This window comes from Balaenoptera musculus, chromosome X, assembly GCF_009873245.2.
Source record: "Balaenoptera musculus isolate JJ_BM4_2016_0621 chromosome X, mBalMus1.pri.v3, whole genome shotgun sequence".
NCBI lineage: Eukaryota > Metazoa > Chordata > Mammalia > Artiodactyla > Balaenopteridae > Balaenoptera > Balaenoptera musculus.
This window is the reverse complement of record NC_045806.1, coordinates 65180727-65252815: the sequence shown is the minus strand read 5'-3', so window position 1 is coordinate 65252815 and position 72089 is coordinate 65180727. Positions and strand designations below refer to the sequence as shown.

Sequence of the window (72089 nt, the reverse complement as noted above, 5' to 3'; positions counted from 1 at the left end):
CCTGCACCCCAATGTTGATTGCAGTGCTGTTTACAATAGCCAAGACAGGGAAGCAACCTAAATGTCCATCAACAGATAAATGGAGAAAGAAGATGTGGTATATATATATACAATGGAATATGTCATCCATAAAAAAGAATGAAATAATGCCATTTGCAGCAACATGGGTGGACCTAGAAATTATCATACTAAGTGATGTGAGTCAAACAAAGACAAATATCATATGATATCACTTATATGTGGAATCTTAAAAAATAATGTCACAAATGAACTTATTTACAAAACAGAAACAGACTCACAGACTTAGAGAACAAACTTATGGTTACCAGGGGGGAAGGGTGTGGGGAGGGATAGATTGAGAATTTGGAATTGACGCATACACACTGCCATATATAAAATAGGAAACCAACAAGGACCTACTCTACCACAAAGGGAACGCTGCTCAGTACACTCTAATAACCTAAATGGGAAAAGAATTTGAAAAATAATACAAGTATATGTATAACTGAATCACTTTGCTGTACAACTGAAACTAACACAACATTGTTAATCAACTATACCCCAATATAAAATATTTTTTTAAAAATTTATGCACTATGATTATGGAATTATATCTAATAATTTTTTAAATATAATTTGCCTAATCAAAGTTATAAATATTTTCCTCCCATGTTTCATTCCAGAAGTTTCTCAGTTAGGGGTTCTGCATTTATATGCTCTACTTTGAAATAATCTTGTATTTGGTGTGAGTTTCAGATAGAAGTTTAAATTTTTTGCACATGGATAGACAATTGTTCTAGCACTCTTTGCTGAAAAGATTATCCTTTTTACACTGAATTGCCTTTGCTTCTTTGTCAAATAATCAATTGGCCATATATGTGTGGGCATCTTTCTGGGCTTTATTCTGTTTTATTGATCTCTTTGTGTATTTTGGTGACTATACTGCACTGCCTGGATTACTGTAGCTATTAAGTGTTGAAATCAGGTGTATGTCCTCAAACATTGTTTTTCTTTTGCAAAGATGTTTTGGCTATTATAGATCCTTAGCTTTTCCATATAAATTATAAGATCAGCTTGTCATTAAAAAAGAGCTTACTATCCTACTACTGGGCATATACCCTGAGAAAACCATAATTCAAAAAGAGCCATGTACCACAATGTTCATCGCAGCACTATTTACAATATCATGGACATGGAAGTTATATGTCTGTACTGTACTGTTTTGATCACAGTAGCTTTGTAGTATAGTTTGAAGTCCAGGAGCCCGATTCCTCTGGCTCTGTTTTTCTTTCTCAAGATTGCTTTGGGTATTCAGGTTCTTTTATGTTTCCATACAAATTGTAAAATTTTTTGTTTGAATTTTGTGAAAAATGCCCTTGGTAATTTGATAGGGATTGCATTGAATGTGTTGATTGCTTTGGGTAGTATATTTGTTTTGCCAATATTGATTCTTCCAGTCCAATAACATGGTATATCTCTTCATCTGTTTGTGCCATCTTTTATTTCTTTCATCAGTATCTTATAGTTTTCTGAGTACAGATCTTTAACCTCCTTAAGTAGGTTTATCCCTAAGTATTTTATTCTTTTTGATGTGATGGTAAATCAGATTGTTCCCTTAATTTTTCTTTCTGATACTTCATTGTTAGTGTATAGAAATATAACACATTTCTGTATGTTAATTTTTTATCTTGCAACTTTACTGAATTCATTCATGAGTTCTAGTAGTTTTTTCATGGCTTCTTTAGGATTTTCTTGTAGACTGTCATGTCATCTGAAAACAGTGACAGTTTTATTTCTTCCTTTCCAATTTTGATTCCTTTTATTTCTTTTTCTTGACTTATTGCTGTGGCTAGAACTTCCAAAACTATGTTGAATAATAGTGGCAAGAGTGAGCATCCTTGTCTTGTTACTGGTATTAGAGGAAATGCTTTCAGCTTTTCACTGTTGAGTATGATGCTAGCTGTAATCATCTCATATGTGGCTTTTTATGTTGAGGTATGTTCCCTCTAAGCCCACTTTCTGGAGAGTTTCTTATCATAAATGTATGTTGAATAATCTCAAAAGCTTTTTGTATTGAGATGATCATATGATTTTTATTCAATTTGTTAATGTGGGATATCACACTGATTGATTTGTGGATATTGAAAAATACTTACATCACTGGGGTAAATCCCACTTGATCATGGTATATGATTTTTTTGATGTATTGTTGGATTCAGTTTGCTAATATTTTGTTGAGGATTTTTACATCTATATTCATCAGTGATATTGTCCTGTAATTTTCTTTTCTTGTGTGATATCTTTATCAGGTTTTGGTAACAGGGTGATGGTGGCCTCATAGAATGATCCAAAAGTGTTCCTTTCTCTGCAAATTTTGGAATAATTTCAGAAGGATAGGTATTAACTCTTCTCGAAATGTTTGTTAGAATTCACCTGTGAAGCCATTTGGTCCTGGACTTTTGTTTGTTGGGTTTGTTTTATTACTGATTCAATTTCATTACCAGTAATTGGTCTGTTCATATTTTCTATTTCTTCCTGGTTCAGTCTTGGAAGGTTGTACATTTCTAGAAATTTGCCCATTTCTTCTAGGTTGTTCATTTTATTCACATCTTGTTGCTTGTAGTAGTCTCTGGTGATCCTTTGTATTTCTGTGTTGTCAGTTGTAATGTCTCCTTTTTATCTCTGATTTTATTAATTTGGTTGTTCTCTTTTTTTTATTGATGAGTCTGGCTAAATGTTTATCAATTTTGTTTATCTTTTCAAAAGACCATCTCTTAGTTTTAGAACTCACTACAAGGATAAAAGTGCAAAAAACAGCAGCATCTGGAGGCTAAATGATATGCTACTAAACAACCAATGTATAACTGAAGAAATCAAAGAGGAAATCAAAAAATACTTGGAGACAAAGGAAAACAAAAACACAATGATCCAAAATTTATGGGATGCAGCAAAAGCAGCTCTAAGGTGGAAATTTATAGTGAGACAAGCTTACCTCAGGAAACAAGAAAAATCTCAGCCAACCGAACCTTATACCTAAAGGAGCTAGAAAAAGAAGAACAAACAAAACCCAAGTTAGTAGAAGAAATCATAAAGATCAGAACAGTAATAAATAAAAAAGACACTAAAAAATAGAAAAGATCAGTGAAATGCTATTGTTTTTCTGCAGTGGTTCACAACATTCTGAAGTGTAGTTCAGATTCAGGAGAGAACTAATCTTCCAATATTTATTATGAAAGCCTCTTAGAAGAAAGAATAGAATGGGAATCTAAAACAAGATTTTTCCCCTTTTCTTCCAGTCATATTGATGACTGGGAGGGATTTTATTGCTCACTGGTGATCCCTGTCACTAATTTCATGTTTCAGTAACTTACGACAGAAGTATAGTGTCTTGCCTTTAGCAGAGTTAAATAGGTGTATGTTGAAATAATTTAGTTTTGAAGCCAAAAGTATAGCCAACCTTGCCATCTCTAAGAAGAGATCTCTTATCTCTGAAATTACAGTATTTGATGTACGAGAACAACATCTCCAGTTTCCACACAATACCACACAATGCTCCAGCAGGTGCTCCCCCCCAATAATTATTATTTACTAATGCCTTCCCATTTTTTCCTCTATATTATCCTTGGAAAATTTTTAAAATAACAGATAAGAATCATATTCGGAACAGAAAATCAAAGTGCGTTTGTGAAATTTTGAGGAGAAAAAAGGCAAATTCTGCAAGTGAGCAAGTCAACTTTTGAAAGTTGATTATGGGAGGTGGGCGAATTGGTTTTCCTATGCCTTTTTAGTGCAATTCAGATGATATTCCATGTTTCCAAAATTACATAACATTTCTAAGATGTCATAATACACTGGAAGAACTGCTGTAATTGCTAATACTTGCTTTTACCTTTAATAAAGCACCTAGAATTCAATAAAATCTAAGAAAAAGTTGTTATTTTAAATCTTGATTATTATACTTTTGCAATAATGAAGTTATTAGAAATTTAGAAAGTTTGCTTCAGACTTATCACCATTAATAACTGAACAGGAACAAAAAGTATTTCTCCTTACCTTTATTCCTTTAATTTCTCCCATTTCATACTTCAAAAATTAAGTCATTTTTAAACTGAGCAGAAATCACCTATACTTCCCCTTACTTCAGCCCCACTTACTGAAAGAAAACACCTTTAGAACAGCTTTCTTTAATCTCAATTTAAAACATTCAAAGAAATTTTATAAAAATCATATATGTAAATTAATCATCATGGCTTGTCCTTTTAAATAGCTGTTGTTATAATTTTTCTTTCTATGAAACTAGTAAAAAATTTACAGAAAAATAAGTATTAAATGTCAAGTTTTGGTGAAATTATTTATTTAAAACTATCTACTCCTAAATTCCATGTTGTTGTAAGTTCCAGAAATAAAAATCTGTGACAGCATACAGTCATCTCAAATTTCAAATTAATAAATTTTTTTAAAGATTCAAGAACAATGGTATGACCTAAATGTCCTTCATTATGACCTCTGACAGCCAAATAATTCTCATGAAATATTTTAAATGCTTAATATTAGACTGACATACCACTAACTTTCCCAATTTTAACTAAAAAAAGTAAAAACAATAAAGAACAGCAAGAATGTGGCACTTGTGACATAGGTGTTCTTACTTCTGTACAACAATTAGAAACTCAACACATTTTACAGGTAATGATATTCAGCTCTTAGTCCACTTATTGCTACTTTAACTGGGATCATTTTGCATATGACATGGTAGTTGTAGAGCCTAGTCTAAGTGACAGATTTTCTATGAGTTTACTCTTCTGTTTTAAAATTTAATTAGTTTTTAGAAATAAATTCTAATGTGTTAATAACTCTTAATTAGAAGAATTTAATAAATATGCCACTGCTTGAAAGTTTATGTGGAAAAAGTTTTCAGGGTCTCAGTAGACTGTAGATTTAGCAAAAAGGCTAATGCCATTATAGGCTACATTAAAATAAATTTAGAGGTTAGAATAAAGGATGTGATAGTCTGGTTGCAGTTTGTGATGATTAGACCTAGTAAATTGTGTTCATTTCAGGACACCACACATAAAGGACTTAAGCAAATTAGAAAATACCCAAGGCAGATAATGGTTGTGATGATTTTAGAAGCAATAGTATCTGAGGAATGAATGAGCAGTAGTTGATTTTCATAGTTTGTTTCCATATTGACACTAACTACGGAGGAAATGTTTTAAACCAAGAAATCTATGTACTTTTCATATCAATCCTCCCCTTCCATCATCTTATTGCCCCTTCTCATTTACTGGTCCCTTATAATTGAAAGTCAACATAGTATAGAAAAGGACTGAATTATCATCAAGACAAGAGAAAGAGATAAAAACATAAATATTCAAAAGGAAGAAACAAAGCTAGTTATTTGCAGATAATATAATTGAGTACATAGAAAATCTGAAAAAAATCTATATTTCTATGATTTAAATTAATATGAGAGTTTACTAAGGCTTCTAGATACAACATAAATATACTGAAATGAACTGTATCCCTTTATTCCAGAAAAATCAGAGAATAAACATAGAAAATAAACCATTAATAGTAATATCCAAAATTAAAGTACCTAGAAATAAATTTAACAAAAATATGTCAAACCTTTGTTTAGTTTAAATATTATAAAGATGTCAATTCTCTCTCACTTTAGAGAGAGATAAAAAGATTCAATGTTATCTCAATAAAATTTTCAATTTGCTTTTTTCATAGAATTTGACTAGCTAAATCTAAAATATATATGGAAAAGAAAGAGCCAAGAATAGCCAAAACACTCTTAAAGAAAACACATGATAAGATTTTAAGAGAAATATATAGACGTATTATAAAACATATTAGTAAGATAATGTGGTATTGACACAAGTATGGACAAATAGACCTAGAAAACAGAACAGAGAGCACATAAGAAGGCCCACATATGTACAGGCACTTGACATATAACAGAAGATATTTCAGATCAGTGAAGAAAAGATGGACTTGCAATAATGGTGCTGGAACAATGATAAAAGCTCTCCCTAAAATAGGAGTAGAAGGTAGTTTCCTCAATCTGATAAAATACTAAAACACTATCACTAGCATCGTATTTAATGATGAAAGACTGAATACTTTCTCCCTTAAACTGAGAACAAAACAAGTATGTCTGTTTGCAACACTCAACATAGTACTGGATGTCTTAGCCAAAAAATAAAATTAAAAGGCTCACAGATTGGAAAGGATAAAGTAAAAGTTTTCCTATGTGTAAATGATACGTATGTCTACATAGACAATCCCAAGTAATATACAAAAAACCTCCTAAAACTACTGAGTTCATTAATGTGGCAGTATTAAAGATTAATACAAAAATAAATCATGTTTGTAGTTATTTTAAAGTTTTCAGAGGAAACTTGAGTAGTTAATGTTGGAATCCACATGAATAAAATGCTGATGGTTTATGAAGATATAACTTTTTAAATTAAACTTTTCTATTTTAAGAAAATTATAGATTCACATGGAGTTGTAGAAATACAACAGAGAGGTCCTATTACCTAATATACTTTACCTAGATTCCCCCAATTCTCACATCTTACAATAGAATGTACAATATCACAAGTAAGATATTGACATGGATAAAATGCACCAATTTAATTCATATTTCCTTAGTTTTGTTTGTCCTCATATGTATCCACCTCTACATAATAGTCAAAATGAAAACATTAAATCACCATAAGGATATTTCATGTTGCCTTTTTCTAAACATGCTTACTTCCATCCTACCCCCTGTCCTGCTCCTAATCCCTGGCAACCACTAATTTTCTTTATTTCTAAAATTTTGTCATTTCGAGAATGTTATATATGATAGTTAGAGTCACAGGAAGTTGCAAACATAGTACAGGATAGTCACAAGTACATTTTACTTAAATATCAAGCAAACCCACAAAATTGATGTTTTACAATACATGTATAGTTCTATGTCATTTTTTTACATGTGCAGATTTATGCAATCACTATTGCTGATTATGTTTGAGTTTTGTAAAAAAAAGAAAAAAATTGAAGGAGTGGGAAATATCCATGGAGAAAAATCCAATAAATATTTTAAAGTAAAAAAAAAAGAAAAGAAAAAAAAATTAACCATGTTTGCATACACAGCAGTGAATAATTGGAAACTATATTTTACACACAATATCATTTACAATAGCTCCCCAAGATGAAATACTTAGGTATAAATCTAACAAACTATATACAGGAAACATATAATGAAAAGTACAAAAAGATGATAAAATAAATATAAATAAATACACATAAATACTGTGCCCATAGCTTGGAAGATTCAACCTAGTAAAGACTATTAATTCTCCTCAAATTGAGCTACAAGTTCAACTTGATTTCTATAAAAATAGGAGCAATTTTGTACATATAGACAAGATAATTTTAAAATTTATAAGGGAAATGAAGATCACTGGAATAGCTACAATTTTGAAAAAGAAGAATAAAGTTGGAAAAATCACACTACCTGATTTTAAACTTACTATATAGCCACAGTAGTCAAGACAGTATGATGTTGGCAGAGAGACAGACATACATATCAATGGAATGGAATATAGATGCCATAAATAGACCAACACAAATACACCTAATTGATTTTTGACAATACAAAAGCAACTATATAGAGAAAAGATAGACTTTACAACAAGTGGTACTGGAACAATTGAACATCCGTAGGCAAAAAAATAAACCTCTACCTAAACCTCATATCTTTTACAAAATTAATTCAAACTAGATCATAGATCAAAATGTGAAATGTAAAAGTGCAAAACTATTAGTGAAAATAAAACGAGAGAAAATCTTTGGGGAGGAGGGTCAAGATGATAGAGGAGGAGGACATGGAGCTCACCTCCCTCCACACCCACACAGACACATCAAAAATACATCTACATGTGGAAAAACATGCACAGAAAACTAAATGGAAACTGGAAAATCTGTTATACACCCAAAGCTACAAGAAAGATCTCCACATAACTGGGTAAGATGGGGGATAAAAAGGAATCAGGTCGTGATCTGCTCCCCAGGGAGGAATCTGTAAGGAAAAGAAGGTCCACGTGGATGGACACTTATCCTGGGGAGGGAGCATGTTGACTCACAATCTAGGCCTTCCAGTCCTGGAGTCCTGCACAGAATACACAAGCCCCTTTGACTGCTGGGAAATCTGCTGAGACAGATAGAAGGGCTAGAGAAGCCTAGACTCTATTCGTGAGGACTGCACACATGCTGGCTTGCTAACAATTGGGGAGGAGAGAACCTTCCACTGGAGACTTGTATGACTATCAGTTACAGCAAGTAGCTGTAGTTATAGCTGTAGTATATATGTTTCAACATATGTGAAAACAAGGATAACCACAGATTAAAAACATATGATAGATTCACAAAAACAAAAAAGAAAAGAACACAAGCATAATACAAAAGAAAATCATCAAACCACAAAAGGAAATAAAAAAGAAGAAAGGAACAAAGAACTACAAAAACAACTGGACAACAAGGTTTAAAATTACAATAAGTACATACTTATCAATAATTACTTTAAATGTCAATGGACTAAATGCTCCAATCAAAGGACATAGAGAGGCACATTGGATAAAAATCTAGAACTTACAATATGCTGCTTATAAAAAACTCACTTCAGGGCAAAAGATACATGCAGTCTAAAAGTGAGGGTATGGAAAAAGATATTTCATGAAAATGGAAATGACAAGAAATCAGGGATAGCACTACTCAGACAAAATAGACTTAAAAAAAAAGATCATAAAGAAAGACAAAAAAAAAAGACATTGTATAATGATAAAGGGATCAATACAAGAGGATATTATACTATTTAGCATATACTCACCCAATATAAGAGCACCTAAATACATAAAGCAAATACTAACAAACATAAATGGAGGGGAGACCTTCAAGATGGCAGAGGAGTAAGATGTGGAGATCACCTTCCCCCCCACAAATACATCAGAAATACATCTACATGTGGAACACCTCCTACAGAACACCTACTGAACACTGGCAGAAGATCTCACACTTCCCAAAAGGCAAGAAACTCCCCATGTACCTGGGTAGGGCAAAAGAAAAAAGAAAAGAGACAAATGAATAGGGACAGGACCTGCACCTCTGGGAGGGAGCTGTGAAGGAGGAAAAGTTTCCACACTCTAGGAAGCCCCTTCACTGGTGGAGACGGGGGTTTGTGGGGTGGAAGCTTCGGAGCCACGGAGGAGAGTGCAGCAATAAGGGGGCAGGGGGCAAAGTGGAGAGATTCCCACACAGAGGATTGGTGCCGACCAGCACTCACCACCCTGAGAGACTTGTCTGCTCACCTGCTGGGGCGGGTGGGGGCTGGGAACTGAGGCTCTGGCTTCAGAGGTCAGATTCCAGGGAGAGGACTGGGGATGGCTGCGTGAACACAGCCTGAAGGGGGCTAGTGCACTGCAGCTAGCAAGGAGGGAGTCCAGGAAAAAGCTTAGAACTGCCTAAGAGGCAAGAGACCATTGTTTTGGGGTGCATGAGGAGAGGGAATTCAGAGCACTGCCTAACCCAGTTCCAGAGACCGGGGCAAGCCGCGGCTATCAGCACGGACACCAGAGACGGGCATGAAACAATAAGGCTGCTGCTGCAGCCACCAAGAAACCTGTGTGCGAGCACAGGTCACTTATCCACACCTCCCTTCCAGGGAGCTTGTGCAGCCTGCCACTGCCAGCGTCCCGTGTTCCAGGGACAACTTCCCCGGAAGACACACGGTGCACTCCAGGCTGTTGCAACGTCACACCAGCCTCTGCCACCACAGGCTCACCCCGCATTCTGCACCCCTCTCTCCCCCTGGCGTGAGTGAGCCAGAACCCCCCAGTCAGCTGCTACTTTAACCCCATCCTGCTGGGAAAGGGAAAAGACGCCCTCAGGCGACCTACACGCAGAGGTTGGGTTAAATCCAAAGCTGAATCCCAGGAACTGTGCGAACAAAGAAGAGAAAGGGAAATTTCTCCCAGCAGCATCAGGAGCAGCGGATCAAATCTCCATAATCAACTTGATGTACGCTGCATCTGTGGAATACCTGAATAGACAACGAATCATCCCAAAATTGAGGCAGTGGACTTTGGGAGCAACTGTAGACTTGGGGTTGGCTTTCTGCACTTAAATTGTTTCTGATTTTATGTTTATCTTACTTTGTTATTTACAGTTTATTATCATTGGTAGATTTGTTTATTGATTTGGTTGCTCTCTTCCTTTTTTTTAATATATAGATATATATTATATATATGTTTTTCCTTCTTCTCTTTTTGTTAGTGTGTATGTGTATGCTTCTTTGTGTGATTTTTGTCTGTAGAGCTTTGCTTTTACCATTTGCCCTAGGGTTCTCTCTGCCCTTTTTTTTATTTATTTTTTTTTTAGTATAACTTTTAGCACTTGTTATTATTGGTGGATTTGTTTTTTGGTTTGGTTGCTCTCTTCTTTCTTTCCTTCATTTTTTTCCTTTTATTATTACTTTAAATTTTTTTTTATTTTTAATAATTTAAAAAATTTTTTATTTTAATAATTTTCATTTTTTCTTTCTTTCTTTTTTTCTCCCATTTCTTCTGAGCCGTGTGGCTGACAGTGCCTTCACACTCCGGCCGGGTGTCAGGCCTGTGCTTCTGAGGTGGGAGAGCTGAGTTCAGGACATTGGTCCACCAGAGACCTCCCAACTCCATGTAATATCAAACAGCGAAAGCTGTCCCAGAGATCTCCATCTCAACGCTAAGACCCAGCTCCACTCAACGACCAGTGCTGGACACCCTATGCCAAACAACTGTCAAGACAGGAACACAACCCCACCCATTAGCAGGGAGGCTGCCTAAAATCATAATAAGGTCACAGACAGACCAAAACACACCACAGGACGTGGTCCTGCCTACCAGAAAGAAAAGATCCAGCCTCATCCACCAGAACACAGGCACCATTCCCCTCCACCAGGAAGCCTACACAACCCACAGAACCAACCTTAGACACTGGGGGCAGATGCCAAAAACAACAGGAACTATGAATCTGCAGCCTGCAAAAAGGAGACCCCAAACACAGTAAGTTAAGCAAAATGAGAAGACAGAGAAACATACACAGCAGATGAAGGAACAAGGAAAAAACCCACAAAACCAAACAAATGAAGAGGAAATAGGCAGTCTACCTGAAAAATAATTCAGAGTAATGATAGTAAAGATGATCCAAAATCTTGGAAATAGAAAGGAGAAAATACAAGTAACGTTTAACAAGGACCTAAAAGAACTAAAGAGCAAACAAACAATGTTGAACAACAAAATGAATGAAATTAAAAATTCTCTAGAAGGAATCAATAGCAGAATAACTGAGGCAGAAGAACGGATAAGTGACCTGGAAGATAAAATAGTGGAAATAACTACCACAGAGCTGAATAAAGAAAAAAGAATCAAAAGATTTGAGGACAATCTCAGAGACCTCTGGGACAATATTAAATGCACCAACATTCGAATTATAGGGGTCCCAGAAGACGAAGAGAAAAAGAAAGGGACTAAGAAAATATTTGAAGAGATTATAGCTGAAAACTTCCCTAATATGGGAAAGGAAATAGTCAATCAAGTCTAGTAAGCATAGAGAGTCCCATACAGGATAAACCCAAGGAGAAACACACCAAGACACATATTAATCAAACTAACAAAAGTTAAATGCAAAGAAAAAATATTAAAAGCAGCAAGGAAAAAACAACAAATAACATACAAGGGAATCCCCATAAGCTTAACAGCTGATCTTTCAGCAGAAACTCTGCAAGCCAGAAGGGAGTGGCAGGACGTATTTAAAGTGATGAAAGGGAAAAACCTACAACCAAGATTACTCTACCCAGCAAGGATCTCATTCAGATATGACAGAGAAATTAAAACCTTTACAGACAAGCAAAAGCTAAGAGAATTCAGCACCACCAAACCAGGTTTACAACAAATGCTAAAGGAACTTCTCTAGGCAGGAAACACAAGAGAAGGAAAAGAGACCTACAATAACAAACCCAAAACAATTAAGAAAATGGTAATAGGAACATACATATCGATAATTACCTTAAATGTAAATGGATTAAATGCTCCAACCAAAAGACGCAGACTGGCTGAATGGAGACAAAAATAAGACCCGTATATATACTGTCTACAAGAGACCCACTTCAGACCTAGGGACACATACAGACTGAAAGTGAACGGATGGAAAAAGATATTCCATGCAAATGACATCAAAAGAAAGCTGGAGTAGCAATTCTCATATCAGACAAAATAGACTTTAAAATAAAGACTATTACAAGAGACAAAGAAGGACACTACATAATGATCAAGGGATCAATCCAAGAAGAAGATATAACAATTGTAAATATTTATGCACCCAACATAGGAGCACCTTAATACATAAGGCAAATGTTAACAGCCATAAAAGGGGAAATCAATCAACAGTAACTCAATCATAGTAGGCGACTTTAACACCCCACTTTCACCAATGGACAGGTCATCCAAAATGAAAATAAATAAGGAAACACAAGCTTTAAATGATACATTAAACAGGATGGACTTAATTGATTTTTATAGGACATTCCATCCAAAAACAACAGAATACACATTCTTCTCAAGTGCTCATGGAACATTCTCCAGGATAGATCGTATCTTGGGTCACAAATCCAGCCTTGGTAAATTTTAGAAAATTGAAATCATATCAAGCTCCCTGGCCCCGACGGGCGGACGGGCTTCCCTGAGGAGGTGGGTAGGGGAGGGCTGGGCCGGCCAGCAGGCAGATGAGGATGCTGAACTTCTGCGTTGCCCCCAACGGCATGCAGAAGAGCACACAGTCTGGCCTGGCCTTTTTCAGGTTCCTGCAGGATCCAGCCAGATGCCAGAAGTGGGTGGAGAATTGTAGGAGAGCAGACTTCGAAGATAAAACACCTGATCAACTAAATAAACATTATCGATAGTGTGCCCAACAGTTTGAGACTTCTATGATCTGTAGAACTAGTCCTTATAGGGCAGTTCTTCAAGGTTATGTGATACCAACAATATTTGATCTTACCAGCCATTTGAATAATCCACACAGTAGACACAGAAAATGAATAAAAGAATTGAGTGAAGATCAAATCAGGACACTGAAACAGAAAAACTAGATGAAACTTCTGAACAGGAACCAAAACATAAGGAAATAAACAACAACAGTGCTCAGAACCCCAGTGCAGACGAAGGGGGTGAAGAGCAGGATGAAGACATTTTACCTTTAACCCTTGAAGAGAAGGAAAACAAAGAATACTTAAAATCTTTATTTGAAATTTTGATTCTTATGGGAAAACAGAACATACCTCTGGATGGACCTGAAGCTGATGAAATCCCAGAAGGTCTCTTTATTCCTGATAACTTTCAAGCACTGCTGGAGTGCCAGATCAATTCTGGTGAAGAGGATCTGAGAAAGTGCTTTGAATCAACAACAGTGAACACATTGTTCTGTTCGAAAACACAGCAGAAACAGATGCTAGAGATCTGTGAGAGCTGCATTCTGGAAGAAACCCTCAGGGAAGTGAGAGACTCTCACTTCTTTTCCATCAACAGTGACAATGTGGTGGGAATAGCAGGGGAAGAGCACCTGCTTGTGTTGGTGAGGTTTGCTGATGAAGCTCTCAACCTGAGGGAGGAATTTGTGGGTTTCCTGCCTTATGAAGCTGATGCAGAAATTTTGGCTGTGAAATTTCACACTATGATAACTGAGAAGTGGGGATTAAACGTGGAGTACTGTTGTGGCCAGGCTTAGATTGTGTCCAGTGGATTTTCTTCCAAAATGAAAGTTGTTGCTTCTAGACTTTTAGAGAAGTATCCCCAAGCTATCTACACACTCTGCTCTTCCTGTGCCTTAAATATGTTGTTGGCAAAATCAGTGCCTGTTATGGGACTATCTTTCACATTAGGAACAATTGAGGAAGTTTGTTGTTTTTTCCATCAATCACCACAACTGCTTTTAGAGCTCGACAATGTAATTTCTGTCCTATTTCAGAACAGAGAAGAAAGGGGCAAAGTACTGAAGGAAATTTGCCATTCCTAGTGGACAGGCAGGCATGACGCTTTTGAAATCTTAGTGGACCTCCTACAAGCACTTGTTTTATGTTTAGATGGTATAAATAGTGATACAAATGTTAGATGGAATAACTGTATAGATGGCCGAGCATTTGTACTCTGTAGTGCAGTAACAGATTTTGATTTCATCATTACCACTGTTGGTCTTAAAAATGTTTTATCTTTTACAAGAGCCTTTGAGAAAAATCTTCAGGGGCAAACTTCTGATGTCTTCTTTGCAGCCAGTAGTTTGACTGCAGTGCTGCATTCACTAAATAAAGTGATGGAAAATATCGAAGTTTATCATGAATTTTAGTTTGAAGAAGCCACAAATTTGGCAACCAAACTTGATATTCAGATGAAACTGCCAGGGAAATTTCACAGAGCTCAGCACAGTAACCTGGAATCTCAGCTAACCTCTGAGAGTTACTATAAACAAACTCTAAGTGTTCCAACAGTGGAACACATTATTCAGGAACTGAAAGATATATCCTCAGAACAGCACCTCAAAGCTCTTAAATGCTTATCTCTGATACTCTGTCATGGAACAGCTCAAATTCAATACAGCAGAGGAGCATCATGCTGACATGTACAAAAGCGATTTACCTAATCCTGACACACACTCTGCTGAGCTTCATTGTTGTGGAATCAAGTGGAAACACAGAGGGAAAGATATAGAACTTCCATCCACTATTTATGAAGCCTTTCATCTGCCAGATAACAAGTTTTTTCCTAATGTTTATGCATGGCTGAAGGTCCTATGTATTCTTTCTCTGATGAAGGTTGAGAATCAATGCATGAAAATGGGCAAAAGCATCTCAAAGCATACCTGAGGAACACTTTGACAGACCAAAGGTCAAATAACTTGGCTTTGCTTAACATAAAATTTGATATAAAACAAGATTTGGATTTAATGGTGGATACATACATCAAACTCTATACAAGTAAGTCAGAGCTTCCTACAGATAATTCAGAAACCATTGAAAATACCTAAGAGACTTTTAGAATAGGCGTTCTCTTATATTTGATATTTGAAAAAAATCTGTAAGACATTTGAAAATATCTTACAGAAAAGTTGTAAGGTGTACGTAGGCCACTTAATCACTGAATATCTTGACCTGTAGGCTTCCCATTGAGTACATTAGTCGTTGATAATCTGCCTGTTTAAATGGCCCATTTGAAGTCCCATGTTTTGGAGACCTAACTGTTCTTCCAGAAGATAGCATTGAAAGTACCATGTTACGCTCTGTGATCTCTGCTAATGGCACTTTGGAATTGTATAAGTTAAGTCATTTTTGACATAACATTAATTACTGTGGATCCAACTGTCAGATAGTGAGTTATCAGTTCTTTGAAGAAATAAATTTTGAGGAGGTATGGGAGGAAGGAATACATTTTATAAAACATTACAATGAAGCTCATGACTGACCTTTGAATAGTAGGAGTTTTAAGTATGCTGTTAAAAACCTGTAAGGGACCGTTAAGAAAATTATCAGACTGTAAGAAAAATGTCTGAGCTCGCCAAACAAGGATTTCAGTGTAGATTTTGTTTTTGTCAAATGAAGTTGAAGGAATAAATTATAGTTAAAGTTTGAATGGAAGAGCCTGCCATTGTTTTTCCACATCTGGTTGTTGCGGCTTACATTCCTTTATTGAGCCTAGATCTTCATAAGCTTTTTGACAGGTATATGTTGAACACTTCTGTTTCATGGTCACTACAGGATCACAGGCCATGGATAGTAACAACTGATTTGTCTGTTTTCTTTTGTCTTTTTCCATGACTGTATCTACTGCCTCATCTTGATTTACAAAAAAAACCTAGAAAACCTACAGAAATAAGTGTTTTATGGTTTATCTAGGAATAATAAAGAAAATATTGCTGCTATTTTTGGTGAAGAAAATCAATTTTGTATAGTTAACTTTAACCTAAGTAAAATGTGATTTTTGTTTAAAAAAGAAGAAACAAAAAAACAAAAAAAACACAAGAAATAGTATCAAGTATCTTTTCCGACCACAACACTATGAAACTAGATATCAATTACAGAAAAAATCTGTAAAAAATACAAACACATGGAGGCTAAACAATACAATACTAAATAACCAAGAGATCACAGAAGAAATAAAAGAGGAAATCAAAAAAATCCCTGGAAACAAATGACAATGAAAACACAACAACCCAAAACATATGGGATGCAGCAAAAGCAGTTCTAAGAGGGAAGTTTATAGCAATACAATCCTACCTTAAGAAAAAAGAAACAGCTCAAATAAACAACCTAACCTTACACCTAAAGCAATTAGAAAAAGAATAGCAAAAAAACCCCCAAAAGTTAGCAAAAAGAAAGAAATCATAAAGACCAGATCAGAAATAAATGAAAAAGAAATGAAGGAAACAATAGCAAAGGTAAATAAAACTAAAAGCTGGTTCTTTGAGAAGATAAACAAAATTGATAAACCATTAACCAGACTAATCAAGAAAAAAAGGGAGAAGACTCAAATCAATAGAATTAGAAATGAAAAAGGAGATGTAACAACTGACACTGCAGAAATACAAAGGATCATGAGAGATTACTACAAGCAACTCTATGCCAATAAAATGGACAACCTGGAAGAAATGGACTAATTCTTAGAAAAGCACAAAGTTCTGAGACTGAAACAGGAAGAAACAGAAAATATAAACAGATCAATCACAAGCATTGAAATTGAGACTGTGATTAAAAATATTCCAACAAACAAAAGCCCTGGACCAGATGGCTTCACAGGCGAATTCTACCAAGCATTTAAAGAACAACTAACACCTATCCTTCTCAAACTCTACCAAAATATAGAAGAGAGAGGAACGCTTCCAAACTCATTCTATGAGGCCACCATCACCCTGATACCAAAATCAGACAAAGATGTCACAAAGAAAGAAAACTACAGGCAAATATCACTGATGAACCTACATGCAAAAATCCTCAACAAAGTACTAGCAAAAAGAATCCAATAGCACATTAAAAGGATCATACACCATGATCAAGTGGGGTTTATCCCAGGAATGCAAGGATTCTTCAATATACGCAAATCAATCAATGTGATAAACCATATTAACAAATTGACAGAGAAAAACCATATGATCATCTCAAAGATGCAGAAAAAGCTTTCGACAACATTCAACACCCATTTATGATAAAAAACTATCCAGAAAGTCAGCATAGAGGGAACTTTCCTCAACATAATAAAGGCCATATATGACAAACACACAGCCAACATGATTCTCAATGGTGACAAACTGAAAACATTTCCAATAAGATCAGGAATAAGACAAGGTTACCCACTCTCACCACTATTATTCAACATAGTTTTGGAAGTTTTAGCCACAGCAATCACAAAAGAAAAATAAATAGAAGGAATCCAAAACAGAAAAGAAGAATTAAAACTCACTGTTTGCAGATGACATGATACTATCCATAGAGAATCCTAAAGATTCTACCAGAAAACTACTAGAGCTAATCAATGAATTTGGAAAAGTAACAGGATACAAAATTAATGCACAGAAATCTCTTGCATTCCTATACACTAATGATGAAAAATCTGAAAGGGAAATTAAGAATACACTACTATTTACCATTGAATAAAAAGAATAAAATACCTAGGAATAAACCTACCTAAGGAGACAAAAGACCTGTATGCAGAAAACTATAAGACACTGATGAAAGAAATTAAAGATGATACAAGCAGATGGAGAGATATACCATGTTCTTGGATTGGAAGAATCAACATTGTGAAAATGACTATACTACCCAAAGCAATCTACAGATTCAATGCAATCCCTATCAAACTACCAATGGCATTTTCCACAGAACCAGAACAAAAAATTTCACAATTTGTATGGAAACACAAAAGACCTGGAATAGCCAAAGCAATCTTGAGAAAGAAAAATGGAGCTGGAGGAATCAGATTCCCAGACTTCAGACTATACTACAAAGCTACAGTCATCAAGACAGTATGGCACTGGCACAAAAACAGAAATATAGATCAATGGAACAGGATAGAAAGCTCAGAGATAAACCTACACACATGTGGTCACCTTGGTTTTGATAAAGGAGGCAAGAATATACAATGGAGAAAAGAAAGCCTCTTCAATAAGTGGTGCTGGGAAAACTGGACAGCTACATGTAAAAGAATGAAATTAGAACACTCTGTAACATCATACACAAAAATAAACTTAAACTGGATTAAAGACCTAAATGTAAGGCCAGACACTATAAAACTCCTAGAGGAAAACACAGGCAGAACACTCTATGACATAAATCACAGGAAGATTCTTTTTGACCCACCTCCTAGAGAAATGGAAATAAAAACCAAAATAAACAAATGGGAGCCAATGAAACTTAAAAGCTTTTACACAGCAAAGGGCAACATAAACAAGACAAAAAGACAAACCTCCGAATGGGAGAAAATATTTGCAAATGAAGCAACTGACAAAGGATTAATCTCCAAAATGTACAAGCAGCTCATGCAGCTCAATATCAAAAAAACAAACGACTCAATCCAAAAAAGGGCAGAAGACCTAAAGAGACATTTCTCCAAAGAAGATATACAGATTGCCGACACACACATGAAAGAATGCTCAACATCACTAATCATTAGAGAAATGCAAATCAAAACTACAATGTGGTGTCACCTCACACCACTCTGAATGGCCATCATCAAAAAATCTACAAACTATAAATGCTGGAGAGGGTGTGGAAAAAAGGGAACCCTCTTGCACTGTTGGTGGGAATGTAAATTGGTGCAGCCACTATGGAGAAGAGTATGGAGGTTCCGTAAAAAACAAACAGTAGAACTACCATACGACCCAGCAATCCCACTACTGGACATATACCCTGAGAAAACCATATTTCAAATAGAGTCATGTACCACAATGTTCATTACACCTCTATTTACAAGAGTCAGGACATGGAAGCAACCTAAGTGTCCATCAACAGATGAATGGATAAAGAAGATATGGCACATATATACAATGGAATATTACTCAGTCATAAAAAGAAATAAAATTGAGTCATTTGTAGAGAGGTGGATGGACCTAGAGTCTGTCATACAGAGTGAACTAAGTCAGAAAGAGATAAACAAATACCATATGCTAACACATATGTATGGAATGTAACAAAAAATGTTTCTGAAGAACCTAGGGGCAGAACAGTAATAAAGACATAGACATAGAGAATGGACTTGAGGACATGGAGAGGGGGAAAGGTAAGCTGGGACGAAGTGAGAGAGTAGCATGGACATATATACACTACCAAATGTAAAATAGATAACTAGTGGAAAGCAGACACATAACACAGGGAGATCAGCTCGATGCTTTATGACCACCTAGAGGGGTGGGATAGGGAGGGTGGGAGGGAGACACGAGAGAGGAGATATGGGGATATAAGTATATGTATAGCTGATTCACTTTGTTATAAAGCAGAAACTAACACACCATTGTAAAGCAATTATGCTCCAATAAAGATGTTAAAAAAATAATTAAAAAGGATAACCAAAAATAAATAAATAAATAAATAATGGAGATATGAACAATAATTCAATAATAGTAGGAGACTTTATCCTTCCATTGACATCAATGAACAGATCTTCCAGACAGAAAATCAATAAGGCAACAGAGGTTCTAAATGACACATTAGACCAGTTGGACTTAATGGATATCTATAGGACACTACATCCAAAAAGAACAGAATGCACATTCTTTTCAAGCACGCATGTGATGTTTTCTAGGATGCACCACAGACTAGGTCAGAAAACAAGCCTCTAACAAATTTATGAGGATAGAAATTACTTCACGTATCTTTTCTGACCACAGTGATATGAAACTAGAAATCAACCACTCTAAGAAAAATGGGAAAATGGTAAACACATAGGGACTAAACAGCATGTTACTAAAAAACCAATGAGGCAACCATGGAATCAAAGAAGAAATCAGGAAATACCTCAAGACACATGAAAATGAAAACATAATCTCACAAAATCCATGGGATGCAGCAAAAGCAGTTCTAAGTAAGAAATTCATAGTGATACTTAGTGGTCTTCGTCAAAAGACACATAGTGGTCTTCATCAAAAAGCAAGAAAAATCTCAAATGAGCAACCCAATGTACCACATAAAAGACTTAGAATAAGAAGAACAAATAAAACCTAAAATCAGCCACAGTCTTTGCAGAGAGTCACCACGGTTTCCTGCTTCAACATTGCTTGGACAGAACCTGGCCCTCATCCCCCGGCTCCTGCTGGCTGCTCAGAGCCAGCTCTCACCACCACCTCACAGCACACTCCATCTGCCCCAAGGTCCCCGCTGCCACTCCAGTGCTGCACAGCTGCCACCACCACTGCCAACATTGCCTCTCCTCAGCCACCCACCATGATGACCGTGTCCACCTCGCAGGTGCATCAGAACACCACCAGGACTCAGAGGCCACCATCAACTGCCAGATCAATGTGGAGCTCTACACCTCCTATGTCTTCCTGTCCATGTCATACTATTTTGACTGTGATGATGTGACTTCGGAGAACTTTGCCAAATGCTTTCTTCTCCAATCTCTTGAGGAGAGGGAACATGCTGAGAAACTGATGAAGCTGCAGAACCAATTGGGTGGCCAAATCTTCTTTCAGGATATCAAGAAACCAGACCGTGATGACTCGGAGAATGGGCTGCATGCAATGGAATGTGCATTACACTTGGAAAAAAGTGTGAGTCAGTCACTACTGGAACTGCACAAGCTGGCCACTGACAAAAATGACCACCATTTGTGTTACTTAATTGAGATTCATTACCTGAATGAGCAGGTGATATCCATCAAAGAATTAGGTGACCATGTTAACAACTTGTGTAACATGGGGAACCCCAAATGTAGCATGGAAGAGTGTTTCTTTGACAAACACACCCTGGGAAACACTGATAACAAGAGCTAAGCTTTAGGCTGGCTTCCCATAGCCACAGGGGTGACTCCCCTGGTCACCAATGCAGTGCCTGCATATTTGGGTTACCTTTACCTTTTCTATAAGTTGTACCAAAACATCTACAAGTTCTTTCCTTAGTACCATTCCTTCAAATAAAGTAATTTGGTACTCCCCCCCCCCAAAAATACCTAAAGTCAGCAGAAGGAAGGAAATAATAAAGATCAGAGAGGAAATAAAATAGAGTTCAAAATAACCATAGAATAGATAAATGAAACAAGAGCTGGTTTTTCGAAAAGATAAGCAAAATCAACATACCTCTACCCAGGCTCATCAAGAAGAAACACCCTCAAAAAAAATGAAAGAAAAGAAATAACAACTGATACCACAGAAATACAAAAATCATAAGACAATACTATGAGCAGTTATATGCCAACAAGTTGGACAACCCAGAAGAAGTTGACAAGTTTCTAGAAACAGAAAGCTTGTCAAAACTGAGTCAAGAGGAGACAGACACTTTGAACAGACTGATCACTAAAAGCGAAATAGAATATGTAATAAAAAAAAAAAAAAAAACTCCCTCCAAACGAAAGTCCAGGACTGGACTGCTTCACTGGAGAATTTTAACAAACATACAAAGAACTTATAGCTATCTTTCTCAAACTATTATAAAAATTGAAGAGGAGGGACTGCTCTCAAATTCATTCTATGAAGCCATTATCACCCTGATAACAAAACCAAAGACACCACAAAACAGAAAATTACAGGCCAACATGTATTTTTAATGAATATAGATGCAACAATCCTCAACAAAATATTAGGAAACAGAATCATACATCAAAAACAATACATAAAAAATACCATACACCATGATCAAGTTGGATTCATTCCGGGGTTGCAAGGATGGTTCAACATAAGCAAATCAATCAAAGTGATATACCACATTAACAAAAGGAAAGACAAAAGCCACATAATCATCTCAATAGATGCAGTAAAATCATTTGACAAAAGTTAACATCCATTCTAGATAAAAACTCTCACTGAAATGGGTATAGAGGGAACATATCTAAACATAATAAAAGTCATTTATGACAAAGCCACAGCCAACATAATACTCAACAGTGAAAAACTGAAAGCCTTCCCATTAAAGTTAGGAATGAGACAAGAATGCCCACTCTTACCACTCCTATTCAACATAGTATTGGAAGTCCTAGCCATAGCAATCAGACAAGAAAAAAGAAAAAAAATCTAAATTGAAAGGAAGAAGTAAGACTGTCACTATTTGTAGATGACATGGTACTTTACATAGTAAACCCTAAAGTCTCCATACAGAAACTATTAGAACTAATAAATGAATTCAGTAAGGTTGCAGAATACAAGGTTAATATAAAGAATTTGTTACATTTTTTTACACTAACAATGAAATTTCAGAAAAGGAAGTTAAAAACCCAAAAATCTCGTTTAAAGTCACATGAAAAAGAAATACCTAGGAATAAATTTAACCAAGGAGGTGAAAGACCTGTATGCTGAAAACTGTAAAACATTGACAAAGTATACTGAAGATGATTCAAATAAATATAAAGACAACACATGCTCTAGGATTGGAAGAATTAATATGGTTAAAATGGCCATGCTACCCAAAGCAATCTACAGATTTAATGCAATCCTTATCAAAATACTCATGACATTCTACATATAACTAGAACAAATATCTTAAAATTTATATGGAACCACAAAAGACCAAGAATTGCCAAAGCAATTCTAAGGAAAAAATAAAGCTGGAGGCATAACCCTTCCAGACTTCAGACTATACTACAAAGCTACAGTAATCAAAACAGCATGGTATTGGCACAAAACAGACATATAGCTCAATGGAACAGAACAGAGAGCCCAGAAATAAACCCACTCACCTGTCGTCTATCTATGACAAAGGAGGCAATAATATACAATGGAAAAAAGACAATCTCTACAACAAGTGGTGTTGAGAAAACTGGACAGTTACATGTAAATCAATGAAATTAGACCACTCCCTCACACCATATATAAAAATAAAATCAAAACAATTTAATGACCTAAATATAAGACATGACACCATAAAACTCTTAGAAGAGAACATAGGCAAAATATTCTTGGGTATAAACTGTAGCAATATTTTCCTAGATCTGTGTCCCAAGGCAAAAGAAATAAAAGCAAAAGTAAGAAGTGGGATCCAATCAAACATACAACTTTTTCAGAACAAAGGAAACCATCATAAAATGAAAAGACAACCTACAGAATAGGAAAAAATATTTGCAAATGATGCAACTGACAAGGGCTTAATATCTAAAATATACAAACAACTCATACAGCTCAATATTGAGAAAATGAACAACCCAATCAGAAGATGGACAGAAGACCTGAATATACATTTTTCCAAAGAAGACATACAGATGGCCAACAGACACATAAAAAGATGTTCAGCATCATTCATTATTAGAGAAATGCAAATCAAAATCACAATGAGGTATCACCTCACACTAGCCAGAATGGTTATCTTCAAAAAGTCTACAAATAATAAATGCTGGAGAGAGTGTGGAGGAAAGGGTACCCTCCTACACTCTTGGTGGGAATGTAAACTGGTGTAGCTATGGAAATCAGTATGGAGTTTCCTTTAAAAAAACTAAAAATACAGCTACTATATGATCCAGCAATCCCACTCCTGGTACATATCTGGAAAAAATGAAAACACTAATTCGTATAGATACATACACTTCATTGTTCATCACAGCACTATTTTTTTTTTTTTTTTGGCTGCACTACACAACATGCAGGATCTTCCCTGACCAGGGATCGAACCCATGCCCCCTGTAGTGAAAATGTGGAGTCTTAACCACTGGACTGTCAGAGAAGTCCATAACAGTACTCTTTATAATAACCAAGACATGGAAAGAACCCAACTGCCCATCAACAGAGGATTGGCTTAAGAAGATGTGAGATATATATATATATATATACACACACATACACAATGGAATATTTCTCTGCCATAAAAAAGAATGAAATATTGCCATTTGCAGCAACATGGATGGAACTAGATAATATACTTAGTGAAGTCAGATAGAGAAAGACAAATATTATATTCTATCACTTATATGTGGAGTCTTAAAAGTAATACAGATGAATCTATATATGAAACAGAGGCACAGACATAGAAAAAAAACTTATGGTTACCAAAAAGGGGGGGGGGATAAATTCAGAGTGTGAGATTAACAGATACAAACTACTATACATAAAATAGGTGAGCAGCAAAGATTAACTATACAGCACAGGGAATTATATTCAATATCTTGTAATAACCTATAATGGAAACTAATGTGAAGTACAAATATGTATTTGTATATATAATATATATCTAAATCACTTTGCTGTATACCTAAAACTAACACAATATTGTAAATCAACTATACTTCAATTAAAAAAAAGAGAGAAAATCTTCAGGATCTAGGACTAGGCAACAAGTCTGTAAACTTGACACCAAAAGAACAATCCGTAAATGGTAAAGTTGATCAATTGTACCTCTTCACAATTAGAAACTTTTGCTCTGTGAAAGACTCTGAGAAGAGAATGAAAAGACAGGCTACAAACTGGGGGGAAGTATCTGCAAATCACATATCTGACAAAGGACTTGAATCTAGACAAATTGGTAATTGCCAAGGGTTACATTTGGAAGAGGGTATAAGTATAAAGAGAAATTTCTTTGGGGTGATAGAACAGTTCTGTATCCTGATTGTAATGGTGGTTACACAAATTTCAACGTATGATAAAATTTTATAGAAATATACACAAAAAATAAATAAAGGAAGAAAAGGAGGAAAGGGTGTCATACTATGGGTTTGACATTGCACATAAGTTACATAAAATGTCATTGGGGGAAGCTGGGTGAAAGTTACATAGCATTTAATCCATACTGTTTTTGCAAGTTCTATATGAGTATGAAATTATTTCAAAAAATTTTTTAAAGTTCCGGTCTGAGTGTCAAGAGAAGATGTACATTCTAGTCTGAGTTCTCTAAGGCAAACTCTCTGAATTCCAGTTTCCTCAACAGTAAAATGTAAAGAATTTTATTTGTCATACCTATCTAATAAAAGTGTTAATAACAATTAACAATTGAGAATAAAATTGATATGAAAATACTCTGAACTCTTATGTTTTGGACAAATGTACTTTTTATGCCCTAATGACTTCGTTTATGGAAATACCTAATTCCAAGAACTGGATGTCTCTTGACATTTCTATTCCAAATGTGAAATATGTTTTTTCTCACTCAAGTTTTTGTTTAACAAGTATATCATATAGAATAAATTCCACTTGACTAGGGAGGTGGGAAATTCAAGCAAGAACATAATGTTTATTTCTTTGTTACATTTTAACTTTATTTCAAATCACAATCAGCATATATTTCAAAAAGCCATCGCTTATTAGGCAGGTATAATTTAACTAAGTTATACATGCAAAGATTTCTGAAATCAGATGTGGGGAATGTTTATGTCAGAATTGTTTTCCCCTTAAGAAAACACAGCTTGCTACTAATTAATTAAATAACTGATGCAACCATTCTAAAAGCTGAGCTACATTTCTGCACTAGCTCCTCCTTTTTGTGTTGTTTTAGCTTTTATTTTGTGAATTATGGGAAAATGTTTGGTATACTTGGCATACTTGGTATACTTGTTATTGTGTTACTTTAGATTAAAATTTATGGCCCCAACTTGATCCATCCCTTGTATAAACACAGTCATAAAAAAAAATACATTCTACAAGAACTGAAACTTAAGCCAAATACTTATTTAAATCTTTGTTCACCCCTTTTCCTACTGGACTGTGCTGATTCCTGAATTCAGACTTGAGGGCTGAAAGCCAAATAAGTCAATCATTTTTCTTGGAGGAAAATAGACCCCTTGAGCATCAGTGGCAGAAATTATTTTCTGACTAGCAGTTCATTCACAAGAGCAGGTTTCACTTTGTGACCTAATTTCAATAATGAGTCTATTAAATTTATTACAAATTTGCAAAAAATCTCAATGTTGCTAAATATAATTTTGTAATAAATAAAAAAACTACATAATAATGGCTTTCTTTTTAATTAATGAAATTACAAAAGTTTCCACTCCATACCCTCATTAGTTTGTCTGGATTGCTGTAACTGTACTAAATTTAATGTATGTGCCAGCGAAACTCCTCAGGTCTTCTATTGCCCATTTTCAAATGAAACCTCTCTTGCATCTCAAATGTAACATAAAATATCAAAAATAAAACATTAATACATCTACATAACATATTTACAGTTGAAATCATCTCAATAAAATATTTCCATCTTTTATTAGAATATTCAACTCTCATTCACATACAAGTGGTGTTACTATCCACTATAATTTTATCATATTCTAACTGACCTCATGGATGAGTTTTTCAATTATATTTCCAAAGTTATTTGCCATCACTCCCTTTTGTGATTACTCATCACATCCCCAACATGCCTCAAACTTCCCCTTGTCTGGAAAGATACTTTCTCCCTTACTCAGATACTTGGATATTACTAATCCTTCAGAACCCTACTTAAAAGTCTTCCTCTGCTCCCTTTCACCCTCACCCAAATTAGAAATAAATCTTCTGCACTCTGTATTTCTGTAAGCATTATAGATAGGTGTATAATGTCTTGTCTTTGTTTTTTGACTATGATTCTCTCAAGGCAGGGGCTATCTTCTTCATCTCTGTGTCTCTTATTGTACCTAGCAGAGTGCCTAATACAAAATAGGAGCACAAGAATTGCTTGAAAATGAAAAAAAAATAGTCACTCTTTTTACCAAGTTGATTATTTTTATGATGGCAGAAGCTAGAATAAAAAGGCCTTTCTCTACCAATAGTGATATATGAACTGGCAAAGAAATGCCAGTACAGAGTGAAATATAAAGGTATGATTTAATTATTTTAAAAAATATTCCCAGAATATAAAATTCTCATAATAGAATGGAAATTCAAAATCATATTCCAAAGGCACATAGAAATTATTTTTGGATTACTTAAGCCACTCCTTCCCTCTGTTAGCATGAATAACCAAGAAATGGCCACAAAACGTATAACCACACCATTGAATATAATGCAGAAAAGGCAGCAATACTCCCATTGAACCAAATCCAACCTGACCAATAGTTTTAATATCTCTGTAAGCAAATAACCCTTCCATATCCAAATTGAACACACAACAAAACTAAATCAACATAGAATGATTGATAATGCAATTGCAGTTTTTATGTTGTTCATAGAAAATTTCATCAATAAGCAAATTTATATTTAAAGTAATGAAACTAAAAGATTCCAGTAAATACCATATGAATTTTACTTTGAAATTTATTTTTTTTTAATTACAAAGTATTATTCCATAAAAAGCAAGATAATTCAGTTAATAATGACATATTATATATTAAAAAAATAACATTATACTGTGTGAAATAAGTCAGACAGAGAAAGACAAATACTGTAGGATATCACTTATATGTGGAATCTGAAAAAGAAAAACTAGTGAATAAAACAAAAAAGAAGCAGACTCACTGATATATAAAACAAACTATTGGTTACCAGTGGGGAGAGGGAGGGGAGGAGCAATATAGGGGTATTGGGGATTATATGAAATCATGTGTGTGAAACTTTTGAAAATTGTAAAACACTATAGAATTTTAAAAATCTTTCATTCAAAAAAATTAAAAATTAAAGAAATAACTGAATCATTTAGAAAATTTTGACTTTTAAACATGCAATTATATTTTCAAACTGTCACCTACAGTCACTCTGGACTGATTTAGAATAGGTCTTTGAGTAGGCTTCATCAAAGTGAACATTTAACAGCTCAAGCAATAGACCTTAAATGAAGTTCACATTGTACCAGAGAACATAGGGTGACAGTGACAGAGAAATGCTGTGACTGAAAAGTAACATGAATGATTTTTAAAACATCAGATTTATATCTAAATGAGTGTTATTCCCTTCAAAATTTTTGCCTTGGGTTGTGATATACATGCTAAAACTATTTTTCCACTGCTCAAAGCATTTCAGAAACCCTCTTCAGGAATTGCTTCCAGATTGGGTTACCCATTTTTTTTCAACTGATGATGTCGAAATTTAGCTACTGCTTTACTAACACTTTTAGCTGTTCCATTAACAGAGTGTAGGGCAAGGTCTGGTGAAAGAAGAAAAAAAACCAGTAGACAACCAGATGAATACGTGTAACTTTCCACTAGGAAGGATAGGGATAATTGCATTGTGGAGCATATTGCTGCAAACTAATTTGCAAATTTGTTATTAGTTAGTGTCCTTTGCACTTGACAACCTAGTCAAACTCCAGTCAGCTACACCAAATTTCTAGTGTTGCTGACTTTTTGCTAGGGATATAGAGAAATAGTCTCTTTTTATGTGATTGGCCAATTGACTAGAATGATAGCTGATCATTTATCACCTCTATTTTACTATCTGTGACTCAAACAAGAGCTTTTAGACTTTCTTAGAAATGGATGATACCTTAATTAGACGTTAAATGGTTTGTACAAAGAGCAGTTCCACATTACTAGAAGTTTTCAAATGAAGATTAGACAACCACTTGACAAGGATATTGAAGAGAGCACTTCTGCCTGAGGTAGAGAATTGTATCATATGAACTTCAAGATTTCTTCCAAATCTGAGACTCAGTCATCTTCTATTCAATTTAGTATTTATTAATTTTTCTCTTTCTCACCACACTCTCATTCTCTCTGTGTCTAGTTTGTCTCAGTTTCCATCCTAACAGGCAAGCTCATTAAAACCCAAACATGTAGTCTCTATAGCTACATGAGCGACTTTAGAAGAACACCTCTGCTATGGTCCCAATGACAAAGCTATCTGTGCTCAACATGGAAGGACTACAGTGAAGAAGTGAGCAGAACATGATGGTGGATAAACTGGATAGCTTCCCAATATCCCCAGCAGGTCTTGGGTATGGGATCATTAAATTATTTTAGTTGAATTCTTAATGCATTTAAAACATCTATATTTAAATATAAATACAAAAATTTTCAAAGCCAAATAAAAAGCACTATTTTGAATCAGTTCTTAATTATCCCAAATGGAGCATGAATAATCTCCAAAGGTGACCATCTAAAAGTGACTTGTACTTGGCCTTTAAAGGGTATATTATTCTTATCTTTAAATACATATGCCTCCAATATCCTAGGACTTTACTTTAGGTTGAACAATGAAGCAAAACTAAAAAGGGCTATATCTTAAACTTCCGCATCTTGACCTCTGGTTCAACTATTTACAGCCACTCCATTCCACCCTGCCAATGAATTACCTCACCTTTCAAACTGATGGAAAGCAACAACCAAAAGCAGAGGTGACCTCTCTCCCTAAACATTCTAGTTTACATATTCCCTTGCAAGTTCATACCTCCCTTTGAGCAAAAAGTTAATAGAACTTCAAGGACCTTTTCTTCATGTCTTCGCTGGGCTATGCTAATTCAAGACCATACTCTTGTAAAGTCAATACTTAAGCAAAATAGGCGATAATGTCAATAAAAATTTGAGTGCAAGATTTTCCAAGAGCAATATGGATAATATAGATATGTTTAATTATATTTAATGCAGTAGTTAAGACACTAGTTTGTGGTCACCATGTTTTGCTAAATAAGGAGTTGGGCTAATCAGGGGTTATCAACTCTGGTTACACATGAGAATCACCTTGGTAGCTTTTAAAAGTATATATTCAGTGCCCCTTCCCCAATTTCAGATTTTATTGGTCTGTAAATGTGCAGCCAGCTATGGTAGAGAATCACTAGGGAGATGATCCGTGAGGAGATATCATTATTCTCTAGATTTATGTGACTATGTTCTTTCTTACTAATACTGATTCTTCACTATAGAAATACTAACATTAAAGCAATTTGACTGAATAATTCAGTCAAATGGAACCTGCTATAAAACCAAAAAGAAGATTCATTTTAAATAATTTATCCATATTGGTTTGCTGCCCCTCCCCACCAAATTTCCTTTAATAACATTGACAGCTCTTATTTGCATGATAATATGATACCCAAAATTACCATATTCTAAACATAATGGAATGAACTCAGGATTTGAAAACAAAAGATCTGAGTTTGACTCATTTCCAGGCTATGTAATCTTGGGCAAGTCTTTTAGGCCCTCTGCACTTCAGTTATGTAACATGAGGTGATATCCCTATTTATCTCACTGAGCTATGAGGATCATATTAGATTAGTTATGAGACAGACAGTTAGTTAGAGACAGACGCGAACGATTTTCTGAGATGCTAGCTGAATGCTCCATCAGGGGCTCCTAAGAAACTAACCAGCTTTGTTGGGAGACCAAAGACTGACTCAGTTGTTGTTGACAGTTGATATTTTGGTACAATCAGTCTCCTGAAAAACTGACCCAAATTAAACTAAAAAATGAATACTTAAGCAAAAATTTTTAAATTTATGTTAAAAATCATCTTTCCAAAAAAGACAGGCTATCATGCTGGCAAATCAGTACAGTCTCTCACTTTATTACTACAACTACTACTGCTACTAATAATATATTTACTACTTACTAAGTTCCAGGCACAGTGCTAGATGCTTTATGATTATTACTTTATTTTATACAAGACCATGAAATATTATTATGACTATTTTAAAAATTAAAACAAAAACACGTGAGGTTCAGAGAGTTTAAACAGTTTTTCCAAGGTTACACAATTAGTAAATAATAGAACTGATATTCAAGTTCTGGTCTTTTTTACTCCAAATGTCATGCTTATAACCATTACTTTCCAGAAGTTTGCCTGCTAAATACCTGTAAAATAAAAGTTTAAAAATGAAAAAAATGTATTATAGACACAGTTTTAGTAGAAAGAAGAGTTGCATATGAATTTTAGAATCAAATATAGAATATTTTTATACTTCCTAATGCTAAATAAGTAAACATTTTTCTTGAACATTTCTTATTTGTCCAGGTGGAAATTATCCAGCTCAAGTACAACCCCATCATAGTTTGACTCATCAATCTCTAGCTCTGCCTTCACCTCCTACCATAACAAGATGGCATGTTAGGAAATGTCAATGAATTTTATTTTCAAGATATAAATATAGGAGAGGAACCAAGATGGCGGAGTAGAAGGATGTGCTCTCAATCCCTCTTGTGAGAACACCAGAATCACAACTAGCTGCTGGACAATCATCAACAGGAAGACACTGGAACTAACCAAAAAAGACACCCCACATCCAAAGATAAAGGAGAAGCCACAATGAGACAGTAGGAGGGGCGCAATCAGAGTAAAATCAAATCCCATAACTGGTGGGTGGATGACTCACAGACTGGCAAACACTTATACCACAGAAGTCCACCCACTGGAGTGAAGGTTCTGAGCCCCACGTCAGGCTACCCAACTTGGGGTCTGGCAACAAGAGGAGGAATACCTGGAGAATCAGACTTTGAAACCTAGTGGGAATTGATTGCAGGACTTTGACAGGACTGGGGGAAACAGAGACCCCAGTTTTGGAGGGCACACACAAAATAGTGTGCGCATCGGGACCCAGGGGAAGGAGCAGTGACCCTGGGGGAGACTGAACCAGACCTACCTGTTAGTGTTGGAAGGTCTCCTGCAGAGGCGGGAGGTGGCTCTGTTTCACTGTGGGGACAAGGACACTGGCAGCAGAAGTTCTGGGAAGTACTCCTTGGCATGAGCCCTCCCAGAGTCTGTCATTAGCCCCACCAAAGAGCCCAGGTGGGCTCCAGTGTTGGGTTGCCTCAGGCAAAACAACCAACAGGGAGGGAACCCAGTCCCACTCATCAACAGTCAAGTGGATTAAAGTTTTACTGAGCTCTGACTGACACAGCAACAGTCAGCTCTACCCACCACCAGAGCCTCCCATCAAGCCTCTTAGATAGCCTCAACCACAAGAGGGCAGACAGCAGAAACAAGAAAAACTACAATCCTGCAGCCTGTGGAACAAAAACCACATTCACAGAAAGATAGACAAGATGAAAAGGCAGAGAGCTGTATACCAGATGAAGGAACAAGAAAAACCCCCAGAAAAACAACTAAATGAAGTGGAGATAGGCAACTTTCCAGAAAAATAATTCAGAATAATGATAGTGACGATGATCCAGGACCTCGGAATAAGAATGGAGGCAAAGATTGAGAAGATGCAAAGAATGATTAACAAAGACCTAGAAGAGTTAAAGAACAAACAAACAGAGATGAACAATACAATAACTGAAATGAAAACTACACTAGAAGGAATCAATAGCAGAATAACTGAGGTAGAAGAACGGATAAGTGACCTGGAAGACAGAATGGTGGAATTCACTGCTATGGAACAGACTAAAGAAAAAAGAATGAAAAGAAATGAAGACAGCCTAAGAGACCTCTGGGACAACATTAAACGCAACAACATTCGCATTATAGGGGTCCCAGAAGGAGAAGAGAGAGAGAAAGGACCAGAGAAAATATTTGAAGAGATTATAGTCGAAAACTTCCCTAACATGGGAAAGGAAATAGCCACCCAAGTCCAGGAAGTGCAGAGAGTCCCATACAGGATAAACCCAAGGAGAAACATGCCGAGACACATAGTAATCAAATTGGCAAAAATTAAAGACAAAAAAAATTATTGAAAGCAGCAAGGGAAAAACGACAAGTAACATACAAGGGAACTCCCATAAGGTTAACAGCTGATTTCTCAGCAGAAACTCTACAAGCCAGAAGGGAGTGGCATGATATACTTAAAGTGATGAAAGGGAAGAACCTACAACCAAGATTACTCGACCGAGCAAGGATCTCATTCAGATTTGATGGAGAAATCAAAAGCTTTACAGACAAGCAAAAGCTAAGAGAATTCAGCACCACCAAACCAGCTCTACAACAAATGCTAAAGGAACTTCTCTAAGTGAGAAACACAATAAAAGAAAAGGACCTACCAAAACAAACCCAAAACAATTAAGAAAATGGTCATAGGAACATACATATCGATAATTACCTTAAACGTGAATGGATTAAATGCTCCAACCAAAAGACACACGCTTGGTGAATGGATACAAAAACAAGACCCATATATATGCTGTCTACAAGAGACCCACTTTACACCTAGGGACACATACAGACTGAAAGTGAGGGGATGGAAAAAGATATTCCATGCAAATGGAAATCAAAAGAAAGCTGGAGTAGCTATACTCATATCAGATAAAATAGACATTAAAATAAAGAATGTTACAAGAGACAAGGAAGTACACTACCTAATGATCAAGGGATCAATCCAAGAAGAAGATATAACAATTATAAATATATATGCACCCGACTTAGGAGCACCTCAATACATAAGGCAACTGCTAACAGCTATAAAAGAGGAAATTGACAGTAACACAATAAGAGTGGGGGACTTTAACACCTCACTTACACCAATGGACAGATCAGCCAAAATGAAAATAAATAATGAAACAAAAGCTTTAAATGACACAATAGACCAGATAGATTTAATTGATATTTATAGGACATTCCATCCAAAAACATCAGATTATACTTTCTTCTCAAGTGCACACAGAACATTCCCCAGGATAGATCACATCTTGGGTCACAAATCAAGCCTCAGTAAATTTAAGAAAATTGAAATCATATCAAGCATCTTTTCTGACCACAACGCTATGAGATTAGAAATGAATTATAGGGAGAAAAACATAAAAAGCACAAACACATGGAGGCTAAACAATACGTTACTAAATAACCAAGAGATCACTGAAGAAATCAGAGAGAAAATCAAAAAATACCTAGACACAAATGACAATGAAAACACGACGACCCAAAACCTATGGGATGCAGCAAAAGCAGTTCTAAGAGGGAAGTTTATAGCTATACAAACCTACCTTAAGAAACAAGAAAAATCTCAAGTAAACAGTCTAACCTTACACCTAAAGAAACTAGAGAAAGAAGAAGAAACAAAACCCAAAGTTAGCAGAAGGAAAGAAATCATAAAGATCAGAGTGGAAATAAAAGAAATAGAAACAAAGAAAACAATAGCAAAGATCAATAAAACTAAAAGCTGGTTCTTTGATAAGATAAACAAAACTGATAAGCCATTAACCAGACTTATCAAGAAAAAGAGGGAGAGGACTCAAATCAATAAAATCAGAAATGAAAAAGGAGAAGTTACAACAGACACCGCAGAAATACAAAGCATCCTAAGAGACTACTACAAGCAACTCTATGCCAATAAAATGGACAACCTGGAAGAAATGGAGAAATTCTTAGAAAGGTATAACCTTCCAAGACTGAACCAGGAAGAAACAGAAAATATGAACAGATCAATCACAAGTAATGAAATTGAAACTGTGATTAAAAATCTTCCAACAAACAGAAGTCCAGGACCAGATGGCCTCACAGGTGAATTCTATCAAACATTTAGAGAAGAGCTAACACCCATCTTTCTCAAACTCTTCCGAAATATTGCAGAAGAAGGAACACTCCCAAACTCAATCTATGACGCCACCATCACCCTGATACCAAAACCACACAAAGATACTACAAAAAAAGAAAATTACAGACCAATATCACTGATGAATATATATGCAAAATTCTCAACAAAATACTAGCAAACAGAATCCGACAACACATTAAAAGGATCATACACCACGATCAAGTGGTGTTTATCACAGGGATGCAAGGATTCTTCAATATACGCAAATCAAACAATGTGATACACCATATTAAAAAACTGAAGAATAAAAACCATATGATCATCTCAATAGATTCAGAAAAAGGATTTGACAAAATTCAACACCCATTTACGATAAAAACTCTCCAGAAAGTGGGCATAGAGTGAACCTACCTCAACATAATGAAGGCCATACACAACAGACCCACAGCAAACATCATTCTCAATGGTGAAAAACTGAAAGCATTTCCTCTAAGATCAGGAATGAGACAAGGATGTCCACTCTCACCACTATTTTTCAACATAGTTTTGGAAGTCCTAACCACGGCAATCAGAGAAGAAAAAGAAGTAAAAGGAATACAAATTGCAAAAGAAGAAGTAAAACTGTCACTGTTTGCAGATGACATGATACTATACATAGAAAATCCTAAAACTGCCACCTGAAAACTACTAGAGCTAATTAATGAATTTGATAAAGTTGCAGGATACAAAATTAATGCACAGAAATCTCTTGCATTCCTATACACTAATGATGAAAAATCTGAAAGAGAAATTATGGAAACACTCCCATTTACCATTGTAACAAAAAGAATAAAATACCTAGGAATAAACCTACCTAGGGAGACAAAAGACCTGTATGCAGAAAACTATAAGACACTGATGAAAGAAATTAGAGATGATACCAACAGATAGAGAGATATACCATGTTCTTGGATTGGAAGAATCAATATTGTGAAAATGACTATACTACACAAAGCAATCTACAGATTCGATGCAATCCCTATCAAATTACCAATGGAAATTTTTTATGGAACTAGAACAAATCATCTTAAAATTTGTATGGAGACACAAAAGACCCCGAATAGCCAAAGCAGTCTTGAGGGAAAAAAACGGAGCTGGAGGAATCAGACTCCCTGACTTCAGACTATACTACAAAGCTACAGTAATCAAGACAATATGGTACTGGCACAAAAACAGAAACATAGATCAATGGAACAAGATAGAAAGCACAGAGATAAACCCACTCACCTATGGTCGACTAATCTATGAAAACGGAGGCAAAGATATACAATGAAGAAAAGACAGTCTCTTCAATAAGTGGTGCTGGGAAAACTGGACAGCTTCATGTAAAAGAATGAAATTAGAATACTCCCTAACACCATACACAAAAATAAACTCAAAATGGATTAGAGACCTAAATGTAAGACTGGACACTATAAAACTCTTCGAGGAAAACATAGGAAGAACACTCTTTGACATAAATCACAGCAAGATCTTTTTTGATCCACCTCCTAGAGTAATGGAAATAAAAACAAAAATAAACAAATGGGACCTAATGAAACTTCAAAGCTTTTGCACAGCAAAGGAAACCATAAACAAGTCGAAAAGACAACCCTCAGAATGGGAAAAAAATATTTGCAAATGAATCAATGGACAAAGGATTAATCTCCAAAATATATAAACAGCTCATTCAGCTCAATATTAAAGAAACAAACAACCCAGTCCAAAAATGGGCAGAAGACCTAAATAGACATTTCTCCAAAGAAGACATACAGACAGCCACGAAGCACATGGAAAGATGCTCAACATCACTAATTATTAGAGAAATGCAAATCAAAACTACAATGAGGTATCACCTCACACCAGTTAGAATGGGCATCATCAGAAAATCTACAAACAACAAATGCTGGAGAGGGTGTTGAGAAAAGGGAACCCTCTTGCACTGTTGGTGGGAATGTAAATTGATACAGCCACTATGGAGAACAATATGGAGGTTCCTTAAAAAGCTAAAAATAGAATTATCATATGACCCAGCAATCCCAATACTGGGCATATACCCAAAGAAAACCATAATTCAAAAAGACACATGCACCCGAATGTTCATTGCAGCACTATTTACAATAGCCAGGTCATGGAAGCAACCTAAATACCCATCAACGGACGAATGGATAAAGAAGATGTGGTACATATATACAATGGAATATTACTCAGCCATAAAAAGGAACGAAATTGAGTCATTTGTTGAGACGTGGATGCATCTAGAGACTGTCATACAGAGTGAAGTAAGTCAGAAAGAGAAAAACAAATATCGTATATTAACGCATGTATGTGGAACCTAGAAAAATGGTACAGATGAACCCGGTAGCAGGGCAGAAGTTGAGACACAGATGTAGAGAACAAACGTATGGACACCAAGGGGGGAAAACTGCGGTGGGGTGGGGATGGTGGTGTGCTGAATTGGGCGATTGGGATTGACATGTATACAGTGATGTGTGTAAAATTCATGACTGTTAAATAAAAGAAAAGAAAATAATATACAATTTGCAGCCTCTGGGAAAAAAAGATATAAATATAAACATAATTTTCAACATCTGTATTCTCTTTACCCTTACTTCCATCCCCACCAATAAAAATTATTAAATGTGATATACATGTGGAAAGGCATAAATTAAAAGGTCTGAACCAGTATTTATCTTGATCTTCACAATCTGCTGCTTGTTCTTAGAGGCGTATCTTAGTAGTCAGGAATAGTGTGGTTTCCAGAAGTGGATGAAGATGATTAACAGGGCTTAGATTTAGAACTAGAGATGATCTCTGGGATTTGTCAGTCCCCATCAGTCTCTACCTTTTCCAGCTACTTCTCTCTATAAGTATAAAAACTTCAAATTGCAGGTTCAACACCATTCAATACGTTAGTAACACATTATCACTGACAGGTAGAATCTGGACCTAGTTCTCTTATTCTCAGCCCTACAACTGGTATTCTTAGTCCAAATTCTGGGCCCACATGAGTCCTCCAACATGTTGCTGTCCCTTCAGAGAACCCTCTTCCCCCAAGCTTGTATTACAATTTTCCAGTCCTTTTGCCTTATCTTCCTGAATATATCCTTTACAGTTCTTTGTTTACAAGCAACAGGAAGTAAATCTGGCTAACTTAGGCAAAAATAAATTAATTGGAAACATATTGTTTCTTCATAGAAATCACCCGAAAAAAAAAAGAAAAAAAAAAAAAAAAAAAAAAAAAACACCCGAAGGCTGCAGAACCAGGTTTAGAAATCAGCAAGAACCAAGGCAACTAAAGGCTAAGAAGATGTAACCATAGGAATAGGAATGCTCTTGTAGCAAAAGAGTATGCACTGGACCCTCTGTTGGAATAGAATAGATTCAAACTTGTTTGTCTTTTGGCAATTCCCTTCAAGTTTGAAATTCCAGGAAAGTAGTGTTAAGTTGGCATAATTATGATCACTTTTTCATCCTTTGGTTAGGGGAGGAAGTGGGACCTGATTACAGAAGATGCAATGGAGAAGAGGTAATTCCTCATAATGAAATTAAAATACTAATTAGGAAAAGGAAATTAATACTGGGCAACCAAAACCGTCAAATGTCCATGATGCTGAATATTTTCCAGCTTCCCACTTATCACTTGACAACACAAGTATTGTCTCTACCCTGCTACTAAGCATCACCCATCAAATCACACTCAAATCAAGCTCATTTGTTATGCACCCTTGGAAAGTGTGATTTCAACTTCAAGCCACACACATAGGGCCTACATCTAGGATCAGAGCCTGGTTCTGTCCATCTTTAGTTTGCATGCAGAAACCAGCCATTGAGGTCTCACCTCACAGGTAGAAATCGTCAGGTATGACAGGCAGGGAATACAGCTCTTTAGACTCTGTGAAGTTCAATTCAGAAGTAAGTCAGACAGAGAAAGACAAATATCATATGTTATCACTTATATGTAGAATCTAAAAAAAAAGAGTACAAATGAACTTATTTACAAAATAGAAGTAGATTCACAGATGTATAAAAAAAAAAACTTATGCTTACCAGTTGGTAAGGGGGTGAGGGATAAATTGGGAGATTGGGATTGACATATACACACTACTATATATGAAATAAGTAACTAATAAGGACCTATTGTATATATAGCACAGGGAACTCTATTCAACACTCTGTAAAGGCCTGTATGGGAAAAGAATCTAAGAAAGAGTATATATATATATATATACATACATATATATATATATATATACACATACATATATATATATGTATATATATATATATATGTATGTATATATATATATATATATATACATATAGAACTGATTCACTTTGCTGTATACCTGAAAGTAACACAACATTGTAAATCAACTATACTCCAATAAAAATTAAAAAAAAAAGAAAAGAAACAAGCCATTTAGGGCTCAGCAAACCTCACAGGTGGAAATCATCAGGTATGATAGGCAGCTAAAACAGATCCAGCCCTTTAGACTCAGTGAAGTTCAATTCAGAAGTAGCATCCAAATAATATGACAATAGATAATAGTAAACATTTCATTGGCGAGCCATAATTGTAAGTTATAATGTTTCTCAAAGTATGGTCTGCTGACCACTGGCATCAGAATCACCAAAAGAGCTTGTTAAAAATTAAAAGACCTGTGCTTTTCCCCAAACATAGTGAATCAAAATCTCAGATCATAGAATACAGGAATCTGAAATTCTAATACATACCACAAGTAATTTCTATGCACACTGAAGTTTAAGAATGGTGAACTTGGGACACCCGGAGGGAGGGGAGAGAAAGAGCGAGAGAGAAGGGGCAAGGGAACCGGGAGCGGCCGGCGGGCGGGAGACGGTGGCGACAGGTGCCCATCGTCCGGCGGGAGCTCCGCGGAAGCCCCGCACCTCCCCGCGCCCTTCACCGACTCCTGGGGCGCGCGGCCCGACGGGCCAGGGCGGGCAGGGGTCTCCCGGAGGCCGTGCGCCCGGAGGCGCCCGCGGGGCTTGGGCGGGGCGCGGTGTCGCGCTCCCCGGCTCCTTCCTCTCCCGCTGGGAGCTGGCAGCGGCGGCGGCGCCGGGCAAGGGGAGCGGCACCCGGGACTGGGGCGCGCGGGGTGAGGGGGAGGGGGTCGGGAGGCAGCGGGGGAGGGGCTCGGGCCACCATGCACGACAAGGCGTTCACCAAGGAGCTGGACCAGTGGGTCGAGCAGCTGAACGAGTGTAAACAGCTGAACGAGAATCAGTTGCGGACGCTGTGCGAAAAGGCTAAGGAAATTTTAACAAAAGAATCAAATGTGCAAGAGGTCCGTTGTCCTGTTACTGTCTGTGGAGATGTGCATGGTCAATTCCATGATCTTATGGAACTCTTTAGAATCGGTGGGAAGTCACCAGATACAAACTATCTATTCATGGGTGACTATGTAGACAGAGGTCATTATTCTGTGGAGACTGTGACTCTTCTTGTGGCATTAAAGGTGCGTTATCCAGAACGTATTACAATATTGAGAGGAAACCACGAAAGCCAACAAATTACCCAAGTATATGGCTTTTATGATGAATGTCTTCGAAAGTATGGGAATGCCAATGTTTGGAAATACTTTACAGATCTGTTTGACTATCTGCCACTTACAGCTTTAGTAGATGGACAAATATTCTGCCTCCATGGTGGCCTCTCCCCATCCATAGATACACATATAAGAGCCCTGGATCGTTTACAAGAAGTTCCACATGAGGGCCCAATGTGTGATCTGTTATGGTCAGATCCAGATGATCGTGGTGGGTGGGGTATTTCACCACGCGGCTCTGGCTACACATTTGGACAAGATATTTCTGAAACGTTTAACCATGCCAATGGTCTCACACTGGTTTCTCGTGCTCACCAACTTGTAATGGAGGGATACAATTGGTGTCATGATCGGAATGCGGTTACCATTTTCAGTGCACCGAATTACTGTTACCGTTGTGGGAACCAGGCTGCTATCATGGAATTAGATGACACTTTGAAGTATTCCTTCCTTCAGTTTGACCCAGCACCTCGTCGTGGAGAGCCTCATGTGACCCGGCGCACCCCAGATTACTTTCTGTAAATTCCTCCTGGGAAAACCTGCCTTTGTATGTGGAAGTATACCTGGCTTTTTAAAATATATATATTTAGAAAGAAAACAAACAAAAAAAACAACAGTAATCTATGTGTTTCTGTAACAAATTGGGATCTGTCTTGGCATTAAACCATATCATGGACCAAACTGTGCCATACTAATGATGAGCATTTAGCACAACTTGAGACTGAAATTAGTTCAACACTATGTTCTAGATAGGTCGGTCTTAACAGTTTGCCTGCTGTGTTTGTAGTAACCATTTTCCTTGGGACTGTTCAAGCAAAAAAGGTAACTAACTCCATCTCCTTTTGCACTTACTTGGAAATTTTAGTTGAGTGTTTAACTGGCATGGATTAATGGGGTTGGATTTTTATTTATTTATTTTTTAAATTATTTATTTATTTATTTATTTATGGCTGCTTTGGGTCTTCGTTTCTGTGCGAGGGCTTTCTCTTGTTGCGGCAAGCGGGGGCCACTCTTCATCGCGGTGCGCGGGCCTCTCAGTATCGCGGCCTCTCTTGTTGCGGAGCACAAGCTCCAGACGCGCTGGCTCAGTAATTGTGGCTCACGGGCCTAATTGCTCTGCAGCATGTGGGATCTTCCCAGACCAGGGCTCGAACCCGTGTCCCCTGCATTGGCAGGCAGATTCTCAACAACTGCACCACCAGGGAAGCCCGGATTTTTATTTTTAAGAAAAATTCACAAGCTAACTTCCACTTAATTCATTACCGTGTATTTTATTGAAATGTATAATTAACTGAAAAAAAAGATTCTTGGGAGTACGTTGTCATAACATTTAAAGAGATTTCCCTTCCTTTAAACTAAATTACTATTTTATGTTGATCTGCATATTTCTGTATATTTGTCATGACAGTGCTTGCATTCTATTTGGTGTACTGAGCAAGTAAACTTTCCATTTTAAACAAACAAACAAAAAAAAAAGAATGGTGAACTTGAGGTTATTTGCTTATAAGACAATAGTAATTCCCAACAGGCCAGCTGAGCAGAGAAAAGGGATTCAGGAGGCTAATACAGAAGTCAGAGTAGACCATCAGCAAGTTAACATGGACTTGGCTACTGTCCTAGGGTTCAGAAAGGAGAACTCCAGGGAAGAAGGGGGAATGGACAGAAACAAAACAAAAATCCAGTCCTAGCAGACTGAAGTAGAAGACAAGGTACCAAGGTAGGGACTCAGGCTCAGAAAATAATTAGTGAAAATGGGTTACCAGAATGGCAAGATGGGGACAAAGTGAACAAATCACAAGAGCATTTATCCAAAGGATCATAATTGCAGGTCCAAACAAGTAGCATGAGTAACTTGATATTGAGTCACAGAGTGATAGGATGGCAATTTTAAAGCCTTATATTCTAAAATCAATGTTTCCAGGCTAAGCCTGCAGGTGGGAACAGTGGTCCCAGCTTTGGCACTAGGAGGACTAAGGATGTTTGAAATCAAGCAGGAATCAGAAAATGATAAATGGTAAATTTCTTTCCTGAAGCAATTATTTATAATGGCTTTGCTAGAAAGTCAATCTTTTACCTTCACAATGAGGGATAATGAATAGGTTTGCTCACCTATTCATTACAGGCATAAAGAAATAGCAGAAAAATAAAAAAAAAGACGAATAAAAATAAAATGAAGCACACAGAACAAAGAGAAAAGAAAACAGTGAAAAGAAAAGGAACAAGATAAAGTATGAGAAATTTGGAAAGAAAAGGAAAGGACTTTGCAAGCTTCCTGTAAGAGGCATTAGAACAAGACCGGTGGAACTTTAAGAGGGGGAAAAGTATTTCAGCTGCAAAAAATCAACATAGCTTTATGAGACAAATCAACATAGAAGAATGGAATAAAATTTCATGGCAGGAAAGAGATTTAGATAATAGTGAATGACTTGGAACACCCTGTGTTGGTGGTCAGAACAGAACATATTCTCACATGATTTACTTATATATACAGTGAAATAAGTTATATGTGATTCATTATGAATGCTTAATTTCATGCTTTGTAAATTCTAGTTATAATCACGTTCATACAGCATATGTATTGCTATTCTTCAGTATTACTCTTCCACATTACTTACTTGCTTACTTACTATAAAGGTCCTAGTTTTAAAAACTTGAAAATTTATTGATTGTATCCTGCAATACTATCAAATGTCTGGTTTTGAATACCACCCCCTTAAAACCAAGATCATTCAACAATGAAAGAATAGTCTTTTCAACAAATGGTTCTGGGACAACTGGATAACCACATGCAAAAGAATGAAGTTGGACTCCTGCCTTACAACATATACAAAAATAACTCAAAATGGATTAAAGATATAAATTTGAAGGCTGATGCTATAAAACTCAGGAAAAAACATAAGTGTAAGCTTTCTGACTTTGGATTAGGAAATGAATTTTTAGATATGACACCCAAAGCATGAGAAACAAAATAAAAAATAGGTAAACTGGACTTCATCAAATTAAAATCATTTTTGCCTCAAAGGATACTATCAAGAAAGTGAAAAGACAAACCACAGAATGGGAGAAAATATTTGCAAATCATGCATCTGTCAAGAGTCTAGTATCCAGAATATATAAAGAGACCTTATGTTAACAGTTAAAAACAAACAATCCAAGTTAAAATGGGCAAAGTACTTGACATTTATACAAAGAAGATATACAAATGGCCAATAAACATGTGAAAAGATAATCAATATTATTAGTCATTAAGGAAACACAAATTAAAATCATAATGAGATACCACATTATACCCATTAGAATAAATATAATTAAAAACAATAAGAAGTGTTGATGAAGATGTGAAAAAAATTGGAACCCTCATATATTGCTGGTGGGAATGTAAAATGGTGCAGCTGCTGTGGAAAATACTTTAGTGGCTACTCAAAAATTAAACATGGAACGACCATATGACACAGTAACTCTACTCCTAGGTACATACCCAAAAGAATTGAAATCAGGTACTCAAGCAAATACTTGTACACAGGTGTTCACAGCAGTGCTATGCACAAATAACCAAAAGGTGGAAACAACCCAAATGTACATTAATGAATAAATGGAGAAACAAAATGTATTTACATATAATAGAATATTATAGAATATTACTTAGACATAAAAAAGAATGAGATACTTACACATACTACAACTGGGGTAGACATTATGTTAAATGAAAGAAACCGGACACAAAAGGTCATATATATGATTCCATTTATATTAAATATTCAAAATAGATAAATCCATAGAGATAGAAAGCAAACTGTTGGTAACCAGGGGTTGGTGGTGTAGAGAAGTAGAGAATAGAGAATGCCTGGAAAGGTAATGTGTTTCCTGTTCAGCTGGTAATAATATTTTAAAACTAGATAGAAGTTGTTGTTACACATTACTGTGAATGTATTAAATGTCACTGAATTCTACAATTTAAAATGGTTAATTTTATTGAGACACAGATGTAGAGAACAAACGTATGGACACCAAGGGGGGAAAGTCGTTGGGGGGGGGGGGGTGATGTGATGAATTGGGCAATTGGGATTGACATGTATACACTGATGTGTATAAAATTGATAACTAATAAGAACCTGCTGTATACAAAAATAAATAAAATAAAATTCAAAAAAAAATACACACCTATCCTTCTGATTAGTTGCACATCTATATTAATTGGGTCTTAACATGTAAGACCGAATCTATTAAATCGGCAAAAAAAAAAGGTTAATTTTATGTTATGTGAATTTCACCTTAAAAACAAAAATATTTTTAAAAATAAAATAAATATAAATGTGAAGGTTTATATTTGGTCTCTCAATTCTATTCCACTAATCTATATGTCTATCCTTATCCAGTACCATGCTGGTTTGATTATCATTGTTTTCTAGTAAGTTTTGAAGAATGAATCCTCCAACTTTTTGCTTCTTTTTCAAGATTGTTTTTGCTATCTTGGGTCCCTTACAATTCCAAGTGAATTTTAAAATCAGCTTCTCAATTTTTACCAAAAATAATAAGCTTAGATTCTGACAGGTATTGTGTTGAATCTTTAGATCAATTTGGGAAGTCTTGCTATCTTAACACTATTAACACTTACACTCCATGAACATGAGATGCTTTTCATTTATTTAGGTTTTCTTTAATGCCTTTCCACAATGTTTTGCACTTATAGAGTATAAATTTGCACACTTTTTGTTAAACAACTCAAATATTTTATTATTTTAGATGATATTGTACATTGATTTCTTTGTTTCATTTTTGAACTGTTCATTACTCGTGTATAAAAATACAATTGATTTTTGCATATTGATCTTATACCCAGCAGGTTTGTGAAACTCTTTTATTAGTCTTAATAATTTTAATTCTTTAGAATTTTCTACATATAATATCATGTCATCTGTGAATGCAGATCATTTTACTTCTTTCTTTCCAATCTTAATGCCTTTATTTATTTTTCTTGTCTACTTGCCCCAGCTAGAACATCCAGCACAATGCTGAATAAAAGTGGTCAGAGTGGAAATCTTTGTCTTGTTCCTGACTTTAGGAAGACAGCCTTTGAACATTACATATGATGTTAGCTGTTGGTTTTCATCCTTCTCCATTATCTCCTTTGTGAGCTTGAAGTAGATCCATTCTTTTCCTAGTTTTCTGAGTGTTTTTGTCATAAAGGGTGTTGTATTTTGTCATATGATTTTTCTGCATGTAATAAGATGATCCTTAGATCATTTATTTTGCATTCTATTAATATGGTATGTTACATTAATTGACTTTCAGATGTTAAAAAAGCTTGCATTTCTGGAATATGCAAGGACTAGAGTCATGGTGGTCACTGCATATAATTATTTTTATATGTTGCTAGATTTAGTTTGCTAGTATTTTTTGAGGATATTTCCATCTATATCATAAGAGATGTTGGGTTCTCTCCTCTTCTATTTTTTGAAGGAATTTGAAAAGAATTAGTATTACTTCTTCTTTAACTATTTGATAAAAGTCAGCAATGAAGCCATGCAGGCCTGGGCTTTTCTTTGTGTGTAGTATTATGATAAATAATAAAATACAATACAATTCAATTACCTTACCTGTTAGAGGCCTATTGAGATTGTCTAGTCTTTTTCAGTCTGTTTAGATAGCTTTCTTCTACCTAATTTTGTCCATTTCCGTTGGGCCACCAGAGAACTCCTGGCCCCAGGAAATATTAATTGGCAAGAGATCTCCCAGAGGGCTTCATCTCAACACTAAGACTGGGCTCCACTCAAGGGCCAGCAAGCTCCAGTGCTGGATGCCCCATGCCAAACGACTAGCAAGACAGGAACACAACCCTACCCATTAGCAGAGAGGCTGCCTAAAGTCACACTAAGCTCACAGACACACCAAAACACACCACTGGATGTGGCCCTGCCCATCAGAGTAACAAGATCCAGCTGTACCAACCAGAAGGCAGACACCAGTCCTCTGTCACCAGGAAGCCTACACAAGACACTAGACCAACCTCACCGACTGGGGGCAGACACCAGAAGTAAGAGGAACTATGACCCTGTAGCCTGTGGAAAGGAGATCCCAAACACAGTAAGTTAAACAAAATGAGAAGACAGAAAAATATGCTGCAGATGAAGAAGCAAGGTAAAAACCCACAAAACCAAACAAATGAAGAGGAAATAGGCAGTCTACCTGAAAAAGAATTCAGAGTAATGATAGTGAAGATGATCCAAAATCTTGGAAAGAAAATGGAGAAAATACAGGAAATGTTTAACAAGGACCTAGAAGAATTAAAGGGCAAACAAACAGTGATGAATTACAAAATAACGAAAATTTTAAAATACTCTAGAAGAAATCAATAGCAGAATAACTGAGGCAGAAGAACGGATAAGTGAGCTGGAAGATAGAATGGTAGAAATAACTGCCACAGAGCAGAATAAAGATAAAAGAATGAAAAGAATGGAGGACTTCTCTGAGTCACAGAGACCTCTGGGACAACATAAAAAACAAACACATTCAAATTATATTGGTCCAGGGAGAAGAAGATAAATAGAAAGGGTCTGAGAAAATATTTGAAGAGATTATAGTCAAAAACTTCCCTAACATGGGAAAGGAAATAGTTACCCAAGTACAGTAAGCACAGAGAGTCCCATACAGGATAAACTGAAGGAGAAACACGCCAAGACACATATTAATCAAACTATCAAAAATTAAAAACAAAGAAAAAATGTTAAAAGAAGCAAGGGAAAAGCAACAAATAACATACAAGGGAATCCCCATAAGGATATCAGCTGATTTTTCAGTAGAAACTCTGCAGACCAGAAGGGAGTGGCAGGATATATTTAAAGTGATGAAAGGGAAAAACCTACAACCAATATTACTCTACCCAGCAAGGCTCCCATTCAGATTCAATGGAGAAATTAAAACATTTACAGACAAGAAAAAGCTAAGAGAATTCAGCACAATCAAACCAGCTCTACAAAAAAATGCTAAAGGAGCTCTTCTAAGTGAGAAACACAAGAGAAGGAAAAGACCTACAAAAACAAAAACAAAACAATTAAGAAAATGGTAATTGGAAGGCACATATTGATAACTACCTTAAATGTGAATGCATTAAATGCTTCAACCAAAAGACATAGACTGGCTGAAAGGATACAAAAACAGTACCCATATATATGCTGTCTACAAGAGACACACTTCAGACTTAGGGACACATACAGACTGAAAGTGAGAGAATGGAAAAAGATATTCCATGCAAATGGAAATCAAAAGAAATCTGGAGGAGCAATGTTAATATCAGACAAAATAGGCTTTAAAATAAACACTGTTACAAGAGAGAAAGCAGGACAATACATAATGATCAAGGGATCAAGCAAGAAGAAGATATAACAATTATAAATAAATATACACCCAATATAGGAGCACTTCAATACATAAGGCAAATGCTAACTACTATAAAAGGGGAAATCGACAGTAACACGATCATAGTGGGGGAGTTTGACACATCACTTACACCAATGGGCAGCTCATCCACATGGAAAATTAATAAGGAAACACAGCTTTAAATGACACAACAGACCAGATAGATTTAATTGATATTTATAGGAATTCCATCCAAAAAACAGCATATTGCTCGTTCTTCTCAAGTGTGCATGGAACATTCTTCAGGATGGATCATATCTTGGGTCACAAATCAAGCCTCGGTAAATTTAAGAAAATTGAAATCATATCAAGCTTCTTTTCTGACCACAAAGCTATGAGATTAGAAATCAATTACAGGAAAAAAAAAACTGTAAAAAACACAAAAACATGGAGGCTAAATAACACACTACTAAATAACCAAGTGGTCACTGAAGAAATCAAAGAGGAAATCAAAAAATACCTAGAGACAAATGACAACAAAAATACGAAGACCCAAAATCTATGGGATGTAGCAGAAGCAGTTCTAAAAGGGAAGTTTATAGCAATAAAATCATACGTCAAACAAAAAGAAAAATCTAAGATAAACCATCTAACCTTACACCTAAAGGAACTAGAGAAAGAAGAACAAACAAAACCCCAAAGTTACTAGAAGGAAAGAAATCATAAACAGCAGAGCAGAAATAAATGAAATAGGAACAAAGAAAACAATAGCAAAGAAAAATAAAACTAAAAGCTGGTTCTTCAAGAAGATAAACAAAATTGATAAAACTTTACCCAGACTCATCAAGAAAAAGAGGGAGAAGACTCAAATCAATAAAATTAGAAATGAAAATGAAGAAGTTACAATGGACACTGCAGAAATACAAAGGATCATAAGAGACTACTACAAGGAACCATATGCCAACAAAATGGACAACCTGGAAGAAATGGACAAATTGTTAGAAAGGTACAGTCAGGAAGAAATAGAAAATATGAACAGACCAATCACAAGCAATGAAAATGAAACTGATTTAAAATTTTCCAACAAACAAAATTCCAGGACCAGATGGCTTCACAGGTGAATTCTATCAAACATTTAGAGAAAAGGTAACACCCATCCTTCTCAAACTCTTCCAAAAAATCACAGAGGAAGGAACACTCCCAAACTCATTCTATGAGGCCAACATCACCCTGATACTAAAACCTGACAAAGATATCACACACAAAAAATTTTAGAGCAGTATAACTGATGAATATAGATGCAAATATCCTCAACAAAATACTAGCAAACAGAATCCAACAACACATTAAAAGGATCATATAACATGATCAAGTGGGATTTATCCCAGGGATGCAAGGATCCTTCAATGTTTGCAAATCAAACAATGTGATACACCATATTAACAAACTGAAGAATAAAAATCATATGATCATCTCAATAGATGCAGAAGAAGCTTTTGACAAAATTCAGCACCCAATTATGATAAAAACTCTCCAGAAAGTGGGCATAGAGGGAACCTACCTCAACATAATAAAGGCCATACATGACACACCCACTGCAAACATCATTCTCAATGGTGAAAAACTGAAAGCATTTTCTCTAAGTTCAGGAACAAGACAAGGATGTCCACTCTCACCACTATTATTCAACATAGTTTTGGAAGTCCTACCCATGGCAATCAGCGAAGAAAAAGAAATAAAATGATTACAAATTTTTAAAAAAGTAAAACTCTTACTGTTTGCAGATGACATGATACTATACATAGAAAATCCTAAAGATTCCACCAGCAAACTACTAGAGCTAATCAATGAATTTGGTAAAGTTGCCAGATACAAAATTAATGTACAGAAATCTCTTGCATTCCTATATACTAACAATGAAAGATCAGAAAGAGAAATTAAGGAAACAATCCCATTTACCATTGCAAAAAAAAAAGAATAAAATACCTAGGAGTAAACCTACTTAAGGAGGTAAAAGACCTGTACTCAGAAAACTATAAGACACTGATGAAAGAAATCAAAGATGGCACAAACAGATGGAGAGCTATACCATGTTCTAGGATTGGAAGAATCAATATTGTGAAAATGACTATACTACACAAAGCAATCTACAGATTCAGTGCAATCCCTATCAAATTACCAATGGCATTTTTCACAGAACCAGAACAAAAAATCATAAAATTTGTATGGAGACACTAAAGACCCCAAATAGCCAAAGCAATCTTGAGGAAAAAAAACAAAACAAAACAAAAAACCGGAGATGGAGTAATCAGGTTCCCTGACTTCAGACTATACTACCAAACTAAAGTAATCAAGACAGTATGGTACTGGCACAAAAACGGAAATACAGATCAATGGAACAGGATAAAAAGCCCAGAGATAAACCCACGCATCTATGGACAACTAATCTATGACAAAGGAAGCAAGGATATACAATGGAGTAAAGACAGTCTCTTCAATAAGTGGTGCTGGGAAAACTGGACAGCTACCTGTAAAAGAATGAAATTAGAACACTCCCTAACACCATACACAAAAAATAAACTCAAAATGTATTAAAGAAATAAATGTAAGAACAGACAGTATAAAATTCTTAGAGGAAAACATAGGCAGAACACTGTATGACATAAATCACAGCAAGATCCTTTTTGACTCACTTCCTAGAGTAATGGATATAAAAACAGAAATAAACAAATGGGACCTAATGGAACTTAAAAGCTTTTGCACAGCAAAGGAAACCATAATCAAGACGAAAAGACAACCCTCAGAATGGGAGAACATATTTGCAAATGAATCAACGGACAAAGTATTAATCTCCAATATACACAAACAGCTCATGCAGGTCAATATCAAAAAAACCAACAAACAACTCAAAAAATGCGCAGAAGACCTAAATAGACATTCTTCCATAGAAGACATACAGATGACCAAGAGGCACATGAAAAGATGCTCAACATCACTAATTATTAGAGAAATACAAATCAAATCTATAATGAGCTATCAGCTCACACCAGTCAGAATGGCAGTCATCAAAAAATCTACAAACAATAAATGCTGGAGAGGGTGTGGTGTAAAGGGTACCCTCTTGCACTGTTGGTGGGAATGTAAATTGATACAGCCACTATGGAGAACAGTTATAGAAGTTCCTTAAAAAACTAAAAATAGAATTACCATATAATCCAGCAATCCCACTACTGGACATATACTCAGAGAAAACCATCATTGAAAAAGACACATGCACCCTAGTGTTCAGTGCAGTGCTATTTACAATAGCCAGGTCATGGAAGCAACCTAAATGCCCATCAACAGACGAACGGATAAAGAAGATGTGGTACATATATACAATGAAATATTACTCAGCCATAAAAAAGAAAGAAATTGGGTCATTTGTAGAGGCATGGATGGACCTAGAGACTGTCATACAGAGTGAAGTAAGTCAGAAAGAGAAAAACAAATATCGTATATTAACACATATACGTGGAATCTAGAAAAATTTTGCAGATGAACTGGTTTGCAAGGCAGAAATAGAGACACAGTCATAGAGGACAAACATATGGACACCAAGAGTGGAAAGGGAGGGTGGGATGAATTGGAAGATTGGGATTGACATATATACACTAATATGTATAAAATAGATAGTTAATGAGAATGTGCTGTGTATCACAGGAAACTCCACTTCACTGTACAGTAGAAACTAACACAACATTGTAAAACAACTATACCCTAGTAAAAAATAAATAAATAATTTTGTCCATTTCATCCAATTTATCTAATTTATTGGCACAACTTATTTATAGATTCCTTCAGAATCCTTTTTACTTCTGTAGGTTGGTAGTAATGTGCCCTGCTTTCATTTTTGATTCTAGTAATTTGAGCCTTCTCTCTTTTCTTCTTGATCCATCTTGCTAATGGTTTGTTATTTTGTTTTTGAAGTATAGTTGATGTACAATATGACATATGTTACAGGTGTACAATATGGTAATTCACAATTTTTAAAGTTTATCCTCCATTTATAGTTATTATAAAATATTGGCTGTATTCCCTCTGTTGTACAATATAGCTTATTTTTAAAAATTTTATTTATTTATTTACTTTTGTCTGCATTGGGTCTTCCTTGCTGCATGAGGGCTTTCTCTAGTTGCATCGAGCGGGGGATACTCTTCATTCTGGTGTTTGGGCTTCTCACTGCGGTGGCTTCTTTCGTTGCGGAGCATGGGCTCTGGACACATGGGCTTCAGTAGTTGTGGCATATGGGCTTAGTTGCTCTATGGCATGTGGGATCTTCCCAGAGCAGGGCTCGAACCCATGGTCACCTGCATTGGCAGGAGTATTCTTAACAACTGTGCCACCAGGGAAGTCCCAATATAGCTTATTTTTATACATAATAGTTTGTACCTCTTAATCCCCTACCCCTGTATTACCCCTCCCCCTTCCCTCTCCCCAGTGGTAACCACTAGTTTGTTCTCTATATCTGTGAGTCTGTTTCTTTTTTGTTATATTGACTATTTTGTTGTATTTTTTAAATTTCACATTTAAGTGATATGATACAGTGTTTGTCTTTCTCTCTTTGACTTATTTCACTTAACATAATATTCCCAAGTCCACCCATGTTGTTACAAATAGAAATATTTCATCCTTTTTTTATGGCTGAGCAGTATTCCACTGTATATATACATACCACATCTTCTTTATCTATTCATCTATTGATGGACACTTAGGTTGCTTCCATATCTTGACAATTGTAAATAATGCTGCTTTAAATGTTGGGGTGCATAGGTTTGTCATTTTAAAAAATCACTTTCAAAGAACCAGATTTTGGCTTCATTGCTTTTTCTATTGTATTTCTATTCTCTATTTTATTAATTTCCATTCTAATCTTTATTATATTCTTCCTTCTTCTTGCATCAGGTTTATCTTTTGCCTCTTTTTCCAGTATCTTAAATTAGAAGATGAGGTTTTGATTTGACATCTTTCTTCTTCCTTAATAAAGCCATTTATAGCTAAAAAATTATCTCCAATAACTGACTTAGCTCCATCCCATAAGTTTCTGCATGTCGTGTCTTTATTTTAATTCTTCTCAAATTTTTTTCTGACTTCCCTCTTGACTTCTTTAACCCATTGGTTATTTAAAAGTATGTTTTGAGAATTCCCTGGCGGTCCAGTGGTTAGGACTTGGTGCTTTCACTGCTGAGGCCAGGCTTCCATCCCTGGTTGGGGAACTAAGATCATGCAAGCCAAGTGGTGCGGCCAAAATAAAACAGAAAGTATGTTTTTAAATATTTAGATATTTGTGGTTTCCCAAATTTCTTTGTTATTGATTTCTAATTTTATTCTATTGTGGTCAGAGAGCATAATTTTTATTATTTCTTTCTTTTAAATGTATTGTGGTTTGTTTTATTATTTGTCATGGCTTAGCATATGGTTTATCCTGGAGAAAGTTTCATGTGCACTTGGGAATAATTTATATTCTGCTGTTGGATGGAGTGTTCCATAGATGTCTGTTAGGTCTGATTGGGTTCCAGTGTTGTTCAAAATTTCTATTTTTGATAGAAATTTCCTTCTTGATCTTCATTCTAGTTGTTCTATTATTATGAAAAGTGAGGTGTTGAAGTCTCCAGTTATTGTTGAATTGTTTATTTCTCCCTTCACTTCTGTCAGTTTTGCTTCATGTATTTTTTTGCTCTGTTATTAGGTGTATATATGTTTATAATCATTATATCATAATATTATAGTCCTTCTAGGTTTCCTGTGGTTGCTGTTTGCAAAAATATATATTTTCCCATCATTTTACTTTCAATGTATTTGTATCTTTCAACATAAAGTGTTCCTTTAAAGGCAGCATATAGTTGGATCTAATTTTTTAAATCTGATCTGACAATCTCTGCCTTTTGATTGGATCATTTAGTCCATTCATGTTCATTGTTACTATTTATATATTTGGATTTGTGTTTGGCATTTTACTTTTGGTTTTCTATATGTTTGATGCCTTTCATTCCTCTTTCTCCTTTACTGCTTTCTTTTGCATTATGTGGATAGTTTATAATGTGGCTCTTGGTATCTTCATTTATTCAAAAAATAAATACTGTTGAATGCCTACTAATTGTCAGAGAAAAAATGCATACTCCTTGCACTCAAGTAGTTAAGTAGTTAATTTAACTATTACAACACAATGAAATTATATGCTGATTAAAGGTATGTGCAGGATGTCCTGACAGTGCAGAGAACACCAATAACTTACTTTGGATTCACCTATATCCTTCACCATCACCTCTCAGATTGGATCTGAAATTTTCCTCTGGCTTCACCACCACCAACACTACTATCACCATCTTTGCAGCAAGATGATAACAATTCAAATTACCATGGCATTTTTTTAATTAAAATTTATTCCAGAAAATCTAACTCATTTTAATCTTCAAAATATTTCACCTCCCATCTTCATTTCTGATTAGTGATCTTGTGTGAATTCCATACTTTATATGTTATCTGGCAGAGAAATTATAATATCCTATTAAAAGTCAACTCCCTCTACTGTATAGTGCAGGGAACTCTACTCACTGCTCTGAGATGACCTATATGGGAAGGAAATCAAAAAAAGAAGGGCTATATGTATACGTATAGTTGATTCACTTTGCCATACAGTAGAAACCAACACAACATTGTAAAGCAACTATATTCCAATAAAAATTTTTTAAAAAGCCAACTCCCTCTGTGCAGTGTAGCAAAAAAGTAAAGATAGAGGAGTAGAGTTTGACCTCGACTGTATGTCTTTCTGAAGAATTTGGATACCATCTTGTATACAAAAGAAATTTGGTGAAATTTTTATGAGAAAGAATGGTGTGATAAAATTTCATTTTAGAAATAAAGCTGTGTTAAAGTGCATAGAGTAGGGAGAGATTTATATTATAAAGACTAATTTGGAATCTGTTTAATAGTCCTAGAGAAATGTGGTGAAGTTTCAACATAAACTCAGGTCGATGGAATCTAAAAAAAGGGGTACAAAGGAACTTTTTTACAAAACAGAAGTAGAGTCACAGATGTAGAAAACAAACTTATGGTTACCAGGTGATAAGGGGGGGAGGGATAAATTGGGAGATTGGGATTGACATATACATACTACTATATATAAAACAGATAACCAATGAAAACCTGATGTATAGCACAGGGAACTCTACTCAATATTCTGTAATGGCCTATATGAGAAAAGAATCTAAAAAAAAAAAAGAGAGGATATATGTATATGTATAACTGATTCACTTTACTGTACAACTGAAACTAACACAACATTGTAAATCAACTATACTCCAATAAAAATTAAAAAAAATAATAAAGCTCAGATCGACAGAGCCCAGATTAGGGTTGAGCTGCCATTATTTGATATATTGTGAGGATGATGGTGAGATATCTAAAGGGAAAGACTAGGCGAACTGTGACTCCGTTTACTGAGATGAATAATAAGAAAGAAGGAACATATTGGAGGAAATTATTAGTCTGATTTCAGAGTTTAAATTTTTACTTAATTGTTCCTGACCCCAGTTTCCTCATCAGAGAAATATAAAGGCTTGACTATATGCTATCCAAAGTTCTACTTATTATAATCTATAACACTATTTTTTTCTTCTGCCAAGGAAAATTACAAAAGTTCAGGCAATATGTTTCATCATATAGTAAGAGAGACCCTTTGGAATTCATGCTATTGCATGTACTTTTATTACTACCTCATGCTTCATGCTTTGATTATGATCTGTTGAAATTAAGTAAGGACATATTTTATTTTCACTACCTTCTTGGAATTGTTTCTGTGACTTTTCAAAGTGTTAGGCCACACAGAGGTCAAAATTTCCATGTGCTTCAACTTTCAGGATATCTTATTTCTAGTTCCCTTAGTGGAAAGGTCATAGGTAAATACTTTAGGTCACAAGAAAAAAACAGAGAGTCTTATTTTTTTTAAATGTAAAATAATCATTATTACATCTATATCCATATGAAATTTGGAAACTACAGATTAATTTACAGGCTTATAGGTTTATTAACTGATTTACAGCAAAATATTTTTCAGCATTGAAAAGCTGCCAAAAGGTAAGGTAGTTTATACCACCAAGATTCTTAGAATGCTTAGCTAAACTGCATTTTGTACAAATAAAATAGTGGAGCAATACCCAGATCTTCATTTCTAAATACCGTTCTCCAATTACAGAGACCAGGACTCCCTAGAGAAATGGTGTATCTTAGGGACGTGGTAGGAAAAAAAAAGAGAGATTATATGTAAGGGTTCTCCAGAGAAACAGAACAATTAGTGTGTGTGTGTGTGTGTGTGTGTGTGTGTGTGTAGAGGGAGAGAGGGGGAGAGAGAGAGAGATTTATTTATTATAAGGAATTGACTCATGCAATCATGGAAGCTAAGAAGTCCCAAGATATGCAGTTATCAAGCTGGAGATCCAGGAGAGCTGATGGTGTAGTTCTGGTTCCAGTCTGAAGGCCTGAGAAACAGGAGAGTTGATGGTGTTTCAGTCTGAAAGCAGGCAAGCTCGAGACCCAAGAAGAGCCAATGTTTTAGTTTGAGTCTGAAAGCAGGAATAACCTAATGTCTCAACTCAAGGTAATCAGGCACAAGGAGTTCCCTCTTACTTAAGGAAGGGTCAGATATTGTGTTCTTTTTAGGCCTTCAACTGATTGGATGATGGCCACCCACATATGGGAGGACAATCTGTTTTACTTAGTCTACTGATTCAGATGTTAATCTCGTACCAAAACACCCTGACAGATACACCCAGAATAATGTTTGACCGAATATCTGGACACCCCATGGCACAGTCAAGTTGACACATAAATTAATAATCACAATGAGCATCTTATAGTGCCAGAAAGTATGGAAGTGCTCAAAAAAGAAAATGATAAGAAATGATAAAATGATTCAGGAGCCAGTCTGAAAAAGCTCCAAATGGTCAAAACTGAAACAATTTGAACAACAAAATAAATATTATAGTATTGCATTATAACCCAAAGTATAAAATAAATATCCATGAGTGAATACTGATATAAATAAATGGTTGAATAAATAAATAAAGGGCTTAACTTAGTGACTCCCTTCCAAAAATGGAGTAAATAAAGGGAAATATAGTAACTGTTATGGGTTATGAGGTGAATGTTTGTGTCTCCCTTCCAAATTCATATATTGAAACCTTATCCACCAATGTGATGGTATTTGGAAATGGGCCTTTAGGAAGTAATAAGTTTAGCTTAGATCATGAGGGTTGGACCCTCAGGATAGGATTAGTGCCCCTATAAGGAGAAGAAAACAGAGATCTCACTCTCAGTGTACACACAAAGAAGATGTTATATGAACACACAGCAAGAAGGTGGTCATCCACAAACCAGGAAGAGGGCCCTCATCAAGAGCTGAATCTCTTAGCACCTTGATCTTAGAATTCCCAATCTTCAGAACTCTGAGAAATCAATGTTTGTTGTTTAAGGTACCCAGTCTATAGTATTTTGTTATAGCAGCCTGAGCTGACAATAACTTTACAGTGGAGGAACCTGTCAGATACCACCTTAAGCAAGTGATCAAGATCAATATCACCAACGATTCCATGTTGATATCATATACCCCCTGATATAATATGATGACATATAATATGGACAGGCACTTCACCTCTGTGGTATTCTTCTCCAAAATCCATAACCCATGTCTAGGCCTGAGGAAAACATCAGACAAACCCAAATTGAGCTACATTTTACAAAATATCTGACCAGTACTCCTCAAAACTCTGAAGATCAAAAGAAAAAAGAAAAGATTGAGAAACTGTCACAGACCAAAGGAGACTAGAAGGTATAATTATTAAATACAATGTGATATCCTGGACTGAATCCTGGAATAGAAAAAAAGACATTAGTGGAAAAACTGAGGAAGTCCAAATGAAGTCTGGAGTCCAGTTAATAGTAATGTACCAATGTTTTTTTCTTAGTTTTGACAAATACTCCATTTTACATTACTGTTAGATGTTAATAAAGGGAAAACTGAATGAAAGACCTCTCTGTACCACCTTTGCAATTTGTCTGTAAATCTAAAATTATTTCAAAATAAAAAGTGTTTTAAAAAACATGAGGAGACAGTGTTGTTAAACACAACCATTATTTTAAAATAAATTATATAAACTTATCATTAAATAAATCATATTAAAAGCAAAGAGAATTAATACTCAAAACTCATAATGTCCTCATTATTTTACTATCTATGCTCTTTAGGTTATTTATATCTATTTATTTGTCTGTTGGAAATAACAAGTAATTATGTGCTTCTGTGTTCAGTGACCGCTCATTGGTAGCTTAAAATTGGCTTTGGTTGGATTATTTACACAATGGAAATCAGCAAATACTATAAATCAGGGCTTCCTTCTAACTCTGCAATCCTTATCTCACTGAGAGCTAGTTGTTAAACATTTACCAACATATTACTGCTGCTAATACTACACAATATCCTTTTAATGAGTAAAACCTTAATTCAGTAGATGTCTTTACTGGCTGATCATCAGGTTTATCTTTAGAGCTCCTTTGCCACTAGGGATTTTAGACCCTGGGGAATAATTTTAGGAAGTACATTGTGTATAATGGTATTTTTGGGGTTTAGGTTGTGAAATTTTGTGGGTTTTGCTACTATCTTTTCTCCCTCATCCTCTTCCCCAATTAGCTCCTTTACCCTGTTAACCATCTGGAGAGGGACTCATAACCCTAATAAGGTTACAGATTCTTAGCCTAAGATCTACAGGTGGGATTCAGAGAATATGAGAAGTCCTTGAAAATTGTATGCAAGATTTGGAATATATGTATGTTTGAAAAGAGGGCCTACAGCTTTCTTCAGACTTTCAAAGGGATTTATGACCTAAAGAAGATTAAGACACATTGATATTGAGTACCCTTTCAGAAAGAACTGTGTGTACGCTGTGTAAGATGATAAAACCAAAAGAAACCAAATGACAAATCCCACTTACTCTTGTATGATAAATGAAAACCTAACATCTGGTGGTTACTTAGCTGACTTGCCAGCCACCTGCCCTTTCATCATTCTCTTACTAATCCTCCCCTTACCTACTTAATCCCATCTTTAGTTCAGAAACATTTTCTATATTTCTTCATTTTATTGTCATCTTTTTTTTCCTCTTATTTTTCTTTCCATGTCTACAGCACATCCCAAACAGGCTATATCAATGTCTGGTTAATTCAATTTTGCTTTGAATAATTGATTTTAAAGAGTTTATATCAAAACCAATGAAAAAAAGATGCTTTATTATGAAAATCTTAATTTCAATATATTTTATAGGGTTACTAGTAATATGAGGCAAAGAAACTTCTGTGGAAATATTTGTGTCTATTTGTTGATCTAAAGTCTAATAGTAATATTCAGGGGAGGAGTTTAACAAGTAAATATCAAAAGGAAAGGCTATGGAGTCAGATCAAAATGGGTTGGTTATTCCATCACTTATTTATTTGTGTGACCTTGGGCAAGTCACTTAACCTCTCTAAACTGAGAATAATACTATTCCTTAACTCACAGAACTGTTGTAGGAATTAAATTAGATAATAAGTAGGAAGTGCTTACCCCAAGCCTGGTACCTAATAATCACTCAATAAATGTCAATAATGATTATATGATAAACTAAAATGGAGTTGTGCTAAATCTCCTCCCACTTGGTGTTTTGTAACAGGGAGAAGTGTGAAAGCAGAAGTATTAATTTTTTTTTATTTGCCAAACATTCACTGAGCACTTTTTTGCATTATAAAGTGCTAAGAACTCTAAGAGACACAAAGATGACCAAGACAGTGTCCTTCTTCTCAGGGAGCATTCAGTTTAACATCCTTATAAATTATACTGCAAGATACATAAGAGAGGAAGAAATTACTATTGCTCTATTGTCAGCAGTAACACCTCTCTCCCTCTAATCCTATTCATCCTTCACAAGTCTCAATCTCTGTGTGCCTCTGTCTTCAGTATCCTTCTTTCTTCTTCAACATAGTCCCCGTACTCTTATTCTCTCCCTCCTTCCTTGCCTCTTATGTTAAATCTCTTTCTAAAGTCATATATTTTCAGTTATTCTTATATCATGGCGTTTGTGTTAATAGTCAATCTAAGTTTAAATGAAAATTGTATTCAGTAAGTTACAGGTTCAAGTTCATATGTGTGCAGTGGTCAAGGGACTAGGTGCATAAACTGAGCTGATGAAGGAAAGGACATTAAGAGGGAGAAGTCAGGAGAACTGATCCACAGAGTGATGGGCAAAGAAGAAAATGTCTGGGACGTGTCTCTGAGTAGACAGAAGAAGCCTCGGTCCCCCATGGAGAAAAGATCCAAGGGCAAGGAAAATATCCAGATCAACAAAAAAATTGAGTAAGGTTGTGGGTAGTGATGTCCTATTAAATATTGAAAAGACATAGAAACCTCTGGCAGGTAGTATAACATCTATGATATCAGTCATGAAATTCAACAGTTTTAGCATGCGTTTATGTTTAATATTCTAAATAAAACAATTTTGATTCATTAAAAATAGGCTGAAATTTAACAACCACAAATGGAGCCTCATTTATAATAAGAACATGGTAACCAGACCTAATCCTGGTGCTGTTTTTGTTTTATTTTTGTTTTACACTCAAAAATGTCTTTTTTAAGAAGATAGATTAAATATCAGAAGCACTTTTTTATTAGAAAAAGACATGTCAGACACAAAGAAGAGTAGAATTTCAAGGTAATTAAACTCCATCAAATAACAAGAAAGGCATCAACTATGAAAAGTGAAACTGCTTAGAATTTTTAAACTATATGCAAAACATTGTAACATCCCTACATTCAATCTATCATCAAGTCCTAACAATTCTCTTCTCATAATGTCTCTCATATCTGGCATTTTCCTTCCATTTTTTATAGCCACCTATTTATATGTATCACATTAGTAAGCCTCCTAGCTCATATCCCTGACTTTAATTCATCTTACATTCAGTTGGCAAAATAGTTTATCACAAATACCATTTTCATGCTAGTAACAGCTAACTACTAAGGACTTACTATGAAGCAGACACTTTTTTAAGTGATTTACTTGTAACATCTCAGTTAATCTTTACAACATTATGATGTAATTACTGTTATTATTTCTATTTTACAGAAGTTGAAACTGAAGTGCAGAGAGATTATGTAATTTGCTCAAGGTCACATACTTCTGAGGCAAAGCAAGGCTGTTTGTGTCCAACTTCCAGACTTTTAGCCATTCTACTATATGACAGAGCCCAAGAACTTATGGTTTCTCCCTCCATTTTACTGTATCTGATTTTTTAATGTCATAAAGCCATAAGCAAAAAGAGCTGGAAGTAATCTTGGAGTCCATCAAGCCCAGAGATTGCAAACGAGTATCACACAGGGAAAATATGGCCTATATAAATATTTTATTTGGTCTTCATGTTGTTTTAGTGTAAATTCCTTATCAACAATTAAAAATTGAAATATTTTACATAAAAATCAGAATTGTTGGTTTCTCTAGAAAAATTAGAATACTGAATCTGCATTGCCACTTAGTCACAAACAGCTGAAATTCAGTTATATCTTTCTATTTAATCAAGGCATACATATTTTAATTAGACAAGTCTCCACCTGTCCTTCACTCATTTAACTACTTGGCCCTTGTAGGAATTTGCACTTATGATCCATGGTTTGGTTGAACTCCAGATGGGGAATAGAGACTTGGAAAGGGACACTGACTTACCTAAGACGACACAGAGTGCTGGTAGCAAAACCAAGACTAGAGTCCGGAACTTTTTGATTCCCAATTCAAATCTCTTTCCACTACATGTGTTTCTTTTTCTGTGCCTTTGAATATGTTATTTTTCTTACTACCATTGTTCTCTCAACATTTTTTTCAGTCTTATTATTTTCGTCAAAACTGAACTCAAATTTTACCCCCATACATAGTTTCCCAGACTAATCCCATCTGACTCTGATCACAAATATAGTCAGCATTCCCTTAGCGCTAATTAATTTGCACTTCCTGACATGCTGCTTTTTAGAGCATTCAATCACTTCGCCTGTGTGTTCTTTTCCTTACCTAGACTAGCTCCTTAAGATTAAGGTTGAGTTGAGGCAAAATTTGTGAAGTTGATGAAACTTGTATTAGGTAGTTTCAGCTTTTTTCTCTGCCCTTTTGACTATCCAGTGCTCATTCCTGTGTTCTCTTCTTATTCCTATCAAAGCTTTCTTTAAGGAATACTTCTGATATCAACCATTTACCAAGGATCCATGAATTTGTTGGTATGGCAAACATTGTTTTAATTTTTTGAACTTAAATATCTTTATGTGAGACATTCAATTTCTAGTTCATCACAGGCCCCTTTAATCTAGCATCATAGACTTGGTCTGATTTACACACTTGTATTATTTGCCTAACCAATGTAAACATTTTAGTTTGTGTTCCTTACATTGTACCTTCCATTTTGGCTTCTGCATTATTCTTAAGACCCATTTCCACTTTGCCCCAGATTTGGTAACTGAATGCCTATCTTTTTCCCTGTGCTTGAGTCTAGGTAATGTTGGTAATCTTCCCCAAATCTCAAGCTCTGCCTTGTTATCAAGTGACACATTTCCTGATGTTAAACTAAGTCTACATGTTTGTATCCTGAATGACATCTGCTTTTTGGTTCAATGGACTTGTACTCTGACTTACTTCAGGGAGCATGTTGTGTCTTCCCAGTAGACCCTCACATGTTAACTATTAGTGTAAATGACGACCTGTTGCCATACCATCAGATATGGTACCTGTCTGCCAGATAGGACTTCCCTCCAATACTTACGGTTGAATTTAATCACAAGTACCTACCTCTGCCTAGTGGTAAGATCTAATATTCTTGCCAAGTTGATCTCATGGCACTTGCAATTAATTAGGCCACAGTCAAGAAAGCCTATTGATATGACATTGAATGTGTATTTAAATTAATGAACTCCCTTTTCTAAAACAGAATAAATTTATATTTTGACATTTTAGAAATCAGAAAATATGAGAGATTGGAGATTTAGAGGATATGAAAGGGTAAAAAAACATGAGGAGGAACTTCCCAAGGTCTCTGAAAAATCAGTCTGTATACAGGATTGTGATGCTGTTCAGCACCTTGGTGAGGATTTCTTTCCGTAAACCCATAAGTTCTAAGTATAAATGGAAGCTGAATAAAGATTGTGTTCTCTTTGGGAAATGCAATACAAATTACACAACTTAACAAACCAGAAAAAGAAAAATAAGTTATTCAAAACTAAGTTATTTGTGAAAAAGACCCAAGCTAGTTATATTATTATAGTGAAGAAACTAGGAGTTTTAAAAATACTTGGAATTTTAGCCATGAAGCCCTGACTCAAAAGAAGAAATGGTGAGGGACTTCCCTGGTGGCACAGTGGTTGGGAGTCCGCCTGCCAATGCTGGGGACACATGTTCAATCCTGGTCTGGGAGGATCCCGCATGCCGTGGAGCAACTAAGCCCATGCACCACGGCTACTGAGCCTGCTCTCTAGAGCCTGCGGGCCACAACTGCTGAGCCCACACACCACAACTACTGAAGCCCGTGTGCCTGGAGCCTGTGCTCCACAGTGAGAGAGGGCACCACAGTGAGAGGCCCGTGCACTACAACAGGGAGTGGCTCCCACTCACTGCAAGTAGAGAGAGCCCACACACAGAGACGAAGACCCAGCACAGCGAAAAATAAGTGCATAAAATAAATATTTTTTTTAAAAAAAAGAAGAAATGGTGAGCCTAATCAAAGTAAACACCTTGTAAAAAACTAGCCTGAACCTCTTCTTATTGAATAAGTTCTTACTCACATTTTTCTCTTTAATTTTTATCACTAACTGTTGGTTTTGTTTTTGTTAATGAAAGTAAAACTTGATTGCTTTTTTTAAGTTTAAATAAAATAACTAGTATTGCTTCTATATTACACATAAGAAAACCATGAGAGCTAAATCACTAGTCCAAAATCTCCAAGAAGATAGCACTCAGAGTGAGAAAGTTCTGATTTTCACAGTTACATGATTAGGTGCAAAACCTCAACACAGTGATAAAGAACACATATCCTTAATATATTTATTAAATGTCTTATTAAAAACTATATGATAATTGAGACCTTCAAGATGGCAGAGGAGTAAGGTGTGGAAATCACCTTCCTCCCCACAAATACATCAAAAATACATCTATATATATGTGTTAGCATACTGTATTTGCTTTTCTCTTTCTGACTTACTTCACTCTGTATGATAGACTCTAACTCCATCCACCTCACTACAAATGCCTCCATTTCATTTCTTTTTATGGCTGAGTAATATTCCATTGTATATATGTGCCACATCTTCTTTATCCATTCATCTGTCAATGGACATTTAGGTTGCTTCCATGTCCTGGCTATTGTAAAAAGAGATGCAATGAACAATGTGGTACTTGTCTCTTTTTGAATTATGGTTTTCTCATGGTATATGCCCAGTAGTGGGATTGCTTGGTCATATGGTAATCTATTTTTAGTTTTTTTCTGTTTACAATAGCCAGGACATGGAAGCAACTTAAGTGTCCATCAACAGATGAATGGATAAAGAAGATGTGGCACATATATACAACGGAATATTACTCAGCCTTAAAAAGAAACGAAATTGAGTTATTTGTAGTGAGGTGAATGGACCTAGAGTCTGTCATACAGAGTGAAGTAAGTCAGAAAGTGAAAAACAAATACTGTATGCTAACACATATATATGTAACCTAAAAAAAAAAAAATGGTTCTGAAGAACCTAGGGGCAGGACAGGAATAAAGATGCAGATGTCGAGAATGGACTAGAGGACACAGGGTGGGGGAAGGGTAAGCTGGGATGGAGTGAGAGAGTGGCATAAACATATATGCACTACTCTAAGATTTAAAATGCATATTTTGACTTTTATTATAATCAAACAATATTATAACACTTCATGTATATTATAAAACCCTAATGACCAAAACCTTCATTTTGCCTTTCGTACATTTTTGTTATTGCTGTTACACATTTTAATTCCACATATTTTTAAAAAATACAATATATTGTTATCATTTTTCTTTAAAGTATCAATTACATTTCAAAGGGGTTTTCAAAATGAGATAAAATATATTAAAAAAGTACATCACTTGACTAATATGAAATAACTTAATTCTTAAAACATCACTGCCATTTATACTACCCAGTGTTTTAGTACACATGTAATTTTCCACACACTGTTTCCAATCATTACAGGCTTCTAAACGACAAAGAACCTTTAATGCTATAGCAAAAGAGTAATATGTTCAATCTATCAACACTAGAGGAGTTCTCTTTTTTATATAAAATGTCAGAAGGTCAGTAAACAATGACTGCTGAATAAAATAGGGTCTAAAAAAAGATTTAAGAGAAAGTGACTTATATAGGCGATAGGCATGTAAGATCCTACATAAATATAAAAGGAGTCCTTAAATAAAAAATCAAAGTTAAGAAAAAGTGTAAATGGTACTATCAATAATTCAAAACTATTTTCTTAAAAAAAAACCCAAAAAACAAAAAACCTTGAAACTAAGTGTTTAAAGGCACACCATATACTCGAGATAAGAGTCCCAGGACGGTAAGCATTAACATGTATTTTGGTAAATCTAGTGGGCTTTAAAAAAAAAGAAGAAAAGAAAAGAAAAACTTTTGGACAAAGAAGCAAAAATACCAAATTGCATATAAGTGAAAGATAAAATACAATAGAATTTTCACACATACATTCAATACAGCCAATTTCTCTTGCTGATTATAAGTAAACACTCTGAATGACAACAACAAAAAGCATTTACATGAAGACTCTCAGAAGTAAACAAAGGCAGGTAGATTGGGTAATGTCAAAACTTGGAGATGTGATCCATATAAGATATGTTATCCATTGTTTTCTGCTTTTCTCTTGTAACTTTAACCCACAAGGGGAGCCCCATTTGCAGAATAGCCCAGGAGTAGTTCAGGCAGCTGAAACTCTGAAATACTGTCTTTCTGGCTAGAGGACCAGGAAAAGAAGCCCCTACAGGCTGGAGACAGTGCGGACAATTTCATAAAGGAAAGAGTTAAAGAGGGCATCCCCTAATACCGTGTATGAACCCACAAATGGACTGTTGTCATCCCTGAGCTACCTGAGTGTGGTAAAGTCCTAATACTGCAGAGCAAAGCCTTTTATAAATGAACTGACACTGGAACTACTACTCCAGAAGGTGAGACAGAAATTGCAGTCTGAAACTAACTGGGTCGATCACTTGTTAAAATAAATAAACCTTCTCTAGTGGATTTTTAAAAAAAATTTGCATACCAAAAAAATCATTATTTTTGGTATAGAGTCCTGGGAGTTTTGAAAAATGCAGAGGGTCACTACCAGAATTAAAGTGCACCTATCCCTAGCCCTTGACAATTACTGATCTGTTCTCTATTCTTATAGGTTTGCCCTTTCTAGAATATCAAATAAAAGGTGTCATATAGAATTTAGCCTTTTGAATCTAGCTTCTTTCACTAAGCTTAATACCTTTTATCCAAAAAATGAACTACTTGGAAATAAACATTTTTAAAATGTGTGCAGAACATGTATACTGAAAACTTCAAAACACTTTCTAAATAAACTCTAAAAAGACCTAAATAAATGGTAAGCTATACCATGTTCATGAATTGGGAGACTTAATATTGGTATGATGTTAATTATACCAAATTGATCTTTAGACTTAGTCCAATCTTGGTCAAAATAACAGCAGAATTTTTTTGTTGATATTGACAAGCTGGTTAAAAAATTTACATAGAGAACTTCCCTTCTAGGTTAAGATGCAGTAACAGAAACTAGGTTTACCCTCCTGCATGAAACAACCAAAATTAAAACACTGATTAAAATATATGAAAAGAAAAGTTTTCCAAGATTTGAGGTATCCAGCCTATAGTTATAGCGATCCCTGAGAAAAGGGGAATCAGATTTGGGGCATTTTGCATATAGTACTAGTAATCCCTGAAAGAAGGGAAACAAATGAAGTGATCCCTACAACTGCCGCAGTGTACAGCCTTGAGAGTGTTTCCAAGATGTAGTGCAGGGAGGGAAAACTGATAAAACTCCCAAATACATAGCTATAGGAATAATAAAAAAGAAATACACAGGGGGAAAAAAAGACTTAAAAAAATTAACAGAGCATCAGAAAACCGTGGGATAATTTCAATCCATCTAATCTACATGTAATTAAGTATCATAAAAAGAGAAGAGAGGGGAGGGAAGCACAAAGAAAAAAGATGGACAGAACTATATCAGGTAAATGGAAATTAAAATAAAAAGCGAGTCACAATTTTAATACCAGTTAATGTAGAATTCAGAACAAAATGACTCAAAAGGAAAAAAGGATGCTTTATAATGCCACTGTCTAAAAGTCACAATAATGTTATAATAGTTATTACGATTATTTGTGTACCCAGTTACAGCAACAATTTGAATAAAACAGAAAGTATAGATGATGCAAGGAATAATAGATATAAACACAGTTTATAATAGAAAGTTTTAACATACCCCATTCTGTTAAACACAGACCAAATGGGAAAACAATGGTAACAGTGTAGAAGAACTAAAAAACAATCAATATATATCTAACAGAAAGATATTGAACTATGAACTTATTTCATAGAGAATACACTTTCTTTACAAATTTCCATGGAACGTTCACAAAAGCTACCCATATCTTAGATCTAAAGCAATCTCAATAAATTTTAACAAATGGAAATAATATATAGATATGTAAAATATATCTCAATAAAACTGAACAAAAATAAATAATACAAACTGCATTCTCTGACTGTAATGCAATAAAGTAGAAATTAACAACCTCCCTCCCCCCAGAAAAGGTCCCTCTGCCTGAAAAATTAAACAAACAACCAAACATGGTACTCTACAAATAATAAATGCTGGAGAGGATGTGGAGAAAAAGGAACCCTCCTACACTGTTGGTGGGATTGTAGGTTGGTGAAGCCACTACAGAGAACAGTGTGATGGTTCCTTAAAAAACTAAAAATAGAGTTAGCATATGATCCTACAATCCCACTCCTGGGCATATATCTGGAAAAAAACCCTCTAATTCGAAAAGATACATGCAACCCTATGTTCATAGCAGTGTTATTTACAATAGCCGAGACATGGAAGCAACCTAAATGTCCATTGATAGGTGAATGGCTAAAGAAGATGTGGAAGGGATAAAGAAGATGTGGCATATATATATATATACAATGGAATATTACTCAGCCATAAAAGAATGAAATAATGCCATTTGTAGCAACAGGGATGGACCTAGAGATTATCATGTTAAGTGAAGTAGGTCAGACAAAGACAAATATCATATGATATCACTTATATGTAGAATTTAAAATAATGATACAAATGAACATATTGACAGAACAGAAATAGACTCATTGACATAGAAAACAAATTTATGGTTACTAAAGGGGATGGCGGGGATGGGGAGAGATAAACTAGGAGTTTGGGATTAATATATGCACAATACTATATATAAAATAGGTAAACAAGAAGGACCTACTATATAGCACAGGGAACTATATTCAATATTTTGTAATAACCTATAATGGAAAATAATCTGAAAAAGAATATATATATATGTATATATATTCATTTTGCTGTACACTTGAAACTAACACAACATTGCAAATTAACTATACTTAAACTTAAAAAATGGTACTATACAATTCTTGAGTCAAATGGGAAACAGAGAGTAAAATGACATAATTTTTTTTTGAAGAAAGGACTTTTATTTACACTACTAGTAGATCCCAGCTACTCCAATTACTCTGAGATATAATTTATTAAATCTAATGATAAATTAAACACAAAATATCAGAATCTATGATATACAACTAAATCAGTTAGATGAATTTTTATACTACTAATACCTATATCAACAAACACCTACGTCAATAAAGATAGAAATAAAAATAACTAAACACATATTTCAGAAAGCTAGAAAAGAACAGCAAAGTAAAATAAAAGGAGATAGAAGGAAATAATTTTTAAAAGGTAAAAGTAGAAATAAGTTAGAATAAAAAACAATAGTATTTTGTATCTGTTAATCCCATACTGCTAATTTGTACCTCCCCATTCTCTCTCCCTTTCAGTAATCATAAGTTTGTTTTCTGTGTATTTTTCTGTTTTGCATATAGATTCATTTGTATTATTTTTTTAGATTCTACATATAAATGACCTCATATAGTATTTGTCTTTCTCTGTCAGACTTATTTCACTAGGAATAATATTCTCTAGGCACATCCATGTTGCTTTAAATGACATTATTTCATTCGTTTTATAACTGAACAGTATTTCATTGTATATCTATATATCACATTTCTTAAGCCAGTCATCTACTGATGGGCATTTGGGTTGTTTCCATGTCTTGGCTATTGTAAATATACAGCTATGAGCACTGAGGTGCATGTATCTTTATGAGAGTTTTTGTTTGGGGGATATATACCCAGGAGTGGAATTGCTGGATCATATGGTAGCTCCAGTTTTAGTTTTTTAAGGAACCTCCATACTGCTTTCCATACTGGCTGCACCAATTTACATTCCCACCAATAGTGGAGGAGGGCTCCCTTTTCTCCACACCCTCTCCAGCATTTATTATTTGTAGACTTCTGAATGATAGCCATTTTGACCAGTGTGAGGTGATACCTCGTGGTTTTGACTTGCATTTCTCTAATAACTCCTGATGATCAGCATCCTTTCATGAGCCCATTGGTCATCTGTAGGTCTATTCAAGTCTTCTGTCCATTTTTCAATTGAGTTTGTTTTATTGATATTGACCTGTATGAGCTGTTTGTATATTTTGGATATTAACCCCCTATTGGTTGTATCATTTGCAAATATTTTCTTCCATCCTCTACACTATCTTTTTTTGTGCTGATGGTTGCCTTTGCTGTGCAAAGCTTATAAGTTTGATTAGGTCCCGTTTGTTTGTTTTTGTTTTTATTTCTTTTGCCTTGGGAGACTGAACTATGAAAACATTGCTGGGACTTAACCTGGTGGTCCAGTGACTAAGACTCTGTGCTCCCAATGCAGGGGGCCAGGGTTTGATCCGTGGTCAGGGAACTAAATCCCACATGCTGCAACTAAGAATTTGCATGTTGCAACTAAATATCCCGCATGCCACATTGAAGATCCCATGTGCTGCAACTAAGACCTGATGCAGCCAAATAAATAAATAAATAAATAAATATTTTTTTTAAAAATGAAAGAAAATATCACTACGATTTGTATCCGAGAATGTTTTGCCTAGGTTCTCTTCTGAAGTTTTATGGTGTCATGTCTTACATTTAGATCTTTAAACCACTTTGAGTTTATTTTTGTATATGGGGTAAGGGAATGTCCTATTAGCATTGATTTACATGTAGCTGTACAGCTTTCCCAACACCACTTCTTGAAGAGATTTTCTTTTTCCCATTGTATACTGTCTCCTTTGCCATAGATTAATTGACAGTAAGTGTCTGAGTTTATATCTGGGCTCTCTATTGTGTTTCATTGATCTGTATGTCTGTTTATGTGCCAGTTTGATGCTGCTTTGATTCCTACAGCTTAGTAGTATAGTCTGAAGTCTCGAAGGGTTATACCTCCAAGTTTATACTTTGTTCTTAGGATTGCTTTGGCAATTCTGGGTCTTTTGTTGTTCCATATGAATTTCTGGATTATTTTTTCTACTTCTGTGAAAAACGTCATGAGTATTTTGATGGGAATTGCACTAAATCTATAGATTGCTTTGGGTAGTGTGGTCATTTTAATGGCAGTAATTGTTCCAGTCCAAGAGCATGGGATATCATTCCAATTTCCTTTATCAACATGTTATAATTTTCAGCATATAGGATTCACTTCCTTGGTTAAGTTAATTCATAGTTTTTTTTTAACTATTTCTGACATTTTATTGTTAGTGTAAATAAATGAGGCAGATTTCTGTATATTAATCTTGTATCCTGATAACTTGCTGAATTCATTTATTAGTTCTAATAGATTTTGTGTGGAGAGTTTAGGGTCTCTGTATAGAGTATCATATCATCTGCAAATAGTGACAGTTTTACCACTTCTCTTCCAATTTGGATACCTTTTATTTCTTTGCCTTATTGCTGTGGCTAGGACTTCCAATACTATGTTGAATAAAATTGGTGAGAGTGGGCATCCTTGTCTCTTTCCTGAATTTAGCTTTCAGCTTTTCATCATTGAGCATTATGTTGGCTGCGGGTTTGTCATAAATTGCCTTTATTATATTGAGATATGTTTCCTCTATACCCAATTTGGTGAGAGTTTTTACCATAAATAGATGTTGAATTTTGTCAAATGCTTTTTCTGTGACTGTTGAGATGATCACGAGGTTTTTATCTTTCCTTTTGTTAATCTGGTGCATCATATTGATTGATTTGCTTATGATGAACCACACTTGTGCCCCTGAAATAAATCCAACTTACTATCATGTATAATCCTTTTTATGTATTATTGGATTTGGTCTGCTAATACTTTGTTGAGGATTTTTGCATCTATATTAATCAAGGATATTGGCCTGTAATTTACTTTTTTTGTAGTGTCTTTGTTTGATGTTGGTATCAGTGTAATACTAGCCTCCTAGAATGAGTTGGGGAGTGTTCCCTACTGTACAATCTTTTGGAATAGTTTAAGAAGGGTAAGCATAAGTCCTTCTCTGCATGTTTGGTAGAATTCCCCAGGGAAGCTGTCTGGTCCTGGACTTTTGTTTGCAGAGAGTATTTTTCTTTTTGTTTTTTTTTTGTTCTTTGTTTGTTTGTTTTTACAGATTTGATTTCACTAGTAGTGATTGGTCTGTTCAAATTATCTGTTTCTTCTTGACTCAGTCTTGGGAGGCTGTATGTTTCTAGAAAGTTGTACATTTCTTCTAGATTGTCCAATTTGTTGACATACAATTGTTCATAGTATTCTCATATGATTTTCTTTTGTATTTCTGTGATATTTGTTGTTATTTCTCCTCTTTTCTAATTTTTTTAATTTGCGTCTTACCTCTTTTCTTCTTGGTGAGCCTGGCTAGTGTTGTGTCAATTTTCTTTGCCTTTTCAAAAAAAAAAAAAAACCTCTTGGTTTTACTGATGTTTTTATATTTTTTGATCTCTATTTTGTTTATTTCCTCTGTTATCTTTACTATTTCTTTCCTCCTGCTGACTTCGGGTTTTGTTGGTTCTTCTTTTTCTAATTCTTTTAGGTGGTAGTTTAGGTTGTTTATTTGAGATTTTTCTTCTTTCTTGAGGAAGGCCTGTATTGCTATGGACTTCTCTCTTAAAACTGCTTTTGCTGCATCCCATAGACTTTGTAAAGTTGTGCTTTCATTTTCATTTGTCTTGAGGTATTTTCTGACTTCTTTGCTTTCTTGGTTGACCCATTGGTTTTTCAGTGGTATGTTGTTTAGTCTCCACATGTTTGTTTTTTTCCCATTTTTCTTTCTGTAGTTGATTTCTTTTTTTTTTTTAGATGAGTTTTAAAATTTTTATTTTATATTGGAGTAAAGTTGATTAACAATGTGTGTTAGTT

The 72089-nt window shown here is 35.3% G+C and overlaps 1 protein-coding gene and 2 pseudogenes across 1 annotated transcript; all 3 read left to right on the top strand.

Moving 5' to 3' along the window:
* The first annotated feature begins 12823 nt into the window (after positions 1-12823).
* Positions 12824-15188, top strand: LOC118888942 (annotated as a pseudogene).
* A 5297-nt stretch (positions 15189-20485) lies between these two features.
* LOC118888744 lies at positions 20486-21060 on the top strand (annotated as a pseudogene).
* An 18639-nt stretch (positions 21061-39699) lies between these two features.
* LOC118888619 (serine/threonine-protein phosphatase 2A catalytic subunit beta isoform-like) lies at positions 39700-40703 on the top strand. Its single transcript, XM_036839896.1, has one exon. The coding sequence runs from the start codon at positions 39700-39702 to the stop codon at positions 40621-40623; it is 924 nt and encodes a 307-aa protein (XP_036695791.1). The 3' UTR covers positions 40624-40703.
* Positions 40704-72089: the final 31386 nt, after the last annotated feature.

Coding starts and splice junctions, on each gene's coding strand:
- LOC118888619 (XM_036839896.1), top strand. CDS start 39,700: ATGCACGACAAGGCGTTCACCAAGGAGCTGGACCAGTGGGTCGAGCAG.